The sequence below is a fragment of the Dermacentor variabilis genome, chromosome 2 (genome assembly GCF_050947875.1).
Source record: "Dermacentor variabilis isolate Ectoservices chromosome 2, ASM5094787v1, whole genome shotgun sequence".
NCBI lineage: Eukaryota > Metazoa > Arthropoda > Arachnida > Ixodida > Ixodidae > Dermacentor > Dermacentor variabilis.
Window position 1 is genome coordinate 124,725,111 of NC_134569.1, and position 72,089 is coordinate 124,797,199.

Below are 72,089 nucleotides of genomic sequence, written 5' to 3' on the forward strand. Positions count from 1 at the left end.
ATACGGCTGATTATTTAGGCATGAAGCCGACTAGAACAGCGGCGTAATGGGGGCGTGACCTAGTAGGGCGAGATTCATAGCGTAGCTTTTACGGCCGAGGCAACGGACAGTTGTTGCGGAATTGAACGTGGCGTCTATATTACGGTGCCCTTCCGTTTGTCGCCCAAAGGGCGGTGTCATTTAGACATGCGATTCGCGATCATTCCGTTACACGCGTGCACTTATGCTCAATGATTCTATGCCGTTGAGGCATTGGCGGCAATCACCATCACTTATATGCGCTTGACCTAGAGACACGAACGCAGTTTCCTATAACACGACCTAATAAATCTGTAAGGATAGCTTGCGCCGCCATAAAGACTGCGGACTGTCTGCGTGTGATTGTCTCTCGCCGATTGTTGCCATGATAACTTACCTTATATACGTATATAAGAACGGCCACTGTAATGATGATTTGGCTGTGCGCGCCCGAGAATAGACAGCTTTTATGGTTTTTCTAACACAGTTCTCGTCAGATGCATGCATCTTTCAGTGCTCGCTGTGGTTCTGAATATGCCAGTTCTTCTTTTTCTACTAAATATAGCGTGGCTGTGTACCATCTTAAGCTCGCGACGCTCGTGTAATTAACCACTTGTAAACATTTCTACAGTGGCACCGGCGTCCGCTTCTAAAGGTCAGTCATGCTTGTCGCCGTAGTGGAAGTGGTTGCTTTTTGGTTTTAATTCGAAATTTCACCCGAGGGCATAAAACAGGTGAAGCATCTAATGTACAGCTTGTTCTGTGCATTGTATTCTAGCAAGACCCGCTGCGGTTGCTTAGTGGCCATTATGGTGTTGCGCTGCTGAGCACGAGGTCGCGGCATCGAATCCCGGCCACGGCGGTCGCATATCGGTGGGGGCATCTAGTGTCACAATTTGCAACGGTCTATTTTTCATTTTACTTTATTCTTTTCTTTTTATCCGTCGCTGAAAGTGGCCGATCATGAAGATGATGGAAGCGTGGCGTCGTCCGAGGGGATTACGAAGGCCAACAAAAAAAAAAGAAAAATGAAATTATAGTCATTACAATATATGGCCCCTGGTTAAATAGCAGGAGTAATATGTCTGGAGTTTACAACGTGTCTGTCGATGATGTCTGAAAGTATAAGTGGTCAACTATATGAGTAGGCAGTTTCTCAGCAGTGCGCTAGTTGTAGGCTTCAAAAATTTTTGGGATATTTACATTAACATAACAAGCTGAATGACCATATTGAATGCCATTTAACTTTACGGCATATGCTGCAAATCAATTGAAGCCAACCGGGGCTTCAATTGCAAATGCAAATATGCAAATTCGCTATTGAAGCTGCAAAAAGCACCCATTTGGAAAGAATCATGTCTTTAATGAGTGGCGAAATAGATCGGCGTCCCGAGCATTACTTCCTTCAGCAAAGCAAGAAGCGGAATCGAGGGGCTCAATTTCTTGTTAGTTACATTCATGCAAGGTAAACCGACATCTGTTTAATGCCATCTGTTTGCTTCCCGCGGTTCCTTCAGAAAAGCATTCAATGAACACACTGGGAAAATGCTCCGAAAGCAACATGGCATCTTCCTTGCTCTCTCCGTGCGAGTTCTGTAATCTTTCACTGCAAAACCTCCCATGCACTCTTTGCTAACCGACCAGGTACTTGCTCAACTAAAGGTGACCGCGCATCCCACGTTCAGCAACATCTAAAGGCTGACCGAGTTATCTTTGCTCCAAAAACAGACAACGCACCGAAGGACAGTGCTGGGCGGTTAGCCCATCCTTCAGTTTCGGCACGTCTGAACATAAGTGCAGGCTAAACGCGCTCAAGGACGGCGGCGCGCGCGATTGAGTAACCGTCAGCCACCGCTACTCGGACGAGCACATGTATGTTATTGCGTATTTGGCGTGCACTGCAAGTTCGCCTTTCTGAGTGAATTAGCCGAGCTGCAAACGCGAGATGTGTCGCAACAAACGAGACGCATTAACTCTTTCCGTGGCAACACTCTGCTCGCAAGAGGGATGACGCGAACGCATTCAGAGAGGCTTCCCAGTGACCCCAAGTGGTCTACCAGCCTGGGCCGCTAGGCTGGTCGTGCGTGTGATGCCGTCGTTGTCGTTCTGTCCTCTTCATTCCAGTTTCGCCATTTCTATTTCGTCATGCCATCGTCGTCACGCCTTCTACGCCCGCTCAGTGGTTCAAGCTGTCTAATAGCTTGGGCTCGTGGTCGTGATGCCGTTGCTCTCGTTGAAATGACGTCATTCCAGCTTTGCCATGCGACTCGCGTCACGCTGTCGTCGTGATGTCATTCATTCATTGTCATGCCGTCGTCGTCAGGCCACCGTGGTCGTTCTATCACCGCCAATCCAGCTTCGTCATCCAACTATCGCCATGCTGATGTGATCTTCACGTGCTATCGTCACCATACAGTATTTGTTAAACAGTCGTCTTCACGTCGTCGCCGTCGTACACTCGTAGTCGCCACATTGTCCTCGTACCGTTGTCAAGCCATCGTCGTCATTGCGTCGTCGTCATGCATTCGTCGTCCTACCTTCGTCGTAATGCTGTCGTGGTCGTTCTGCCGTCAGCATTCTAGCTTTGTCATCCCACTCTCATGAATTAGGCTTGTGCAGGGATTAAAAAACTAATATTATTTTGAGGAATACAATGTTAATTAAAACGGGTAAAAAAGCTTGGCAAAATCAAAATTTATGTGATATATATATGAACTCTATTTTATCTACATATTGCAGAAGACAAAATTTGAACTGTGAAGGAAATGTTAGGCGTGTCTGCTCCTTCCTCTTCGAGCTCCCCCTGCTACTTGGGACAGTGATCAGGGGACGTATTCTCGGGCGGTTGCTTTCGGCGATATCACTTTCAGTGCGCACTTATTAGATGGTGCCTGGTGCTGGTGGATTGGCTGGTTGAGCACTATGTCACGCGAAGGTAATAGTATCGCCGAAAGTTATCTACTGAGAATACGTCCACTGTTGGGGCAATGTACACTTATTACAACTAAGCATGCAGTACCTCGTAGGTTAGTTCTGGGGCAGAGCACATGAATATGATATGTGATGCTAATCACATTAACGTCGACCTTCATCTTCCTACTCTTTGATATTCCACAGCTGTTTATAGGCGCAAGCAGCAGTGCCCCGGGCTGGCGTCGAAGAAAGAAATGCAGCACAAAGGGTGTCCAACCAAACAGGAATTGAACCGAAAATCGGAGCGGAGTCGTCACTTTCAGCTGAACCAGAACCGACCCTTACCCATATTTCCTGCGCCATCTTAGAACTGTACCCGAAATGGAAATTTTTGAAGGAACAATACCGAACCAGTTCGACCTCAGTGTCATCCAATAGTCGGTGTTTCTGAAATTCTGTGAGAGCAGCCGACGTCTCTTGCGTCTGTTTGGCACATCGTGTGGTGTGTTGCATCGGGAATGGTCATGTGGCTCACCACAACAGTCTAATTGGCTAACTCACCTCTAGGCGCAGTAGCTTCAACTGCACATTACGCACATCGCCGGCGCGCACTGATGCAGACAAAGCGTCTCCCATGCGGCTTCTTTGTAGAGGACACTGCTTGGTGCCCAAGCCATTTCCTGTGTTCAGGCACAGTAGTGCACCGGTTGCCCAGTTCGATATGCTTGTTGCAGTTTGCACTATATTGTTAGTAACTATTGCTGCTTCTACAGCGTGAGTGGGGCTTCGTGGGTATTCTCCTGGGCAAAGCGCGGACGGTAACAACTCAATATAGAAGCAAAGCGGATTTCGTTGCGTGGTGCTCGCCTGCTAAAAAAACGAATCGCGAATTTATATGAAATCGTAAACTCTCTCTATAGCCTGCAGGCAGCATTTCTATTTGAGATGCAGTTTGCGCAAGTGCTTGAGGAAAGCCAGGAGGGAACATGTACGGTTATGGAATGTCGAAGAAGTGGAAATGTGCGGATATTCCGTATTTCGAATACGAATCGAATAGCTTTTTGTTATTCTATCCATGTTAATATCGAGAATTTCCTATGCGATATTGTTGAACATTCGTTTCTGTTCAGGTGTAAAAATAACGCATATTGGAGCCTTGATGAAGAGAAACCGATGAAAGACAGGACTGTCACGAATGGTCTTGCTGCAGGAGACCCGCGCATTTTGTTGCGCATGAACACCTGTCTCCGAGCGAACGCACGAGGCAGCAAAGTTCTAAGTTGCAGTCACCTAATAGGAATGCCTCATTTTTAGGCGGCCTATATACTAATCCGTTGTCCCTGCAGATCACTTCAAATCTTCATCTTCTTGAAGTACTGTCTTTTTCTTTACGTGTAAGCATCACTGATGAAACAATAGAATCTAAAAAGTCCCACATTTATTGTAGTTGTAATGTTCAGCGGTGGCACACGGTTTATTAGGAAAGGTGAGCAAGGTAAAAAGGGCATCATGCAAAATGCCACCTGTACGCTCTCAATAGTCAGTGTAAACTATAATTAATTTTCGCCTTCAATAATGTCCCCCTTGCTTCAGACCTCACGAATGTGGAATCACAAGCTTCCGCCTATAGTTATTTGCCGTTTTTTATTGATTATTTCATAATATACTTCTGCGTAAATTCGCTAGTCCACAATTATTTGACGGCGAATACATCCACTATATAGAACCGTAGGGCTCGGCTTAAAAAACATGCTAGGTGTCGCAATGACGAAAACGTACTCGGCTACGTCATCGACTTAATAATAGCTTGGCTGGTAAAAGCACCAGAGCGAGCTAAATGAGAAATGGACATTAGTGTGTCAACAGTTGAAAAACAACAAAAAGGATGAGAACCGCCTATGAGAACATTTTGCAGCTAACAACGTCATTTTTCACTCTTTATGTCGTTTGACTTCAGCTCAAACCATTATCGCCAAGATAGACCTCTTTCTGCATCGACTTATAAAAAGTGAATAGAGGAAAACGATTTATTTGGATCTTTAATATGCGCAGTTCCTGTTTCCTTTCTTAAATAATAGATACGACAAATATCCGTCGCTAATGTAGTAACTAGGGACCTTCGTCTATGTTTTCGAATTGCTGCGACGTCCCCAGAGGCGTCTTCTGAGGCAACGTTGTTTCAAAATTAAACCAAATATAGTCAAAGCACAGGAACACTAGAAGCTTTACTTCGGCCCTGTAGAGCTTGCCAGCAGGCTTTGCTGCCTGCGAAGAATGAGTGAAAAGCCCTTTCTACTAGCTCAGCAACGCGAGCAAATTTACAACGGAAACCAATGAGTCAATTTGCCCGCATGCGAGCGCTAGCTGTCTGACAACGTGGCGTCCTTTGCGCAAGCGGGCCGATGACGCACTCTTGGACGACTGCCCGCACTGTCGGTCCAGTGCGAGTGGCACGAGTAAGTCATGCCAGATGTCGATTACGCTTGCCTATGGAAAACACGGGTCGTAGGACAGCTCAGACACAGACTCAAGCTCTTGCCCCGCTGCATTGGCGTGTGCTGACCGGGCGGCTGAAGTTCTATACTAGCTGGAATTATGTGAGCCCGCTTGTGGCCGAGAGCCCAGGATCGTTTAGGAACTGGCGCGTTTTGCTAAGGCGTGCGTTGCCATCGTTAGGGCGCTTGCGGGGGGCGAGGAAATTACTATCAGCGATGACGGAGGTGTATAGTAATCTTAACGCGGCCATTAGTGCTTCCGCTGCTTAGAAGGCAATGCGAGTAGCGAACCCGTCGGACGAGGAAGAATGTCTCGCATATCGAGCGGTAAACCGAGCGGTGAACGTGGCATTACCCTGAATTGGAGAGGTAATTCTAGGAAGGTCACGTATGAGTGTGGTATTAGATTTAGTCTGTAGGCACAGAGGAGAAACCCCTAATCGAGTGTTTTGAACCGAGAATACGGAAACACTCATTCTGCCTCTGTGCCATGTAGGTTCTGGTCTTAGGGCAGGACTGTGTCTGTTTAACCTCTTCCACTTGTCATTAGTTTATGAGGTCGCGTGCGCGCACTGTGGGATGTGTATAGGCGCAAATGTAATGGTAAGTATGTGCGAATGTTCGATAGAATAATTGTTTTATTAAACGTAATAACACATTGCTGCCAGGATTGGCGGAAACGTTTTCGTTTTTATTTTCAGAAGCCCTTTAAATCTTGCGTTTGTGTGTCTTCGTAACCAACCGGACAATTAATCTGGTAAACCTCGCTGCCTTTTACGTCGTGTTTTTTTTTTCTCCCTCCCATACTCACTAGCAGTAGTTGTGGAAGCAGTAATAATTGTAGAAGTATACATTGGTAGCAGGGCCGCAGAAGGAGTGATAGTAGTGGTAGTAGCAAGTAGTAGTTGTTGTAGAGTAGCAGTAGTAGGTAGTAGCAGCGGTAATAGCAAGAGGAGTACAGTAGTAGCAGTGGTGGCAAGATTACTAGTACTCGTAGTAGTGGTAGCCGTGATAGCAAAAATACTGGTACTTGTAGTAGTAGTAGTAGTAGCAATGGTAGTAAAAATGTTATTACTTCTAGTAGTAGTGTAGTTGTTGCTGTGGTAGCAAAAGTTCTAGATCTTGCATTAGTAATAGAAGAGCTAGCAAACATACTAGTACTTGTTGAAGTAGTAATCATAACAACAGCAGAGTAGTAGCAGCGATAGCAAAAGTACTAGTACTTGTAGTAGTAATCACAACAGTTCCAAATTTGTAACGGTGATAGAAAAAGTAACACTACTCGTAGTAGCAGTAGCAGTACTAGCAATAATACTACTACTTGTAGCAGTAGTAGTACTGCTAGCCATTAGGAGGGAGAAGTAAGGGGTAAAGGCAGCAGCGGCAGACTTTTGTCTTCATCTTCCGCATTTGTGTTGGAAACGTTAAGTTGATCTATGTTGACGAAGCGGTGATCTAATACAGCCCCAGTTGACTGCGGGAAGTCGGTGTCTGAAAATAGCGAACAAATAACGAATTACAGATGAATAAATATAGAGGGGGAAATAAAATTGGCAAAAAGCTAAAAAATTGAATTCAGCAGTGTAGCCGCATGAAACCTTGAAGGAAATGCCTAATGACTAACCAAAAACGTTTATTACTCTGTCCGAAAAATCGGAGCGCCCAAGCAGAGCAGAATAGGAACAGCTAAATCAATACGCAGTCGAAGAGTGTTTCGACGCCCGGTTTTGTAAAGTAGAAAGTGGGCGACAGGAAAAGGGGAAAATAACAACAGAAAGACAGAAAAGAAATGCAAAGGACTGCAGAGAACATTAGAGTCATGATTTCATCTTAGTCGCTATTTTAGTTAGCTATTACACTTCAAAATAATGTGACCCAGCAGTGATTAAAGCGAGGGCCCAGCGGACACGTGGAAAAAAGCTAGGAGACCGGAAAAGGCAAATATCAAATGCACTTTACGTGGATACCATAATTTAACGCTAAATCGTATTGAGTTGGTGAGTTTTGCATGTTTTGTTTTTAGTCATCGCTTCAAATGGTAATGGCTTTGAACAAAGCCTAGAAGAAAGTAAAAGCAGTCAGTGTAGTTTCGTTTCTTCTTTAGTATTCGCAATGCTCTGCTTAGTACCGACTTTGCCGACGAAGTCAAAGGGATTGATTGTATTCCAGATGCAATCCTCTAATGCAAACTAATGCAAGATCTAGAACTTTTGGTACCACAACTGCTGCTACACTACTACTATAAGTACTAGTATCTTTACTACCACTGCTACTACTACTACTACAAGTACCATTATTTTTGCTACCACGGCTACTACTAATACAAGTACTAGTAATCTTGCCACCACTGCTACTACTGTACTGCTGTTGCTATTATCGCAGATACTACCTACTACTGCTACTTCTTCAACTACTACTACTTGCTATTACTGCTGCTATCACTTCTACTGCAACTCCTGCTACCACTATGTATACTTCTACAATTACTACTACTTCCATCCACAACTACTGCTAGTGAATATGGGAGGGAGAACAAAAAACACTACGTGAAAGGCAGCGAGGTTTACCACATTAATTGTCCGGTTGGCTTTTCAGCCATAGCGGGTATGATTAATGATTACAAAATCTCTGCTACTTCTACTATACTCGCGGACAACGTTCTCTGGCAATGAAGATAACGCTACGGGGGCGGCGCTTCTGCACATGTGTTACCGCGCCAAGTAGTCCGGCAGCGTTTGCCAGCGCTTTTGCTTTCTCGGAACAGATGCCGAATCCACGCAGCTTTCGCGTGCGATGGTTTCGCGTTTGTCCACACGCGGTTAGGAAAAGCCGCACAATAAGTCAACTTCAACATTGTCTTATTTAGTTGTAAACATGGTGTTAATGTTTTCTTTTCTACAACTTAAGCTGATGCGGATGAAACTGCGGGACATTTTTTTTTCTTTCAGAAGCGTTCCCGCTTGTGCGCGCTTTGCCCCCATAGCTTTCGTTTTATTGCGACATAAAGTGGTCCGCGAGTTTATCTTATGACTTGTTATATTCTTCAAGAATTTACGATGTGGTCAGTTGTCAATAGAGAAGATGTTAATTGTACGGGGTCATATGTTTAATCCCGACCACAGCCTTCCAAGCGCAGCGTCTTACTACATTTACCGCTTTCAGACCACATTTATATCGAATAAAGCAGGGTATAAATTAGAAAAGCAATTAACGAGAGAAATTGTAACTCGCCAAACGTAACAAAACACCATGGTGTAAATGCAGGCTGATAATACAAGGTAACTGAATTCCAGTATAAATATTTACACTGGAAAAACAAGCGAAGAAAAACATAAAATGTGGAACATTTAACACGTTTAAGCAATGGAAGCTATGTCTTTGTAAATATAATTACTTTTTGGAATGTGACTTTCTAAATAACGGGCGCAACTGGTGAAATGCTGTGTTTATTTATTTATTTATTTATTTATTTATTTATTTATTTATTTATTTTTGCCGAAAGTACCTTCCTGTGGCTGAATTGTTCGTAAGTGTTTTGTTAAGCTTGCTCGCTGTTGTTGATAACCAACTGTCGAGACAGTGTAGAAATATTTTTTATTGTCATTTCATGCGCATCTTTATATTACTGCAAGTTTTTCAATCTAAAAAAGGGAGGCCGGGGGAGGGGTTGAATACCTGTCATGCCTTGTAATTTCACACTCTTTGGCACAGCTGTTTGTGAATTGATTATTAATGGCGTATTATGGCGCAAAAGCGACAATGGCCAAAGAGCGCCAGTTTGGGAATTGAAATGCAATGAAGCTCGACGTCATAATGGGCTGAAATAAATCTGAAATTTAGCGATGCATCCTTTGTCTCCCCACTTCCCCCCTGAATTGTGCAGAGATTTGTGTATTATCAGGTACACCAAGTCACATTGCTCGTTCTGCAAATTAGCCTGTGAATTATTTGTATTTATGCGCGCTCACCGTCTGATGTTGTCGTGTATTGTGCTCATGTTTGAGCATCTCGTTTACCTTGTGTGACAAAACCTGCAGTTTAGAATGCTTTGTCTCGGAGCGTGTATTATGTCGTCGGTGTATTTTCATAATCTGTGCGCCTCGATGTTCGACGGCATCGCTGCCATGCGTACGCGTTGGAACTCGGTATACGCGTATATATGGGGACTCGTATAGCGTCTAGTGGAATGTTCCCCGCTTTTTGTCCCTGTACGTTCCAGTGTGTCTATCGGACTATATGCGGAATTTATTTACTTTGTTTAGCTAATTTCGCTATGGACATTCCGAAACCATGAAGTCACTTTTTTATTTTGTAATCTTTTCTTTTCTTATCTTACTATAAAGTCCGAAGAAGTAGCTGTGATTATTACAGGGTGACTAAATCTATTTCTGTTGTTTTCGTCTCAATAAAACAACCAATAAATTCGTCTTTTTCGTTGTAAGCTTTCGTGTTGTGAAGAAAAATATGTGCAGTATTCAAGTGCATAATTACCCGGCAACTAATTCGTCGAAGTAATAGTCATATAGCGACCAACCTTTCAAAGTAAGTGTACACGTGCGTTGGACGTTGTGAATAAATAACGTCTCTGTCGTCAGAAAATTAAGCGTCCCTAGGAACTTCAACAAATGTTAGGACATGGAGTCACGTGTGGATTCGTGATGGGGAACACGAATCTAAAAGAGAGAGAGAGGGAAAGAGAGAAATGTGTTTGTCTCTGTGGATAGTTTGCAATCAGAATTCTTGGCAACTGTCCGTCGCGCTATTCGCTGTTTTATTTTTTCTTGCGTGTGTTATGCTGCTCACGCCAAGCTGCCTTACTAAACTGTCTTCACGGTGTTCCCGCTATAACCCTCATAATAAAAACATAATTGACTGGCTTTTGTCATAACTACTTCTGTTTGCACATGTTCTGTAAGTTCTGAACCTTACGAGATATACCTCGTAGCTCGCATCCTACACCCTCTAAACGTTTGTCGGGGAGGCAGCCTCTTGGCCACCTTTTATTTTTGTCGTGGCAGAAAATAAATGTTTACGTTCTCGGAGCACGCATTCTGTTGATTACACACGGGCTACGTGTCAACGAGCTCGAATGCCGCAGCCACTTAGCAGGAGAGCGATAACAGAGTTTCTTACGGTCATATGTATCTGTACATTTGTGTATATCGTATATAGGTGTCTACTGTTACCTGTTTTAATTAAATGCGCAAACACGAATTCGCACACGCACGCAATCAGAGCGGGGCCGCGATTCTGAGTCATTGTTACAGACGCTTGTCTCACGATCTTATCCAGCAAAACACTTCTTATTTTCGTGAGAGCAGAAATTTCCAAGCTGGAGCGCGTGATTGCAAATAATTTCAAAGTCTTTTGAAACTCGCGAACGCCGTGGAAAGAGTAGTAAATTTCCTTTTATTCGTCACTGGGCTCGTCGCCAAGGATTGCCTAAGCGCTCAGGTTCAACAGACTACATTTGTTGTTTGCTGGTTCATTGCTTTCGTTCTTTTTTCCTTTTATTTCACTAGTAAAAAACACTAACACCCTTTATGAATCCACGCCATAAAGAAAAGGAAACGCTGTCTAGGGCATCTCAATACCTAGCCTTAGTATGTTTCCGGATACGTTCTAAATTTTCATGTGGTCACCTGGTCATTGCGGGATCAGTGGAAATGATCGCACCGAGAAGTAGCGCGAGCGTCAATATCAAGAAGAACACAACTTTCCTATTCCACTTGCCAGGACAGATGCTACAAGGCAGCTTCAAAGGGCATCGAACATTTATTGCGCCACTGTCGTCAATTTCAGTCGCAAAGACACTCTCTATCGCATTGTGGCGACTCGATGATCCGCCATTGTCCGTGCAGGCGTTACTCAAAGACTGTTCCCATCGCATGTCTGCCCATAACGCTGTGAAGGCTCCTTTGTGTTTCTTGAGGGCGACTGGCCTGTGCGAATGCCTTTGACCTAAAGGATCACTCCGCACTCGTGCACGTACTCACCGCCTCTTTCCTCCCTCTCTCCCTCTACCTCATCTTTCAATTCCCTCTTTCCCGCCCCCCAGTGCAGGGTAGCCAACCGGACACACTTCTGGGTAACATCCCTGCCTTCTTCCTTTCTTTACTCCTCCTCCTCTTTCTGGACATGTTCCTCGTAGAAATTTCTGGAAAATATGAATAGCTAATGCGCCTGCTAGCTTCACAGACGACCACTTTTCGCTTGTTTTTTTCTCTGTGTTTCACTTCACAAGACCCCGAACCACCGCTGTAGCCCATTGGCTATCGGTAAAGAATCCCAGGCGAACAAAATTAATCCCGAGGTGGCGGAGCAAGTGGCCATAGCCCTGGCAATGCTCGACGATAAGCGAACGACAATATTCAGCGACTCGAGACCGGCCATCAAAGCGTTCGAGAGAGGAGTCGTCTCCGACAAGGCGTTACGCGTCCTCCGCGGCGCTGATCCGAGCACCCTCAAACATCACACCGTCATCTGGTTTCCCGCCCACCTGGGTCGGATCCCGGGCGCCCCGCCCAATCTCAACGAGACAGCCCATGACGCTGCGCGCGCGCTTACCGACCGCGCCATCACCCCCGGCCAACCACGTCAAGATGAGTTGCAGGCGAACAGGGACGCCCCAGTAACCTGCAATGAAATCACCAAACACTTTTACTTGGGACGACGTCTCTTTCCGCCCCTGCACCCCAAACTAATCAGGTCGCAGGCAATAACGCTACGTTTATTCTAGACAGATACCTATCCAAACCCCGCCACCTTACACATCATCTACCCGGACGTCTACCCAGACAATGCCTGCCCCTCGTGCGGGGTCGCGGCAACACTCGTATACGTGCTCTGGGAGTGCATAAGCGCTCCGCCCGACTCTACGTCCGACAAGTGGGAGAAGACCATACGAAGCCCGCTCCTACAAGACCGGCAATGGGCCGTCCAGCAGTCTCGCGCAGCGGCCGCCAGGTGTTACCTGTCGGTCCCTGCGTGGGAGACGTGGCTGACGTGCGTCCTGCAGGACTTTTATTAACGTTTTTCCAATCCAATCTCTACGGCGTATCTCATAATCAGATCGCTGTATTGACACATAAAACTCCAGAACTTCATTTCACTTTTTCATCATCATCATTATCATTATCATCAGCCTCTTTTATGTCCACTGCAGGACGAAAGCCTCTCCCTGCGATCTCCAATTACCCCTCTCCTGCGCCAACCGATTCCAACTAGCGCCCTCGAATTTCCTCATTTCATCGCTCCACCTAGTCTTCTGCTGTCCTCGACTGCGTTTCCCTTCTCTTGGTATCCATTCTGTAACCTTAATGGTCCAACGGTTATCTAACCGGCGCATTACATGACTTGCCCAGCTCCATTTTTTTTGGCTTGATGTCAATTAGAATATCGTCTATACCCGCTCGCTCTCTGATCCAAACCGCTCTCTTTCTGTCTCTTAACGTTATGCCTAGCAATCTTTGTTCCATCGCTCTTTGCGCTGTCCTTGACTTGTTCTCAAGCTTCCTTGTCAGTCTCCCAGTTTTTGCCCCATATGTCAGCAACGGTAAAATGCACTGATAGTACACCTTTCTTTAAAATGACAATGATAAGCTTCCAGTCAAGAGCTGACAATGTCTACCGTATGTGATCCAACCCATTTTTACTCTTCTATGAATTTCCTTCTCATGATAAGGATTCCCTGGGATTAATTGACCTAGGTAAACGTACTCCTTCACGGACTTTTGAGGCTGACTGGCGATCATGAACTCTTGTTCCTTTGCCCGGCTATTCATCATTATCTTTGTCTTCTGCATATTAATCTTCGAACCCACTCTTACACTCTCTCTGTTAAGGTCCTCAATCATTTGTTGTAACTCGTCTGCATTGTTGAATAGAACAATGTCATCGACAAACTGAAGGTTGCTGAGATATTCGCCGTCGATCCTTACTCCTAAGCATTCTCAGTCTAATAGCTTGAATACTTCTACCAAGCACGCAGTTAATAGTATTGGTGAGATTGTGTCTCCTTGTCTGACCCGTTTCTTTATAGGTATCTTCCTGCTTTTCTTGTGTAGAATTAAGGTAGCTGTAGAATCTCTGTAGATATTTTCCAAAGAATTTACGTAAGCGTTCTGTAATCCTTGATTACGTAATGCCTCTATGACTGCTGGTATCTCTACTGAATCAAATGCCTTTTCGTAATCTCTGAAAACCATATAGAGAGGCTTATTGTACTCCGCGGATTTCTCGACAACCTGATTAATGACATGGATGTGATCCATTGTAGAGTATCCCTTCCTGAAGCCCGCCTGTTTCCTTAGTTGACTAAAGTTCAGTGTTTCACTTGTTCTATTGGAGATAAGTTTGGTATATATTTTATGTAATACTGGGAGTAAGCTAATGGGCCTATAGTTTTTCAATTCTTTAACGTCTCCCTTTTTGTGCATTAGTATAATGTTTGCATTCTTCCAGTTTTCTGGGACCCTTGCAGTCGATAGACACTTCATATAAAAAGCTGCCAGTTTTCCAAGTATTATGTCTCTTCCATCTTTGATTAAATTGACTGTTATTCCATCTTCTCCTGCCACACTTCCTCGTTTCATGTCTTGCAAAGCCCTTCTGACCTTATCGCTATTTATAGGAGGAGTTTCTGTATCCTGTTCATTACTGTTTCGAATGGAGGTATCCTGACTCCTCTGGGTATTGTACAGGTCAGTATAGAATTCTTCCGCTTCTTTTACTACTTCTTTTACTACTTTTATCTTCGAGATAGCTCACGATATTAGCCTGCTTATCTTTCAGTGCATATATCTTGGTTTGTCCTATGCCAAGTTTTTTTCTCACTGATTTCAGGCTGCATCCATTTTTTGCGGCTTCTTCAGTCACTTATATCACTTATTTTTGCCTTGTTGATCATTTTTTCAGAGCACCTAATCTAATGCTTCTTGATGAATAAGTTCGCTGAAATTGACTGGCACATTTTTCGAGAGCACGAGGGTTTGAGTGAGTGGGAAATAATTTGCCAACGATTCCTTCGGCATGAATGTGTCGGACGGTTCCAGTGTCTCTAAATGTAGCAGAACAACTAGTTGAAGTAATATCAGCAAGAATTTGTTCCCAGGCAAGTTGATTTATACTTCGGAAACAGATCGTTTCGCAATGAAGACGAACTCAAGGAAGAGCTACACCTACCATGCACAGTAGGACCTTCTACATGTCCCTCTCCTTCATCTTCCGAAGCTCACTTGTTAAATTCACATACAACTTTCAGTAGCGATGAACGGAAACCTACGGAGGGCACAGCTTCTGCACCTGTGTTACTGCGCCATGTGTTCCGGCAGAGTTTGATAGCATTTTGGGGCTTCCTAAAGGAGATACTGAATCAGCTTATTTTCGATGTGCAATGGTTTCGCATTTTGACAGACACCGACGAAGAGAAGTTGTCATATAAGCGAAATTCAACACTGAGTTGGGCATTTTGTGTCTAAATTATTTTAACATACGGGCCGCGGTAAAAATAGCACGCTTATGTCTTCTGTTTGCCAGCTTAAACTAGCGCAAATGAGGATGCGGGGCTATCTTCAGGAGCACCCCGACTTGAGCGTGATTTGCCCTCCGCATATACCCAGCTTACTCTTCACTGTCTCAGAAAGCTTTCCGTCAGTATAGCGTGGCATCCGTGCTGTCCCGTCGGCTGTTATCTGCTGTGCTCCCCTTATCTGCACTACGGTACCCTCGCCAAACATATACATGAAAGAATAAACTGTCGGAACATCGTACGGAACTAAAATTTGATTTGCAATGTAATTGCTGTTCCCACCGCCTTTAACTTGGCAGGAAAAAAGATAAAGCGATACCGAGCGCGAATTTGTTCTTTTATGGTCATTGTCATTGTGGTCATTGGTCATTATGGTCATTGCACTTGTAACGATCGCGCACAGACGAGAATGGGTCCTTCCAGTTGACGGAGAGAATTTATTTGGCGTAAACGATGACAGGTGGACAAGGGAGATCAATGAGACAGAGAGCGCGAGAAACAAAGGAAAAGCAAGGAGGTTAAGCACTAGAAGTCAGGCTGGCTACCCTGCACCGGGGATAAGGGAAAGGGGACTTAAAGAGAGATTTAAAGAATTAAAGACTGTAAATCTAAAGACCAATTATTTTTAAGATTTAAAGAACAAAAGAGCAGGCAGAAAGCGACAGAACGTTAACAATAAGTTTTTTGTCGATCGAGTTAAACAACCACAAGGGACGAGTGAAACCTCGTAACGAGTTCCAATTATCAACGAAATGATGGGGAAAAAAACTGTATTTGAAGATATTTGTGTGGCGATAGAAGTGAGGTGATGTCAAGGTCATCATGGCGAGAAGTAGATGAATTCTTTGCGAAACTTTACTGTCAGCAAGGCAGCAAATTATTCGAGTGCCAGAACATTCTTGCAGGAAATTGGCCAACGCTGAGTTTTCGAGAAAGCAAGCACAATCACGACAGACGACTGTTATTGTTCGCGGACAAAATACGCGCGTAAGGGTTCAATCTTTTTTTATAACGTGGGTCAAATAGAAGTGGCTGTGATGATGATGATTATGATGATGATGATTATATTTGCTGGCCTTTCCTTTGAAACAGGGTGGCGAAAAAAGTCACCTAGAACATGCTTGAACTGATCGGATTTTACAGTATTGCAGCCTAACATTCTGCCAACCTTTACCTAGTTTCGATGAATTACTTATACGTTTGACGACCCGGGCTCCTTCTCCCTGTATATTTTTCTCCCGTATTCAAGTGGCTTTGGCGCTGCGCCACTGAGCGGGTCCGGTCCCGGCCTGTCTGTCTGCTCAATTTTAGGTGCACATCAAAGGACATCAGATTGTCAGAATTCTTACGCATTCCCCCACTATGGCGTGAATCATAATCATAACCATGGTTTTGGCATGTATAACCCGAAAATGTATATTATTTTCACTCTAAAAGTTTCTTGCTCATCTCGACCGCGGACCAACTAACGCTCCCGTCACTCTGAAAGCCAGCGCTCAAAGTAGGTTCTGATTGGGGTTATATATTGGCACTGCTCTACGATGTGCTGGGTCATCTACGGCATCTTTTTTTTCTTTCTCCAGCACTCATTTGCCTTTGAGTGGCATATGCGGTCGAGTAAAATGTGACACAGCATCCTTGGGCCAAAAAAAAAAGAAATGCTTCAGCATTGCTCAACAGAGAAGAGAGTAACCGGTTAGACATTTCGTGCTTATCTTTTTCTTTTGTTGTTTCGCCTGGAAAAAAAGCTCTAGCGCGGTACGCTTTTGATAACTATCGCGGTCGCTGGAGTACCTACGCGATTTCCTGGAACTAAAGCGGCAGCAGCGAAAACCAAGTGTAACCCAGCGCTATCCATCAAAAGTTTATTTATTCGCGATTAGACGCCCGTAGAGTATTTGTTCACGCTGTTGGACCTATAGAGAAGCTCGACCGAGCAAGAATGTGTGCGTAAACTATTACGGCTTGCACGCGTGTTGCAAGTCGTGATGGTAGAATTGCGAGGCGCCGAGACACATACGAATGGCGGTTAGCCTGGAGTATAGTTTGCTTTGCGTGCTTCGTTCGCCTTACGCGAACGCGCGTGCTTCTTCCGTATAAGGGTAATTGTGCAATGAACAAAAAAAAAAGCTACACTCGCGTTCAGTTGCTCGACTGATTGATTCATGCGTCTGTAGCTGTATTGGCTTTTCTTTATATTTGCGAAAGGGCGGTTGGAGGAGGATCGTATCCTTGCCATATCTTTGTTTTTTCCTTTCTTTTTTTTTTTTTACTTTCGTGTCCGGCCTTGGTAGGCCCTGAAAAAAAAAAGCGAATTGGCAAACCTGTTTTTCTTCTCGGGTGTGGCGCTGATGATGCGCATGAAGTCGTCGTCGCACTTTTGGTTCACAAGAAATTTGCCCCGGCCAAGCTCCGAGCGGAATGTGCGATGGAAAGAACGTGAGTGAGCGCTCGGAATGACACGGTAACCATCCTCTTAATTGGCCTCCGCGCAGCGGGCCGGCTGCGGAACAAAGTCTGGGTGCGAAATTAGTGTGTGCTTTTCTTCTTTTCCTTGTCGATGCACAAATTTCCTGCTACGTTACGCAAGCCGAATGCGCGCGATGACGTGGGTATACATGTGTATTTTAGGGAACGAGTGGTCTCTCTCTCTTCCCTAGCCATGGCGTGTAGTGCGTCTTGAAAACGCCTGAAGAAAATTAAGGCCTTTTTGCAAGTAGTAAGTGGCCTACAACAATGAAGGATGCCAATGTCGTCCGTTAAAGCGCCGGATTCATTGCCTACATTCCCGTGTTTGGCATGCATGGCTGCCCGGTGCTGTTGTGTCGGTCACTTTCTAGGCGAATGGATGGATGGATGGATGGATGGATGGATGGATGGATGGATGGATGGATGGATGGATGGATGGATGGATGGATGGATGGATGGATGGATGGATGGATGGATGGATGGATGGATGGATGGATGGATGGATGGATGGATGGATGGATGGATGGATGGATGGATGGATGGATGGATGGATGGATGGATGGATGGATGGATGGATGGATGGATGGATGGATGGATGGATGGATGGATGGATGGATGGATGGATGGATGGATGGATGGATGGATGGATGGATGGATGGATGGATGGATGGATGGATGGATGGATGGATGGATGGATGGATGGATGGATGGATGGATGGATGGATGGATGGATGGATGGATGGATGGATGGATGGATGGATGGATGGATGGATGGATGGATGGATGGATGGATGGATGGATGGATGGATGGATGGATGGATGGATGGATGGATGGATGGATGGATGGATGGATGGATGGATGGATGGATGGATGGATGGATGGATGGATGGATGGATGGATGGATGGATGGATGGATGGATGGATGGATGGATGGATGGATGGATGGATGGATGGATGGATGGATGGATGGATGGATGGATGGATGGATGGATGGATGGATGGATGGATGGATGGATGGATGGATGGATGGATGGATGGATGGATGGATGGATGGATGGATGGATGGATGGATGGATGGATGGATGGATGGATGGATGGATGGATGGATGGATGGATGGATGGATGGATGGATGGATGGATGGATGGATGGATGGATGGATGGATGGATGGATGGATGGATGGATGGATGGATGGATGGATGGATGGATGGATGGATGGATGGATGGATGGATGGATGGATGGATGGATGGATGGATGGATGGATGGATGGATGGATGGATGGATGGATGGATGGATGGATGGATGGATGGATGGATGGATGGATGGATGGATGGATGGATGGATGGATGGATGGATGGATGGATGGATGGATGGATGGATGGATGGATGGATGGATGGATGGATGGATGGATGGATGGATGGATGGATGGATGGATGGATGGATGGATGGATGGATGGATGGATGGATGGATGGATGGATGGATGGATGGATGGATGGATGGATGGATGGATGGATGGATGGATGGATGGATGGATGGATGGATGGATGGATGGATGGATGGATGGATGGATGGATGGATGGATGGATGGATGGATGGATGGATGGATGGATGGATGGATGGATGGATGGATGGATGGATGGATGGATGGATGGATGGATGGATGGATGGATGGATGGATGGATGGATGGATGGATGGATGGATGGATGGATGGATGGATGGATGGATGGATGGATGGATGGATGGATGGATGGATGGATGGATGGATGGATGGATGGATGGATGGATGGATGGATGGATGGATGGATGGATGGATGGATGGATGGATGGATGGATGGATGGATGGATGGATGGATGGATGGATGGATGGATGGATGGATGGATGGATGGATGGATGGATGGATGGATGGATGGATGGATGGATGGATGGATGGATGGATGGATGGATGGATGGATGGATGGATGGATGGATGGATGGATGGATGGATGGATGGATGGATGGATGGATGGATGGATGGATGGATGGATGGATGGATGGATGGATGGATGGATGGATGGATGGATGGATGGATGGATGGATGGATGGATGGATGGATGGATGGATGGATGGATGGATGGATGGATGGATGGATGGATGGATGGATGGATGGATGGATGGATGGATGGATGGATGGATGGATGGAAGGACGGAAGGACGGACGGACGGACGGACGGACGGACGGACGGACGGACGGACGGACGGACGGACGGACGGACGGACGGACGGGTGGGTGGACGGACGGACGGACGGACGGACGGACGGACGGACGGACGGACGGACGGACGGACCGTCCGTCCGTCCGTCCGTCCGTCCGTCCGTCCGTCCATCCATCCATCCATCCATCCATCCATCCATCCATCCATGGATGGATGGACGGACGGACGGACGGACATCCTCAGCGGCGTCAAGTTGTCTCTTCGTCCACTTTCGTTTCCCCTGTTCTTCGTTATATTGTACATTTCAATTGCCCTCTAATTACCCTGTGCTCTCCTTCGCTTCATTGCCTGCTGGCATTATATGGTCGTGATTGACAGTAATCGAGCCCTTCTGTTTCCCTTCTTTTCGATCATATATATATATATATATATATATATATATATATATATATATATATATATATATATATAATGCCGCCAGGTGTCACGAGCCAGCGCTGAAAAACAAAGAAGTTGGGACTGGAACACGCGCTCAGCAAGAGACGGGCGCTGAAGTAGAAGAGGTAGAAGCTGAGGACGCCGTCCCCCAGGCGTTCTTCCCCCGCTCCTAGAAGCCCTCCAATGGCAGCGCAGGGACGATCGCCAAGCCCTCGCCGGGGAAACTAAGAACAGCGACCTTCGGGGGCGAGGCCGCTGATAATCGCCCTTCCGAAGACCTCCCATCGACGCCAGCACGGTCTATTCAGCACGATTCAACGACGACAGCAGCCGAACTCAGCGACAGACTCTCGCTCGACATACCTGTTGTGCTCGACGGCCGCCACGTTAGTGCTTTATTGGACACGGGGGCTGACTACTCAATCTTGTGCGGAAAACTAGCGACGGAACTTAGAAAAGTTATCACGCCTTGGTCTGGAGCGCAAATTCGTACTGCTGGCGGGCATGTCGTCACACCGTTGGGCATGTGCACGGTCAGAGTTCAAATTCGTGGGTCCACGTTTCCTGCCAGCTGCCTGATACTCCGCGATTGTTCTCGGGACCTTATCTTGGGCGTCGACTTTCTGCGAGAGTATGGTGCCATTATAGACCTCCGGGAGCGCACAGTGACTTTTTCGACAGAAAGAGCAGCGAACAACCACGATAATTGCCGACGTAACGCGCTTCGAGTTTACGCCGACAGTGTAACTGTACCACCACGCGCAAGTGTCATGGTAATGGTCGTATGCGACGATCTGCGTGACGGCGAAGCTGTTGCAGAGGGCAATTCCTCCCTTATGCTGACACACGGTGTATGTGCAGCCCGCAGTCTGATTATGCTTCGAGGTGGACTTTCGGCGCTCCTCGTGACGAATTTCAGCCAGGAACATCGGCACCTATTTCGTCGTACTACTATTGCTTTCGCTGAGCCCATAGCAGACGTTGCTGAATGCTGTGCGTCTGTGACGAAGGAGAACCCAGCTCAGACACTCAGCAATATCGACATCAATTCAGACCTTTCGGAGGAAAAGCAGAAAGCGCTGCGTGAGTTGCTCCTTCGGTTCAAGGAGTGCTTCGCATCTTCTTCTAAGGTACGCCAGACGTCCATCACGAGACACCGAATAATCACGTACGACGATGCTCGTCCCATACGACAACTGCCTTATCGCGTATCGGCGAAAGAGCGCAACGTGATTAATGCACAAGTGAAAGAAATGCTTGACGATGACGTCATACAACCATCCCAAAGCCCTTGGTCATCGCCGGTGGTCCTCGTCAAAAAGAAAGACGGAACGCTTAGGTTCTGCGTTGACTATAGAAAGTTGAACAACGTCACAAAAAAAGACGTTTATCCGCTTCCGCGGATCGATGATTCGTTAGATCGACTCCGACGAACCAGGTATTTTTCATCCATAGATCTGAAGAGCGGATATTGGCAAATCGAAGTTGGCGAACGAGATCGCGAAAAAACTGCCTTTGTTACCCCAGATGGACTGTACGAATTTAAAGTACTTCCATTTGGCCTGTGTTCTGCACCGGCCACATTCCAGCGAATGATGGACACTGTTCTGACGGGTCTGAAGTGGCACTGCTGTTTAGTATACTTAGATGACGTCGTCGTGTTTGCGGCGACCTTCGAAGAACATCTGAAGCGTTTAGAGGCGGTACTTGAGGCGCTCCGCTCCGCTAATCTCACACTAAAGCCAGAAAAGTGTCACTTCGGTTACGAAGAGCTTAAGTTCCTCGGGCATGTCGTGAACGCCGACGGCGTCCAGCCTGACCCAGACAAAACATCTGCTGTTGCTGCTTTTCCGACTCCTCGTGACAAGAAAGCAGTACGCCGCTTTCTCGGTCTGTGTGCGTACTATCGTCGCTTCATCGCCAATTTCTCGCGCATCGCTGAACCACTCATACGCCTAACGCGAGAAGACACACCCTTTGTTTGGACGGATGAGCAGGACGCAGCTTTCACCGAGTTACGGCAACGCCTGCAGGAATCACCTGTCCTCGCTCACTTTGACGAGGACGCTGACACCGAGGTGCATACCGATGCCAGCAACATCGGTCTAGGCGCTGTACTCGTTCAACACCAGGAAGGCGTCGAGCGAGTCATCGCTTACGCCAGTCGCACCCTTTCACGCGCCGAGACCAACTACTCCACCTCCGAAAAAGAGTGTCTAGCGGTTGTGTGGGCCATCATGAAATTTCGGCCTTATCTCTACGGTCGCCCTTTCAAGGTGGTGACAGACCACCATTCCCTGTGTTGGTTAGCCAACTTGCGAGACCCGTCCGGGCGACTTGCTCGATGGAGTCTCCGTCTGCAGGAGTTCGATGTTACCATCGTCTACAAATCGGGCCGAAAACACGAAGATGCCGACACGTTGTCGCGCGCTCCCGTCAAAACTTGCGATAAGGACATGGACGAAGACGGCGCATTCCTTGGGGCCCTCACCGCATCAGACTTGATCATACGGCAGCGCGAGGACGCCGAAATACGCCCTCTCATCGATCACCTAGAAGGCAAGAATGCTACAATCCCACGACATATTTCTCGCAGTCTCTCGACCTTCTGCCTCCGACAGGGCGTCCTCTACAAGAAAAACTCGAGTGCCACTGACAAAGAGTATCTATTGGTAATACCTGCCGCCCTTCGTGATGACATTCTCCTAGCCTGCCATGATGAGCCCACGTCTGGACACTTGGGATTTTCACGCACTCTTGCACGAGTACGCCAGACGTACTACTGGCCCAGACTTTCTACCACGGTGAAGCTTTACGTGCAAAGCTGCCGGGAGTGTCAACGCAGGAAGTCGCCGTCTTTGAAGCCCGGGGGGTTACTCCAACCCATCGCACCACCTCGCGCGCCGTTTGATCAAATCGGCATGGATCTTCTGGGACCCTTTCCCTTGTCAGCCAGCGGAAACAAGTGGATTATAGTCGCCACGGACTATCTAACACGCTACGCCGAGACGAAAGCTGTACAACGTGCCACGGCCTACGAAGTTGCCCAGTTCTTTATCGAGCACATAGTCCTCAGACATGGTGCCCCCTCACATGTCATCACCGACAGAGGCACTGCCTTTACAGCCCAACTTATAGAGGACATATTCGAGCTGAGCTGCACGCAGCATCGCAAGGCGACTGCCTATCATCCGCAGACCAACGGACTGACGGAACGGCTAAACAAAACCATAGCTGACATGCTGTCTATGTATGTGGACGTCTAGCATAAAACATGGGATCAAGTCCTGCCGTACGTTACATTCGCGTACAACACCGCCATTCAGGAAACCACACGCTTCACACCGTTCCGTCTTGTCTACGGGCGCGAGGTCCAGACCACGCTAGACGCTATGCTCCCGCACGACACCGACGCATCACTTACTGCCGACGCCGAGCAACTTACTCAACACGCAGAGGAAGCTCGCCAACTCGCGCGCATACACATCGCGAAGCAACAGAGTACAGACGCACGACGCTACAACCTTCGACATCGGCACGTCGAGTACCAGCCAGGTGACCAAGTCTGGGTGTGGACTCCAGTCCGTCGCCAGGGGTTGTCTGAGAAGCTCCTTAGTAGATACTTTGGGCCCTACAAAGTGATACGCCGCGTTAGTGAAGTGAACTATGAAGTCATTCCCGACGGTGCCGCGTCGCCTCGGCGTCGACAGCACCGCTCAGAGATAGTGCATGTTCTTCGCCTCAAGCCGTATTTCGCGTGTTAAGGCGACGCCAATCCGATATCATACGAATTCCACACTTCCTCCTTCTAGTTTAGTAAGCATCGGGTCGATGCCTTTCTTTTGGCGGGGGAGTAATGCCGCCAGGTGTCACGAGCCAGCGCTGAAAAACAAAGAAGTTGGGACTGGAACACGCGCTCAGCAAGAGACGGGCGCTGAAGTAGAAGAGGTAGAAGCTGAGGACGCCGGCTTAAATTATTGCACGCCATCTTGTTCAACCGCCTCCCTCGCCGACGCCGGGTACATCGTCTATTGTCTTTTCGTGACAATATATATATATATATATATATATATATATATATATATATATATATATATGTGTGTGTGTGTGTGTGTGTGTGTGTGTGTGTGTGTGTGTGTGTGTGTGTGTGTGTGTGTGTGTGTGTGTGTGTGCGCTCGAGGCCCTTTGCGTGTATTCGCGGGTTTCTTTCACGCTCGGAAAAACTTTTGTGTAGCACGTATTGAGCAACAGAAAGGTGTATCGCAGTTTTTCTTCTTGCTCTACAATGTTCTCATTGACACTTTTCATCTACTGATAACATTTCAGAAGTTGAATAATTAATTAAGACTAATTATGTATATGGCGGAATGCAAAAAATAATCTGAGTATCTCCAAGCGACAGCATACAACATTATCTTGGTTCGTTCTATCCAGCTACGTGGCATTCGCATATTTCTAAATCTTGGTGCTTGATAGTTAGAACACCTTGTATATATATATTGAACAATGCTACAAGGTAAACAGAACAAGACAGCCGCCGTGCTTGCTTAGTGGCTATAGTGTTGGGCTGCTGAGCACGAGGTCGCGGGATCGTATCCCGGCCACGGCGGCCGCACTTATATGGGGGAAAAGGCGAAAACACCCGTATACTTAGATTTAGGTGCGCTTTGAAGAACCCCAGGTGGTCGAAATTTCCGGAGTCCTCCACTACGGCGTGCCTCATAACCAGAAAGTGGTTTCGGTACGTAAAACCCCATAATTTAAAGAAGAAACGACCGGTGGATCGGTCTTCATGAGTGGTGGAAACCGTTAAACTTAATACTGGTTCTGTTTGCCTTGTAGCATCGGCCAAGCTCTTTACATTTGAAAGGCGTACAGCCTGAATAATTTCTCTTGAATATAAATATGCAAAGGCTGAATGTGTTCCAAGTATGTGCACCTTCTGTTCAGCGTAACATAGAAAAATAACTTGCTACATAAAATCTGAACATACAATGCCTGCTCGCAGGCATCTCTAAAGCACGCCGATCTGTTAATTAAGATATGGTAAATTATATTCAACGAGATTCTTTTATTTATTTTATCTTCTTCGATTTACATACTCAATGCATGTGCCACTGGGTGTGTGCGCGTTCTTGGCCAATTCTCCAGAACAGGCGTGTCCCACTGTGATCCCTACATTAAACCCGAACTTGTAATTTAGGCTCACAGATATGTCTAAAGCTCGTAGATTTGTTAACACAAATATTTACATTTGACGGATTCTTGTATTTCCTTCCTTTCTTTTCATTATTAAAGGGAAGCTGAAAGTTTTTCCAGAAAAAAATGAGTGAACATCTGTACATAACGGTTTTCAACACTCCGAATTCGAATATCGTATCGAAATTGAGCGAAAGAAAGCGCAAATATATTTTATTTCGACGAAAAGTGCAGCAGCGGACACGCCCAGCTCGCGCGTCTCGTTTCCGCCTGTGATTGGTCGGGCGCCTCGTGAAGTCAACACTAGTGTTCGTCCGAACCGACCGCTGCCGCTACACATGAAGCGCGGTGCCAGGTAGTTTGGTGCTGTTTTTATGAGACGGTAATGGAAAATTTAGAGACTGCGTTTTTCTGAGGAGTTCAGCTTTACTCCCTACATGTACGAGCCGATTGCGAAGAGCCGGCCTCTCGAAGAAGCAAACGACGCTGGTGCGAGGAGTGCTTTCGACGCGAACGAAAGCGAAGTCTTGGGATCTCCTCGTGTTGGAAATGCTCTTTGGTGAGTATGTTTTTTGCGAAGCGATCTAGTGATCTCGCCGATCTTTCGCCGATGTAGTGAGCTCGTTTCCGGTGAAACAACTGTAGTGTTGTGTTCCTGCATGCCTCCTCGTGGAACGTAAGCGGGGATGCGATCGTCGGCATTTGTGCGCTGTCCAAAGCTGTCGGCAATCTACAAAGACGGTTTAAACGCGTGAAAAGCTTCCCGGTTCACGCAGTACGTGTAGTGACCTTCATCTGTGCGCCATCCGCACACTACTCGTAACCGAAGTCGTAAAGGCGGCTAATTCCGTCGGCTACGGGAGACGGTCGGTTTCTCGCTGTGCGCGAGAGAAGGGGGGAGCGTAGCGTCCTGGCGTGCGCCGGCTTTCCAGCACATGCAAACTCTACATTTGCACTGCGTTATGGTAGCTGCACGCAGGCTGTTTTACAACACACGCGCAAATAGAAAATTCGCGCCGCTTTGCGACGAAACCTGCGTCAAGGGCGGGAGATAAACATGCACCTTCCGTTCAGCGTGCTAACACGAAGGAGCTCGCAGTAAATCAAAATCCAGGTTTGGGCGAGTTCATGTATTCATAAGGCCTTCCAACACCAGTTATCATCAGTCAGTCCGCACTCGTGCCGTCTTTGTTTTCGTTGCTCCGATCTTCTCGCGCTGCGTTTAGAAAGCCTGCTAGTGGCAAGTAGTCCTCTCTCATTCTGTGGCCATATACAGCAACTGCGCAGGCCTAATTGCAGGGCTGGCCGTATACTACCCCTCTACATACACGCAGACGCACCAATATAGGAATGCAGGGTCGATCGAAGCAGATTACGATGGCACGCACGCAGAAGCAAGCACGGTCAGGCACGGTCGCGGAGGCTGCGAAGGAACGGAACACTAGTGTTGACGTCACAACACCGCGGTTTCCGGTCTTCGCTCGCATCGTCAGCGTCAGCAGCAGCGCGCGGCATTCGACGGGGGGCGGAGCTACAGCGCAATTTTAACCGACGATTACGTCGCTCCTAATTTTACCTACATGGTTTATAAGGTTCCCGCATCCGTATATGAGCGTCTTATTGAATTCGACAGACTCTTCAGCTTCCCTTTAAGGCATTCGGGTGTGTTCCCGTTCCTGACCAGTACTACAGAATCGCTATGTCCCATCGCGACGCAAAGGGTGCGCAAACGATTCTTAAATGGCACTAGGTACGCTGTCGTACTTTCCTGTGCGTACGCACCTGTCATCGCAAATCATCCAACGAGCACTCTACGTCGTCCTTGTGAGATCGCTTCGTATGCGTGTCGCACTGTGCATCCGTCTACTTCGGAGTTTGCATTTCGGCCCACCTTGTGAGCGTTGCAGTGCAAACACACAAAAATTGCATGAGAATAAAGTGGTAGCCTTTCTGGAGGATAAACAGAAACATTGCATGACATTGCACAATGCATAGCATGAAAGTATACAAAATTGTGAACATCGCCGTTGGTCGCAAAGCATTTAATTATTCGCTTCATCAAAGATTCGCTTCGCATCGATTCGAACATACGCGTTGGTCTGCGCGTTTATTTATTTGCTTAGAGTTTTATGTATTTATTTATTTATTTATTTATTTGTTCGTTTTATATTTCAGAGTACCAAAGTAACTCGGACGTTTTGAGAGTCGTTATGGTGGAAGGCTCGAAAATCACTTGGACTGCCTATAGGTATCATTACTGCGCACATAAAGCGGGACACTTTAAGCCTTCCATAAATTCAAGCCCTGACCATTGCAGACAAGCACGATGCGCACTCTTCTACTCTCCGTCGCAATTCACCACTGTCTATTTCTAATCATTTCGCGATGCCCCAACATATATATATATATATATATATATATATATATTCGTCTCAACGTATACACACAGCCGCGGTAAAATGAAAGCTAGAATTTTTTTTTCACACTTCCTTCAACGCCAGTTAGAGGCGCTATAGCGAGAGAGAAGGAAAAAAGGAAAGGCAGGCAGGTTTTGCTACCCTAAACAGGGGAGAGGAGTTGAGGGATACAAAATAAGGAAAGAGAAGGGAGAAAACGTGGACGCGACCGCTTCATCTGTAAGTGCACATCGACACCACAATTGATCTGTGAGGACTGTGTAGGTCATTTTCTGAGCTTAATGCGTTGCCATCGGGCTGCACCGGCCGCATGGGCAACATATGTGAAGTCCGCGTTGATATAAATAAACACTTTGGCGTAGTGAGCACGCGCTGAAGAACTGATTGAACATGAGAGTGCAGTCTTCACAGGTAGAAATGGCGGCTGCTGCGTTCACCGGATATCGAAAAGTTGATGGGTTCGTAGCGAAATAATGTAATGGAGCTTGGTAACTTTAGTTGGAAACCGATTTGGGAAAACGCGCTGTCGTAAGGCTCCCAGCCTCAGTATTGTGAGGCTCGGAGCAGCGGGGTTATGCCGTCGCGTTCGTGCATGCAGTGCCCACGTGTCCAAGCTTCATGAATTTCCAGCGCTGGAGTGGTCTTAGTATGAAGAGGCAGGCTATATGCCGAAAATTACGTACATTGACGTCTGACGGAAGTCACTCACCGCTGAATATAACCTTCATACTAGGTGACTTGCCGATCCGAGAACGTGTGTTATAAACAGCAACTTTTGTAACTGATTTAATGAGTATCGAGAAATCCGCGCTTGAAATGGCTTCGTTGATGTCGTAGATAGCACCAGTGGTGACTTGGTGCAAGTCTCTAATGGCTCAAATGGCTTTGGCATACGGGTAAATTTAGTGTCACTTTCAACGAATCCACTTAGCCGTTAGTGTCATTCACAGACGGTCATCATAATTAGGAACTCGTCCTTGGGAAAAAGTAAACAAATGCCATGGATGCCTTCGCTCGCTTCCTTGGAATTCGTATGGCAGGGCGGTAACCCCCCCCCCCTTCTCGGTCCCTTTACTCCCGCCTTTATTCTGTCACTTATTGGTTTTGATGTTCTATATGTTCCTGTTTTGTTTATATCAGTTTTTATGTTTCATTTTTTAATTCCAGTTATACACAGTGGCACGGGAAGGGGTACTTTCATTTAGTGTCATTTGTCTTTCTTTTAATTCATACTTTTTGCACCATTTAACGAATGTCAGGCCGAAAGGTTTAGCCAAGCTTAATGGGGAGTGCACTAACGAACGACTGTTCGAAGAACTCGCTTCATTGTGCTAAAGTCATCATCATCATCATCAGCAGCAGCAGCAGCAGCAGCAGCCTGGTTAAGCCCACTGCAGGGCAAAGGCCTCTCCCATACCCCGGTCATGTACCAATTGTGGCCATGTCGTCCCTCCAAACTTCTTAATCTCATCCGCCCACCTAACTTTCGGCCACCCCCTGCTACGCTTCCCCTCAAATCTAGTCCGTAACCCTCAATGACCATCGGTTATCTTCCCTCCTCTATACATGTCCTGCCCATGCCCATTTCTTTTTCTTGACTTCAACTAAGATGTCATTAACTCGCGTTTGTTCCCTCACCCAATCTGCTCTTTTCTTATCCCTTAACGTTACACCCATCATTCTTCTTTCCATAGGTCGTTGCGTCGTCCTCAATTTAAGTAGAACCCTTTTCGTAAGCCTTCATGTTTCTTCCCCGTATGTGAGTACTGGTAAGACACAGCTGTTATGCACTTTTCTCTTGAGGGATAATGGCAACCTGCTGTTCATGATCTGACAATGCCTGCCAAACACGCTAAAGTGCGTAGCCTCAAAAGCAATGCTTCAATAATAAATAAGATAAGACCACTTATCTGTCACTTCAAATGTCGTGAGCGTGCCCGTGTGACATCAGGAAAGCCCAAACCAAGAGCACTCGCTCGAAGTGTCACTAAATTTGCCCGCCTGGTTGGGGTATTAACGCGGCGGCATGTTCAGCATACTCGTGGCTGGCCAGAATATTACTTCGGCTGTTGACTCGAATGTCCTTCACTTCATTTGGTATCAGTACCTCCAGACGCAAAGATAAACTTTGCCGCTTGAAGTGTCGGATGTAACTTCGTGCCGAGTTTAGGCACGCAAAGGGCTGTGAGTGGCTCAGGGGTTCGCGTCGCCTTTACAGTGTACTTATTCGAACGGGGTCACATGCTGGGCATCCTTCTCTTTTTGCCTGCGGTTTAACAAAATCTCGAAGCTGCCATCAAAATATTTATCGCTGTCAACCGAGTAGATCAGGGTGTCGTCGGTGTAAGTGCCTGCTTCTGTAGCTATTTCGCTTCGCGGAGACGGCCGCCTCGGACGCTGCTGCGTCAGGAAGATGGGCGCGGCACTTCCGTAGGAAACAGGCTGCTGACAGTCGCTCGCAGCAGCTTCTGAAAGAACTGCGAAGTAATAGAAAGCTTGAAGACACATCATTGAGCAAAGTAGAACGACAGGTGAGTGGGAACGCTGATGCTGTAGCAAATAGAACTTTTTTTCTTACACGAAACTTGAGACGCTTGATAGACCAGTATTACTCCAAACTTTAGCAGAGTTTGGGGTCTCCAGCACTCTTTTTGCGGTTACGTGGTAACCTACTTTACCTGTACCTTCCTATCGTCGGTGACACATTTGTTCGCTTTCAATTCCTTCACGTTGCCGTGCCGCTTTGTGACGTTGTTTCTGAGGATCACTGCCACAATTTGGGGCACAGTGGCTTAGCGTCGCTTTACCGGTAGTATCAAAAATTGGCAGTTTCGCCCAAAGGTGAAGCGTTGAAATTTAGCAATAGTAAGCGTTCACCGTTCCACCGAAGGTGTCTCAGAACGCTCGGTGAGGAAAAGCGTGCCAGTGGCGTTGCGCACGTCGCACCTTTATTTTCGTGCGCGACTAGACCGAAGGAAAACTGTTCGTCAGCACCCAAAGAAAGGATTAGATAGCTTCAGCTTGCTTTTACTTCACGTTCCGCTTAGACCAGTGCATGCACCCCGAGGTGGCATGTACTAGAGCCCTGCCCGGGCCCTTGATACCAAGCCAAGGGCCGTCCCGGGCACGATGGAGGAAATTTGTTGATGATGAACGTTATTATTGGTGCTTTGCCCTTTGTAGCGGGCGATCAGACGGAAAATTCGGTGTGTACATACGTTGAAGTTCTGCTTCACCCGCGGTGATAGATTAGCGGTTAAGCTGTCGCGCTGCTAAGCTCTAGGACGCGGGTCCGATTCCCAGCCGCGGCGGCCACATGTCGAAAGGGAGGAAATGCAAAAAAAAAACATCCGTGTACGTAGATTTAGGTGCACGTTAAAGAACTCCAGGTGGTCGAAATTAATCCGGCCCCCACTACGGCGTACCTCATTATCATTTCGTTGTTTTGGCACGTAATACGCCAGAATATAAGTGTTTGCTAATGTGGTACATAAAAACTCATTACAATAAAAGTATAGCGACAATAAAACATCGTGAAAGAAGAACATGAAAACAAAACTGCCATAAAAAAGCGCATAGAAGCAAACCCAGGGCATTCTCTCTAATGCTCCTGTCTACACTCCACGTTGGAAACAATAATGATTACACAAATTCTTAAAAGAGGCTCTTGATCATTAAATTGTTGCGGCAAGATAAAGAAAGCTTAAGGTTGTATATGGTGCACAGCAAGCAAGCGCCACGGCAAGCAAAAGCACATGAAATGTATATCATTGGTATTCTAACTTCATAATCACGACGTACAATATGAATGATATAATCAAGCTGTCACACACCATGCTTCAGGCTATCCCAGATGTAAGGTTGCTCCCTTTCTTTATGGGATAAAGATAGAAAATATGCCTCAAATAACACGCAGTCATACAAAAGGACTGCACCCGAAAACGATGCCACCAGAATAGGACTCTGCGAAGGCCAGCAAAAAGCAAGCATCTACATATTCTTGTGCAAAAAGAGCAGGTTGTCCAGGCTGTACGCCTTCAAGCAGATCTTCCTCTCTTGGAATACGTACCCAGCCGCACCGAAATTGCGTTCGCTACTTACAGATTGTGCTCACCGTATGTATCAGCCCCACCTTCTCGGGGTGTATTCAGCTACAGTGCATAAGCAATAAAAAACCGAAATCTTTGTTTCTCTCATGGGAACATCAGTGATCTGGCCCATTGCCTGAGCTGTTATTCCTCCGCATGGTGCCCATCATTTACCTTGACTGTACGATTCGGTCGTTTGAAGTCATTGAGCGTGACAATTTACAAATTAGTGAATTCACACAAACAGTCGAATTCACGAGCATACAGTACAACATAAAAGCACAAGTAGCAAGAAACACTACTTGCGTTAGCGTTAAAATAATATAATAGTATCGACATTGATAATCCTACAATCGCGAAAGTGGTAACAGGGAAATGGCTTAAAGATGGCTTTTTTATAATTTATTTTTCTTTAATTACTCAGAAACAACGCTCCTTTTTGTGGAATAGAAATATAACTTTATATGTTCTTTTATGTTCTTTGCTAAGGTATACTAAGAACCAACTCTTTGAACGTTTAACTTCCGCTTGACGCAAAATCCCTTGGACCGTGCAAGGCATAACGTTCGCGCGTGCGCGAAAGCCCGACTCGAAGGCCCTTTAAAGAGCGGGCGGGAGTCCGGTCCGGGCCTGCGGCTTCAAGCCCGGGCCCGGTCCAGGCCCGCCGCATTGTGTTTCGGACGGCCCGGCTCAGCCCGCGGGCCGGGCCAGGCCGGGCCCGTGCAGTGCTCCGGCATGCACAGTTCTGCAGGAATGCTAATCTATACGTGCGCGCACAATGCTCATGACAGAAGTGGAAGCCAAAACGTTGGCCTGGCTCGGGATCTGCAATGGTGTAGGTTGTTTTGCGCCACTGCGAACCTCGTCATCCGCTGGAACTTATTCAGTGGGCCCACGAAAAGGCGGTGACCGTTTGGGCCCTCGAATAGGGGCTCCGACCGCAGTGGCTGAATTCTGAATGAATGTTGTTTCTCTCTCTCTCTTTTTCTCTCTCTCCGGCAGACCCGGCTGAGCGGACCGTTACCATGAGCCCACTTGGCTTCGTCATTTTTTCCAGCCATAGCAATGTCCGTCTCTTGAGACCTTCTGACGAGGGTGGCGCGGAACGTAGCAGTGAAACGGCGGCGGTCGTAGCCCAATAGGCGCCGTATAACTGCTATCGCACATAAGATTTTCTCGTATAGAACTAAGCATTTGCGTAGACTACCGTGGCTGCTTTCCTTCTACGAGGGGTTAACGTCCGCTGTGTTTACTTTCACGGACAAACTCATGTGGCAATCAACGGAAAGCTACCCGGAGTCAAAGCGCGCGCAAGCTAAGAGCGCTCCTGAGAACACTTGCACGTGGTCATTTGCATGAGCTTAATCTGAGGAAGAAAAAGCAGAAACATGTTGTTTTCAGTTATGCGTGCGTGCGTACCAACTTGCACATCGTAGTACCCTATAGCAGATGTTATTTTAAGCAACAAAATAGGGCAAAATTCGCAACTCAGTGGTAAATTTCACTTATTTCCTTGCTTTCTTTCTCTTCCGCAGTTGGTTAAATGTGAAACCGTCGCACTTAGAAGCTACGCTGATTCAGTATCTCTTCTAAGAAACCGAAAGTGCTGTAGAGCTCTGCAAGAATACAAAAAAAAATTTACAGGACGCTTAAGCTTTGCCTTTGAGAGTGGAACGCGATAGCATTCAAATATCCCTGAGTGCTTCTCACGCTTCCTAGCAACTGCAGCTTATGTAATGGTAATGTTTACCGGGAAACGCTGGAAGCGAACGCTATGCACGAAGGGGAGGCTTGTGGTGTTACTTCTTTTTATTGCGATAGCAAATATATGGACGCTCCTGGCGCATTTCTGCCGTCGCCGTCGGGGTCCCCGTCGTCGTCTCCTCAACCGCGCATCTTTCCGTTCATTGCCGCAGAAAGTTGTCTGCAAATGTAGTTCGTGCTTTGCAAGCCCTTGACAAGAAGGCATGCACAACGTTTGCTGTGGCACATTCAGTGTGTTTTTGTTTGCCACTGAAAGATTCTGTAGCCCATGAGTGGTGTTGTTATTAAGCATCAAATTCAAGAAGCATGTGCCTATAGGTCGCGCGTTTTTGTTTGTGTGTGTGCAGGGGGGGGGGGGGGGGTTGCATGGGCCTGAGCGTGAGCGTCTGCATATTGTGTGTGTCCATCCGTGCGTGTACATGTGAGTGTATGTGTGCATGTGTGTATGTGTTGTATTTGTGCGCGTGCATTGTATGTTCGTGATTGCGTGCGTGCGTGCGTGTGAGTGTATGTTTGTGCGTGCGCGCGCGCGTGTGTGCTGGAACCTCTTCCAGAACTTTCCGGTTTTATTCATAACCACGAAAAGAAAAATATAAGAGATATTGTGACCAATTTATTGTTTAGACATTGTTTCATTATTTTCAGTACTACATGACCATACTTATTACAGGGGCACTAGCACGCTAACGGGGAGGAGGCATCAGGAAAGTCCCTGCAACAGGCGCCGCTGTAACTCTCTTATATACTTGCTGTCTGGTTCGGTGCACTATTACTCTTGTCAAGAGCCACATTATATCCAAGGTTTGGCCATTCTTTCAAACAGCTGTTGAAATTAGTAAGCTCGCCAGGCTCGGAAGCAAAGTGTTCAAATTTGTGTCAATGCATGGTTTGACCATCGTCGTGGTGTTTCTTGTGACGTAAGCATCGGTGAGTAACAGCGTTCGGTGGACTTTCACGAGATCAGTGGCATCCTGGGACAATTTCGAATGTATGGCCTTATTCTGCTAAGTGGCACACGAGCGATTTGGTCTGAAAGCTTCCAAAATGAGTTATTTCGTTCGGTAAAAAAATAGACATTTATGTTAACGCAGCATGGAGGCTGTTTGCTTTAGCTTTTCACGCTATGCAGTTACTGTGCCTGTCAAGGACGCTATTCTTACCTTAATCATAATCACGATGGCCATCATCACCACTCCATTTCTTGTCAGTCTCAAGTTATCCCCGTCTTACGTAAGACGCGCTTCATTGTACGCCGACAAATGGCTTATTTTCTTCACATCACCTGCAGTTCTAGGTGGCGGTTACACCAGTTTGACACCCATTCAGTTATTTCAATAGCTCACCATATGTCCTTATAGCTCTGCCTTAATACTGCGTAGAAGTCAATACCCCACAGACTCCTGATTTCTGTATTAGCAATTAACGAACGTGAGCTGTAGAATCGGCGACGAAATGCGGCGCTCCTTCTGCCGATATACACATCCACCGAAAGACTCCTGAAAATGGGCGTCCACAATACGCTCGACGAACTAGTTGAAGCACACAGAACAGCCCAATACGGAAGATTAACCAAGACACCTGCGGCAAGACACATCCTAAGGAAATAAAACATCCAGTACGAGAGCACTCAAACAAACGTTCGGCCCATACTCAGAGACATCTTCAGTCGCCCCAGGGTTGACCCAATCCCAAAGAACATTGTTAGGATCGGCCTGCAGCTATTTCAGCCCGCTGCATGTGTTCCGATCCAACCGGGCGGTGGCGCATTTCAGAGAACTGCGGATAACCGGCAGCCACGTGGCAGGGGTCAGCTCAGGGGAGTTCTCGAGGGGAGGTAATTGGCGGAACCTCCCCATGCGCTTTTCGAGACACCAGACAATGTGCTACCCAGGCTCGCCACCCGGGACGGCTCCGAGTTGGACGAAGCAGGCTTTGTGCGCAACACGACAACGCCGCCCTGTTCTGCTATGAGTGGGGGAGTTGCCGCGGGAACGCCGACGAGGGCTCCATCCCACGCGCCGACCAAGACGCAAGACAATGTGCTACCCGGGCACGCTACCCGGGGCGGCTCAGAGTTCTACGAAGCCCCACTGACGTCGGATCCGGACCATTGCACCTGTGTGTGTGTGTGTGTGTGTGTGTGTGTGTGTGTGTGTGTGTGTGTGTGTGTGTGTGTGTGCGTGTGCGTGTGTGTGTGTGTGTGTGTGTGTGTGTGTGTGTGTGTGTGTGTGTGTGTGTGTGTGTGTGTGTGTGTGTGTGTGTGTGTGAGCCCTCATCCTCCTCCAAGTCGAGAGCCCGACTCTTCCAAAAGCGCGGGTCATCTACAATGACGTCGAACTATGACGTCGAGCGGAATGCTTATAAGCAGCGATTGTCGGCTGCTGGAGTGTGCTCGTTGTCGTGCTCGAAATGTACTCGTGAGCTGTGTGCTCGTAAGCTGTTTGCTGCATGCTCGTCTTGCGGGCTCCATTTGGGAGTCACGCTAGACTGTCGATGTACCTCATGTTCAACTGTAAATAACATGTAAATAAATCCGACTCTCCTAAGTCCCGACGAAGAGTCAGGCTCCTTCCTACAGCTACGACTGCCAAATCTTACATCTGAATGGCAGCGGTGAGGTCGGCCTACAGCTCGTAGATCGTCCGACAACTCTAACAAATGGTGGCAGCGGCGAGATCGTCCGACGAATCTTACAGCATGCACCCGGAATATCACACCAAACGGAGACAAGCCCGGGCCAAAGCACTCCAAAAACACTACGCAAATCACGAGGAGGCGGTCTACGTAGACGTAGCCGAACTCGGAGAACGAGACGCTTTCTCCGCAGGGGTAGTAGGAAATGACCTCAAATCAATCACCGCGGTCACCATTTTTGGAAGGCACGCAGAAGAAGCGGAAGAAGCCGCGATAGCAACAGCTACCACAAATATCGCAGCCAAAATAATTTCCCGTGACTCTAAGACGGCAGTGCGTAATTTTGCCAAAGGCAGAATCCACGAACCGGCGCTACAAATTCTAAAGAAAACACATTTCACGCCCCGCAAGATCAAAATCATCTGGATCCTTGCGCACTCGTCCCATCCCGGGAATGAAGTGGCTCAGGATTTCGCCCGAGGACTCGTCAACCGGGCAGTGAGCCAACGGACCCTGCCAGGAGCAAAACAGCGCATGATAACCTGCCACGAAATTGCGCAATGCTATAAAAACTAAAGACGAATACCCACCGCTCGACAAATCCTTAACCAAAAACCAGCAGGCGACGTGGATGCAACTCCAAACACACACCTTCCCCAACCAGTAAAAACTATCCATAGTCTACCCAGGGATACACTCCCCCGAATGTGCGCTATGCGAGGCCGACAAAGCCGATTTAGCGTACATCTTGCACGGATGCCCTGAGCTCAAACCTAGAGCCGAATGGCACCTATCCAACCAAGAGCAGTGAGAGGCTGTGGTGACCAGCTAGGAAACCGCGGTTCAACTGCGGGCCACGACCTGAGCTTTAGAAGTCGCCGTAAGACACGGTCTGACGGCGACCTCACGAAGCTATCATGACTTCCCACATGTAATCTCATAAATCACTTTCTGTTGACGAATTGAAGTTTTTACCACCACCACCAGCACGAATGCTGCGTACCGAATGCGCACGAATGCTGCGTCGAGTTGCGTGCCGGGGGTGGCATTTGAGCGGCTTTCCGTAGGAATCGGCGAAGGAAATAAAAAGAAAGCATATAGCATAGGGAATTACCGATTGAAGAAATGAGGCGCACTTTTCTGGTTACCTGGGCTCGTCTCCATACATCCCACGCCATGTGTGACGACTTCCAGAACCTTTTTTTTTTTTGGAATCGCTAGCTCGGCACGTGGCATTAGTCACCTCAATTTTTGTTTTATTACTCGGCAACGGCGTCCACATCAGCGTCCGAATCTCTGCCAAAAAAGCCACGGATCGCACGCCTCGGTGATCTCCGCGAGCAATGTGCACGCGTTTCCATCCTGGGAAGCTTCGCCAGATCACCGCGTCATTCGGCAAATAGCTTTAACACAATGACGATTGCCACGTCGCAGGACAGCGCGGGCATCACACGCGCACGATCGCTGTCAGTCCCGCATCGTAAAGGACAGTGCGATCCGCATAAGTTACGGCGTTCGGCCTTCCGGTCTGATATACCGTGCGAGGACTTTTGATAAGGAAGAAGTACGTCGGTGTTGTTTTTTCTCTTTGCCTCTATATGACGTCAGTATGTAGATTGCATACGATGGAGCAAACTCTCATTCGAGCACACGACGAAAGCGAAAAATGCGCTCTCTGAATAGTTGCTCAATTGCTATAGATTACATAAGTATCATTTAGAAACAGATATTCGTAAATAATTTTTTTTTTGGGGGGGGGGGCGGGGCGATTTCTCCGTTTTTATAATACCGACGATAATCCAACAAATAATCCGCAACGAAAGCAGGTACCAAAATTATGTAAACTCCGCGTGATGTAAGCTTGTAACACCAACAGAAAATTAACGTGGTAATTTGAATATATATAGACCAGCTTCGGCTACGTGCATGCGCTTTTCAAAAGTAATATCTACAAAGGAGGACTGCTTTATACATTGGTTAAATTGTGTGCGCTTCAGGCGCTGCTATAGATGCGCTTGACTGCAATGTCTAGTTCATAAGGGAGTTAATTGAAAATATGAAAAGCTTGTTGGCCGCGATTGCGTAAAATGTGCTGTTGCTTTATTCAGCAAAACGAAAGAAATATCGCACAGTCGAGTTGTGCCATTTGGTAATCAGAACCTCCAGTGTTTGAAATGTACTCGTCCAGAGGTCCCGAGCAGGTGTATATGGGTGGTGGTGTTGGCGAGGCATGCTCGAGACGACCCTGAAGGGGCAGCCCGCTACAGGTATTAGTTGTAGATGGGTCTAGAGGTTGGTTCCAAGATAACTAAACACCGAGCCTCACCTCTTATGCTGCACAACAGGGGAAGGAAGCAGACTTCGCTTGTGAGTCCACGAAGCCTATCAAAAGAGTTTTCACAACGATCACTTTCGGTGTTTGGGTAGAAGCGGTTTGTTACCTCATCAATGAATACAAGAGGTCCGTCTCTGTGAAATCACGGCTTTACTCTCACAGAATTACGCGAATATTGAATATGAGAAAATGAAGGTGCGTTTGATTTTCACGTTCTTAAAAGCCGTAATATCAGCCGTCAGGGGAGCTTCACAGGCACTGGTTCACTAGATTTCTGAGGATCATACTCATGTGACACTGCACAAGATAATAAGAGCAAGGAATTGCTGGCCTCGATGGCCACGTTAAACCCACCTGCAGCTAAAAACTATACCACCACCACGAGCTAGGGTATATAAAAAGAAAACGTGCTTCGGGAGGCGGCTCTGGATTAGCGTCGGCCAAGCCAAGTTAAAACCAAAGGTAAATTATTATGCTCCACAGTTTGAAAGACAATGCCGCCGACGCGCCGGCATGCCAGCCACCGTTATTGTATTCGCCGATTTTGTTAAGCCAGGCGCTCTGGCAACACGCACGCGGGTGTCCTTCGTGGACCACTCGGAAGATCACGTAGTCGACACAGCGGACGGCAAAGCAAGCAACCGGCAACATCTATTTGCCGCCATTGGTTCCTTCCCGGGCTACTCACATCCAAGCCCATGAAAGTGGCGCTGGTTCAGGATCACGTGATGTGCATGGTCCTCTACCTGACTAGATTCTTGCTCGAGCGCAGGCCACGCACCACTTGAATTCGATTGTTCATCGCGGCCGGGTTCCTCATCCACTGCAGCCGGCATGAGGAACTGTTCATACTCTCGGTCTTTGTCAACTGCATATCGGTGACGTGTGTCCCGGTCACGCAGCACTCGCTGCGTCGTGCCTCTTCTTTTTTTTTCCTGCTTCTTTTCGTCCTGGTAATCTACTGCCACCTATACCTTGTACACCACTGCCTGAACATTTCACCTGTGTCTGCCCCTGCTCTGCTCTGCAGTGGCGTCTCCTAGGTCGCGCACACGCGATATTCTCGCGATAGGTTCTCGCATGCATCCGCTTAAATGGCGATCGCGGAATCCTAAGAAGCGAGGTTCGCAAAGGCGCATCGAATTATACAAACGCTGCCGACCAATTCACAAGAAATGAGAACGTCGTGCTGCTCATACAGACACTCTCTTCTTTTCTTTTTTTCTTTTGGAAGTGCGGTCACATATGAGCGGGTTTTGCATTTACTGTATACCGCTTTTTATCCTCGTCATATTCAAGGTGGGCTTTTCCTCGTGCATTCCTGTTTCCTTGTCAGCTGTCTACGTTAACACGGCAGGTGTCTTCCTCTATGTCAGTGCTGTCTTGGGCACTAGGTGACTACGCTCTTTCTGTCATAACTTCTTACAAAGCTGCTGATGTCTGCAGAGTGGAAAGAAACCGCATCGTCTTAAATCGGGGCAGTCTTCCACAGTAGTCCCCCGCGAGATAAAGTAAGAAGCAATTGTGGTTTACGTATGTTTTTTTTTCTTTTGGCAAGCCAATCGCAATATTTTCAATCAATGACGTGAATATTTCCAGACAGTCATCCGTGACAGAAAAATAGACTGCTGCATTCCTCCTTTCTCCTGGAATGGAATGGGCGGTTCGCGAGATTCACTCAAGCAATTAGTCAAATTGACATTTCAATGAAATTTGTCGGTTTTATCGTAACTGATTCAAGTTTTTTCTCATGGGATTTGCGAGTGCTTGTATGTCCTTTGCCACCCGAAAACTTTCCGCAGATAAGTCATTCTTTGTTTATTGAAACTCCCACTTGGGGTCGATCCCATGCAAACAGCAAATGAGAAAATCTGGTTACACATCCTATCTCGCAGTACCCTTCCTCCCTAGCTAGTTATAGCGCCGTCTTGTCGAACAACTCGGAACATTTCTTAATAGAATTGAAGTAATGAATGTAACCGAGACCACGCATTCACGAACTTTGCTGATATTGCGAGTGTAGTTCACGTTCTTTTCTTATATCGTACTGTTGGATGCTATGGTTTTAACCGATCGTGAACCCCTTGTCTACGTCTGCAAGAACGTACGAACTTTACGGTCCTTTCTCTATCTTCTCCTCAGTATTCGAAAGCACTGTTCGCTGCGATTTGGCATCTCCGCATCTTTCATAAGTCCTCTGCAGCGACCATTATATTCTTTTTTGTACGGCTGATAAGCCTGTGCAGCCTGACATTTCTTCTCGCCGCCATCATGACCTAAGCAGCCTTCTTAGCCATGTGCACAGTCAAACTGTCTGCCACAAGGTTATACACGGAAGTTGGTTGAGAGAACCGAAGCTTCGCTTTGAAAAATCCAAGACCCCAAGAAACCACTCACAAATTATCTCACACTCAGTCAATGACTTCCAACTTATGATCGTTGCACTCTCCGCTGAGGAGACGTGTGATATGAAATCTGTCTAATCTCTATACAACTGTATTTTATCGTGCGAGATAGAGTTTCTCAATTACATCTTGCATAGAGCGTTTAAAAATTGAATTATATTTTAAAGCTTTTCTTGGCAATTGCTTTCTAGTAGAAGCTGCCCAATGACGTGCCCAATAACATTCCCGCAGCCACCACCACCGTGTCTGCCTTCCAACCCAGAAACTTTGCATAAATAGAAGCGTAAATACCGTCGTCTTCTGGTTACTCAGTCTATACATTCGACAGCCACTTGTCGTAGAGTTATGTTTTTTTTTTAGTTAGAAAGGAATGAAAACTGCATGACATGGATATCTATTGTTCTAATGATTGTTTCAAACTATCGTCATAGTAATGTCGTGGAGATTTCGTTCGTTGTTGTAAAGGCAACCTGTCAACACTATTCCTCAAATGTTATCAGAACTTCACGTCGTGTCTGCGTTATTACCGAATTATCTTCAAGCGTATTTATCTTCTTAGCTTGTTTTTAAATATTGTTCCATAGCGTCAGCTTGGCAGGCATGAACGTTATACGTGCGCAGAGTAATATGGCACTGCTATTGTTTATCTTTTTTTATGAAACTATCTCTTGCTATTTCAAAGATAAAAAACACACAGCAAGAGCTAGAACATACAATGGGGCATTCCGCAAACATATCTGTAGGCTAAAGGACTTCGTTTTCATTCTGGCCATGAAAAAAGGAATGCGACAATGCACAAGGTGAGATGCGATTCCAAACGAGAAACGCCTTAACTCGGCTGGAGTACACCACAGGTCAGCGCAGTAATTGTAACTTGCCGCTACACCCTTCTCACGTTGTGCGATCAATGTGCAACTGTGCTTGGGCTAGTTCCGAAATCAACTTTGGAAAATGGTCATATTTTGTTGAGCGAACGAAAAATACAAAGACTAAGTATGTCCTCATTTTTTTAAGTTGATTTTTGTAGTCGCTTGTCAATTTAATTCACCTGGTGTTCAGGCTTAGTGTTGAATTTGATTAATTGCTGCCGTTTATATTACCTCCAAACAAACCAGGTACTGATCGTCACCAGGGTACAAAAAAAAAGAAACTGTGTTGACGCAGCTTATCTACTTGAACAACTGTTGAAATGTGACCTGTTTTGCACACGTCTATACTTCTAACGCCCTTTAGTTCAGCGCACTTTCTCGCAGGTTCCTTACCTTTAATGCGGTTAACATTATTTGGGGACTTCACCCAGTTTGCGCTATGTTTGTCTGTTTCTCTGCGCCTAACTCTTTTTCCAGCCATCTTGGGCCACTTGGTATTCCGCGCATAGTCTAATCGGTAAAACATCGGGCTGTCGTCCTGGGGGAACCGGGTTCGAAACCAACCGTGGGACTAATATGGCTAGTAGGGTATGTGACACTGGGTATGTGACACTCTTCAGTGACCCTCTTTAACGCCATCTTGGGTCTCTGCGTATGTAATTCTGAGAACGTGCCGCTCTTCAATGGACCTCTTTGACTCCAACTTATGTTACCGCAGCTTGCGTCCGCAAGCAGCAGTGGGGGAGCTCGGCGAGGAAGGTGTCGACGTTAGTGCGATTAGCATTACGCATCATCACATTCATCCGCTGATCCCGAGAAGTAACTGCTCAGCTGTACTAACGGTACGTTGGCCAAACTATCTACTGGCGTGAGCAGCAGCGAGAGCTCGAAGAGCAAGAGGAAGACTCCGTCCGGCAGCATGCACGCTTCATACGTGACGCTTTTCAGCGCTGACTAGGAGTCACGTGTGTCGCTACAGTGTTCCAATGCCAATCGCATTAACATCAACCTTGATAGTGAGATAAGTTATGACGTATTTGTTTTTTAATTTTCTTTTTATTTGCGGCGTGTAAATTTCAAGTTACGTAATTCGGAGTGCCGTAGAAATCACACCCGCGTAAAGCCAACAGACAACGCAACCAAGGAAGGTATAGGATTTTCTTTTTTTATTATTATTTGCAGAAATCATAAAGTAATGGGAAATGAAAGTGGATGATACAAATGATCTGCCGCAGGTCGGAACCGAATCCACCTCTTCGCAATACTCGTTGCGGCGCTCTTGCCAGTTCAGCTACCGTAGTGCCGTTGTCCCACCCTCTTGGTTAGGTATCATATGCGTAACAGATCTATAGCCTTGGGACTGTTACCCAGTGGCGCAACTCACCACCATGGCGGCGGATGTAAAACATTCTTTCCACCGTAGGCGTCACGTAGTGCGTGAAATCGGGAACAGGCAACTGGCCAATAAACCGTCGTGTTCTACCTGATGGCAACAAAGCTGCCGCGGAGTCGAGACACTCACTGTGTAATGAACGAGAAGAAGGGAAACCATGGGCCCGATTTTTATTAGTCACGATCACGTAACTCCTACAGACAATAATATCAAGAAAAGCATAGGGCAAATTACTTTTTCTTAATCGAAATGTAGAAATGATGAAGCAAGGAAAGAATACTACAGTCTTATAAACAAAACCTGAAGGGAATGAGCTTATTTAAACTCAGTCATACGCACGCACGGTTTACAGCATTCAGACAGCACTTTCTGATCGCCGCGATACCCGTTACTGTACGAGCCTAAAAAAGCACTCAAACAAATAGCGTCCAAGTATACTTTATTACGAAACAACCATAGACATCACGAGAATGTGCAAATATCCACCGCACAGCTAACTCGTTCTACGCTAAAACAACATGAAAATGGTGGAGGTTGGATTGTAGTTACTCAGTGAATCTGCCCTAGCACTCATGTCTTGCTTTCCTTTCACAACTTTCGTTGATTTAAGCAATCACCAATGTCATGAGCGAAGCTTTAATTTTTGTTCACAAATAGTACGCACACACAAGACCACTGTCGACAACTTACCTACAGAATGAGGACGATTACAGACTATATGACAAGAAACAGCAATTCATGAATCACTACAAACGAACTGGAGAAGGTTTTTCGCTCCCACATATACGCACAAGGTGTCAGAAATGTATTGAAATGCGTCGAAGCGCAAAGACGGAGGTGGCAAGAAAGCTTTAAAACCATAAAGTGCCGCGCATGCTCTATTCACACGTATATATGAAGTTTTCGTTTTCATATTCACAATAAAGATCTTTGGCAAAGTACACGGGTGTGCTAAGTACAGATAGCTGTCTTTAAAAACAGAAGAGAAAGTTAGCAAGTTCCTATATGACCTTACACGCGTTTAACATTAACCACTTCTCAAAAGAAGGAACGGCGCCAGAGGGAAATAGCAACGATGCGAAACATGACAGTGTTGAATTTCGCTGTGAAATATGACATTGCATACAAATAAACCACTTCTCCACACATTTCGTCAGCGTTACATGACACGCGTATATACAGCAAACAGCGGCACAGCCGCTTTCTTGGTCACACTATAAAACACAGAAATAAAGATAAATTTCTTGGCAGGCGTGTCCAGCACTGTCCCCACCTAAGAGATTGCAGGGAATAGAAATACAGTCAAGGTCATGTGTCCTTACAGACAGCTTCTCTGTACCTCCAGCTTATCGTATTTTCTTCGTTTCAATACGCTGCTGGGCGAGCAATATTAAACCTTGATCAGATGTACTACAACTCGAGCTTGCAGAACATTCAGCGGCTCTAGCTGGCTAACTTATCGTTTTGGAAGAAAGCAAGTGTTCTCAACAAAGACTTCGAACGCAGGAACAAGCGTTATAGTTTCTCGGTCCATAGTGACGCGTCAGTGTTTTACTCAGTATTCTTTTGAATGGCTAAGAAAGACAATTCTGGGAATAACAAGGTTCCACGAATCAGCCCCTTAAAATTTTTTGAGGCATTGTCGGGCCCCGCCGGGTTGTAGGTGTGAACAGCATCCTCCTAACATCCCCGCAGCTTTGACCGGGTGTTCTTTTTTTTTTTGCAGGTTAACGTTGGATACTAAAACTTCAAGTTGCACTAGACTGAACTAGTAGCTAACGCTCACTCCATTTTCTGGTGCCATAAAAGCCTGTATTGTTACGAGATTCAACCTGTTGAAGGAGCACTTGACAACGTTTAGCAGAGTTCGTCCTCCCTTTTTTATCTGTTCAAAACGTCCCACTATTTGCCCAAAGAACACACTGCTCCGAATCGATATTGATCACAGCTATTTAAGAAGGGGCACTCTGCTAAGTAACGCCCCATCAGCCTCGCGGTACACGTATAACACCAGTCCGCGACATTTTTCTCGCAGCACCGAGACGCTACCCGTCAGCGTGCCGGCACAAGGCGCATTAACGTGCGCAGTTATTTTATCACCAGCGCACAACTTTCTACGTCCCTCAAACTTCGAAGCAGCCGCGGGGTAACTTTTTCTCTTTTTTTCTTTCACAGGTCGGTGACACGACCGACGAACAGCAGCAGACCCGTCGGCCTGTGCTTGATGGCGAACACGAAGGGTCGGTCGGCCGCGAAGCGCGGCGTGCCGATGCGGCTCACGATGATGGCCACCGTCGAGGCGCTCGCCACCGTGCCCTTCTCGTCGATCTCGAGCGCCGCGCCGTGGTGCACGTCCTCGACGTACAGGCCTCCCTCCGCCTGCATGCCGCTCAGGTCGGCGTGGTGCTCCGAGAAGAGCGCCTTGACGCCCAGCTTCTTGAGCGGCTCCTTGAGGTCCAGGCTGCTGCGCACCGTCAGCTTGGGCAGCTCGACCTCGATGGAGCGCAGCTCGGGCTTGGCCAACACGAGGACCTGTTCGAGCCGGGCCTCGATGTCGCTCAGGTCCTTCTGGTTGCGACGCCTGGGCAGGGCGAGCACGAGGCTGCTCTCGCCCGTGTAGGGCAGCTCGAGAACGTACGCGTCGCCTTCGTACGCCAGCGGGAACTTGCCCTTGCCGCTCATCATGCGCACGGGAGAGTTGCGCGTGACGCCGCGGAAGATGCCGTCGAAGGAGTCGTTCGGGTTGAACGCCTTCTCCCAGACGCCGCGAAAGTGGACGGCGTTCAGCAGAAGAAGCTTGCTGAGAGGGTCCGGGGACCTGCGCGTGAGGAGAAAGTCGGCTTAGCTCGTGCACGTTATAGGCGTGTTCTTTTCGCGAAGAGCGTTGAGACGCTCCGTATGTTGCTGGTTTCATTGATTTTTAGTTCGTGAATTTCCCGCACTATTTTCCGGAGTGCGACGCGCGCGATCACGTTCCGTAGTTAGGAGGTACAGCGCGTGAATTATGGCGAATACAACGCTTTTTTTTTTAGTTTTAACTTTCTTTAGCGCTAAGTCATCCTTGAGGATAATGTAAGGAGTCTTGTGCTTCAGGTGGAAACATGTGCATGTAAAATACTGAAGGGCAAAACCGTGGCCTCTATTCTTGTATCTTTTGTGCATTAGTTCTAACTAATGCCGATGGCTTATACTAACCAGCTTCCGTAGAATTTTTAGGGAGCGTAACATGTGTAGTGTAGCATTAACAAGATCGCCTATGATACGTTCTACGCGAAGAAAAGTAACACCATCAATAAAACGAACGTTTAGCCGAAATTGTTAGCTCTTAGCTCTCATGTGTCCTATGATTGGCCTTTATAATATACCTAACCGCGCCTTTGTTGGCTATACTAGGAGAACCGTTGTCATGAGAAGCATCATCAGAAAACTAATTGAATTCCTAACAAAGTCCTCGTCGTCCAGAAATGGGGACAGTTTCTTTGATTATTTTCGCTTTTGAATAACACACATGGCCCTGCTACATATGCCACAAAAGTATAGCAGGCTGTGAGAAGGGGAACTGCCAGGGTGTCAGTAACCTTAAGTAGACAAAAAAATAAAATGACAAATATTACTATATCTCAACTTGGTGAAGAACTTTTTCCTAGTAAGTCAAGCTAAATTATGGGCGCATTGATCGCGTCCGGGCCGGACAAGGTAGATTACCCCTGCATTTATTTCAGAAATACGCCATTCTTGTACGTTTCCGTTGCTCCGACATTCGGATGATAGCGCGAATTATCTGCGGATAACTTACACATAATTGACGGCAGAAGCTACAAGGATCGCTAGTACTAGCTTTTCGTTACGTACTACACAAGCTATCATATCTAATCGATGAAGCGTTGTGCGAACAATCTACATCAAACTGAAGAAGTTACCAGAAAAGTTCTCATCTGACATTTACGGTCACGCCCAAGTGGAACATCCTGGCATTTAACACCCACTACAGCCTTAATGCTCGCCTGGTCGCTTGTAAGCACGCCTGTTCGGATTTCCCCCGGCGGAGCCGGATCTCAATCATCGATGGGTTACACAAGCGAAAAATGTTGCTTTCGCCTGAGAGTTAAACGCCGACGGCATCGTACTACTCTCACCGAGCCACCACACATCCAGACCCCACACGTACATCAGTTGGAATTTCATTGACCGATGAAAATTACGACTTTCTACGTGTGAACTAATTCGCAGGACCGTTCACTTGAGTATCTCCGACAACGCCAGCACCACCTTCTTGCCTGTCGACCTCTGCATCCCGTCGCATGTATTCCTCGCTTACGAAACTCAAATGTCGGTCCGATTTCTCGCGGTGTGACAAATATAAGTTCTTTCTCCTTATCAACTTTACCTCAACGAGGGTAGATAAACGAAATTGAGTCTGAATGAGTCACCAGCCTTTTCTCAATATGGCCTCTGATTTATCTCTTGAAAGCACACAAAGCAGAGCATTGATGCCGTGTCGGTGTCATACATGGTTCATACATATGTATGAGCAAACATGGTTTTACTGATCGTTGTAAGGTGAAAACGAAAACGTTTCAAGTTCGTTTCAGGTCTTTGCTGTTGTAGACTGTCAGAAACTGTACTTTTTTCATACCCTGGTTTTTCTAGGATCGACAAAGAGAGCTTACCCTGTCCCCACGGCTCCTGCTTTAAAATAAGAGATGTTCACCTACATATCCGTGTCTATATTTCACTTAGGCAGGACGTTTTCACGTCTGTCCAATGTTTCTACGGGACCAAAAATACCTTTGCGACTCAGTTACCCGATTACCCGAGAAGGCACGTTGCCCTAAATGTCGACGTCTGGCTGCTTACCTTCGCAAGGCGTCCTTAATGCGACCTCCCGTAAGCCGAGACACTTCGCCGTTGACTCGGCTGAGCAGGTCCTCCGAGCGCGAGAAATCCACCTCCATGACGCCGCCATCGTCCAGGTACTCGTCCAGGTTGGCCCGGTACTCCGGCAGCACGGGGTCTCCCGCCCTCGTGAGCGCGATGCTGGTCGAGGCCAGCTCGCTCGAACTGGTCAGCAGGTGCCTGGCGATCTGACGCTGAGCGGCGAGCGTCGCCGCCGGGTCCGCGAAGCTATCCACGGCCAGGGCGTGAGACAGCTCGGCCGCCGTCTCGTTGCGGGCTCCCAGAAGTACCATGGCGAGCACGCGACTCAGACTCCACGGGGAGAAGAAGAGGTTCCCCGTCGCGCTGGCGTTCGCGTACGCCCGGTACAGGGCCAGGCCGAAGTCGTTGCTGGCCTTCGCCACGCCTTCGGGCACGACGTCGGCAGGGCCCGGAGCTCCGCCGTCGACGAGGTTGTTGGGCTGGCCATTGGCGGGAGCGGCGAGGCAACGGAAGACGATGCACGAGCCGAGGAGGGCGAAGATCGCTGCGTGGGGCAGCCTAGAAGACTGCATCTTGTGCTGAAGAAGATGTCGACGGAGACCTGACGGGGCCGCAGTTTCCTCGAGTATCGGCCGCACCAAAGTCGCTCGCGTCTCCGTGTACGTATGGAATGGCTCAGAATGAGACTGACGCGAGTGCGGTATTCGGTGTCGACGCCTCCAGTGAACAGTCGGGAACGAAGGACGAAGACCTCCCTTGCGAGGAGAAAGAAGAACAAAAAACGGTGTCAAGAAGAGCGCGCCACAGGCAGCGGAGGTATGACGGCTGCCGTAAGCCGGCCGGCCCGTTAATACCGAGGCCGCAGAGCACAAGGCGAGAAGGAAAGGCGAGGTGTGTGTGCCCCACGTGTGTGCGTGTGTGAGGTAGCGCCTAATCGAGAACCGGTCACGTGTGAGGGACCCAGCCCCCGACAGCAGCGCAAACGTGCGTTACCCTTCGCACCGCATCCTCGCTCGGCCGAAGGAAAACTAGAATTGACTATCGAAACGGTGGGAGAGACACGGGCATCGCTTCAATCACGCGGCAACGAGGGCATGCCCAACGCGTCACGTAGGTGGGGCCTCACGATCTGGTGACGTCAGAGGCGTCTCTCTTCTTACCGCCTATGTTTTGTGAAGTTATTCTCGCCTGTCATATGGGCTGTCAGCGTGGCCCGCCGCTAAGGAACCACGAGTGCAACAAGTGCTGACCGTACATATGTAAGTAGGAAAAGGGGAAATGGAAAGGGTGTCGAAATTGTATAACTGACAGCCCCAAGCGGCGTTCCCTTCCGTTGCGACTCTCAGCGGTAATGGCCATATCACACTGATGACGTTAGCCATAGGTGAGACAGCAGTCTTATCACGCGAGCTGACAGCGCCTGTCTCTCTCACTTGGCTTCTTATTTCGTCCCTTTAGCACTTCGGGCTGCAAGATCTGCGTCCTTCAGGGGGTCAGCAAAGTATCGCGTAGCCCTCATTGAGAATGTCGCTGCGATAAAAAACATGGTTAGCGTTGCATATGTATGTTTTTCTTAAATATCTACAGTTATCTACGCTTTGCATTGCATAGCACATTATCTTTTTTTTTTCATTGAGGCTAATAAGGCCGTTGGATTACTCCAGGAAGCAAATAATCGCGAGTTTTCGCTATGCAACATTACGTTTCGCATTTAGGTTCGCGATCCTTATGTGGACAACGCACTATATAGCAATGTCATTTGAACAAATGACGTGTGTTGGGAGGGGGAAGGGGGGGCATTTGCATGCGTAGTTTTTTATCGACGCAGCCACTGTGCGGCCAATTTACAGACGCGCCCAAGCACTAAGGATGCGCGACAACGCCTTATTCAAGCCAATATCCCAAACACATGAGCATGAAAACACCAAACACGCTTTCCGGTTTTTCCAGTCACTTTCAACTGGCACGCGTTTCATTTCGTGGCAACGCGAACTAGGCTACGCGCTATGTGACAACAGAATTTATGTTGCTTGTATTCTCAACACCCGCACATACTGCTATGATAAACTACATGTTCAATGAATCTAATTGCCGAAGTTATACCGTTATCAAAATGGGCGTCCGGTCTGATGTTCGCTGTGAGCACGAAGGTAAATAGACGGTAAATGGCGCGTCTGCCCTTAAGCGTTTTGTACCTTACTAGTTCCATAAGCTGGTGGTCACATTGTTGGTTACTAGCTGTGAATGGTAGCGACCATCCTAGCGGAGAATAAGCCGGCGACTCTCTTATGTAAACAACGTCCCACCTGTATCCCTTTATTACCTAAACTACCATCTTATCAATGTAAATTAATTTACCTCAAATGTAAATAAGGGTATAAAACGGTACGTAGCTAACACTCTTACAACTAAGGAGGGTGTAAGGGCGAGAGTTATAGACCGATTTAAGCCATCATTTACTTTTAAAGGGGTAAATTATTTTACAGTATAAATAGCATAGTAACAACGCCAGAGCACACGACTTACAACTTACTAGTTGTGACTACTGCGAGTCGGTCCTACAAATGTGAATACAAGCTGGACGCTCATCCCGACCTAGATCTTTCAGCATCGACATGTAGGTCACTGGTAGCGCTAACCACAAGATGTTACTTCCAGCATCGAGTGCCCCATGGCAGACTGCTGCACATTCCTGCGCGCACGGCGCAAGCCATCTTCCATTGTGAGTGCACGTGGCGATTTGTCATGGCACCTCTTGCGCGACCATTCGATTCACGTGAGAGATTCGCACAACCCACTCACCTGACGTACTTGAACCCTCCATTACAAAAAAAAAAGCTAACTTGTGGGGTTTCATGTGCCAAAACCACGAGCTGATTATGAGGCACGCCGTTTTGGGGCACTATGGAATAATTTGGACCACCCGGTGTTCTTTGAGGTGCACATAAATCTAAGTATTCGAGAGTTTTTTGTATTCCAACCCAGTAGAAATGCGGCTGCCTCGGCCGGGATCCAACCCCCGAACTCAAGCTCAGCAGTGCAACGCCATAGGCAGTGAGCTAAGACGGCGGGAAATCTTTCATTCAGGGTCGGGCTAAGCATTGGAGAGGGCCGAGGCTAATGAGCGTTATGTTATGTACCATTACGCTGAAACAACGCGAAAAGAAAATGCAGTTTAAGAAGCTTTATGTGTAGTAAATACAAATATCTATATCTTCTTTTCATTTTCTTTCATTTGTTTTTCGGTTCTTGCTTTCACATTGCCAACACGCGCTTTCAGTTCAACGAATCCCCTTTGACAACTGGGGCCTCATCCTACTTAGCACCGATATTAGACCTTCGCTGAGCTCGTTATACCCTGAGGTTCCCAATCTGTCATCTTTTGTTACGTTGAGTGTGGTAGCTCAAAATTCTGATTTAAGCACGAGGGTTAACGCACGGCCTATATAGCCGCGTTTTCGATTCGCTAGAGCGAGTTTTCAGTTATGGAGAACTCAGCCAAGCGAATAAATAATTACTATACCAAATATTTTGACGCAATATTTCATTGTACTGGTGTTTTGTTTTTCACAAGTTTATTCTCTAAAGACCGAAATAAAGGTGAGCAAGATTAGTAAATTAGTTGTCGTGAGTTTCGTGTATTGGGCGCTGTGCTTAGGCATTGCATAGGGAGCCTACATGAACAGAAAAAAAAAAAAGCAGATCTTACATGCAGCTTTCCTAGCATTGCAGGGTTAAAGCGGCGCTAAGGATAAGCAGTAAATCATTTAAAAATTATAGTTTCTTTCAAAACCCCATTTTTGCTAAATTCAAGCTAAGAAGTTCAATACTAGAGAAAAAAAAAACAAGGTTCAATAAGGTGAACACAAGCCACCCATGTATTCCTCCTCTACCCTATAGCGCCAGTACGTCTTCGTGAAGTCACCGACATCCACCTTTTGTTTCGCTTTTTTTCTTTCTTTTTCTTTGCATTTGGAGTGCTGTGTTGCAAGTAATCGTTCTCGGAGCTTGCTAAGGTCAGCCTTTGGCTCATTCTGAATACAACGCACACCGCCGATAAAACGTTAATCGGGCCCGAGCAAACTTTGTCAAAATCCATGATGTCGCTTCTGGCTGGTTGGGGAACTGCAAGGAAGTATCACCACCAACCATCAGTTTGGCTTAAGCCCCCTCTTATGCTAATAACGGCTCTTTAGGTATTCGAGCAAGGTTATTTACTTATACAGTTCAACTTAGTTTTCTCTTAGTGTCCCCTTCAAAGGAGTAATGTCATGACATTTCTGAACCCTAAAAACAAAAAAATACTGGGTAGTGAAGATTCCCAGTATGTGACCACGTGGTAGCAGAACATCGTGACGTTTTGGCATTCGCTCCAGCTCGCTCGGAGATGTGTTTGGTGGACGACCGAGCGAGTCGGAGCAATTACCACAACGTCGCAACGTACTGCTACCACGTGACCACACTTAGTGTCATGATGTCACTCCTCGTCCCCCAACCTCCACTCCCCAACACCCACACACGTTCTGAGAAACCAAACCGAAGCTAGTCGTAGATAGCTGTTACAGTAAACTGTGGAGTCCGCTCTGAGGCCAGGCAGCATATTTTCTTTAGAATTTCGAAGTTGAGGACAACATTGACCACTTATTGTGCCACTATCCTCAATTTCAAGCACAAAGGCAATCTTTGTCCAACACATTGAGGAAATTAGATCATCGTCCTCTGAGTGAACAGACAGTGCTAAAGCACCGTCCCCATCGATCACCGGCTCAGAAGGCAGTTGTGCTTTCTCAGGTCTGGTTTGCACAAGCGGCTTCGAGTCGAGTACTGTCCGCGCGCGTCTCTATACCATCTCTCTCCCTCCCTTCTCTTTCCCTTCCCCTTCTCCATTCTCCCAGCGTAGGGTAGCCAACCACTCTTGACTGGTTAACATCCCTGCCTTCCTTATATCCCTCTCTCTCTCCCTCTCTCTCTCTCGAGGATGAAGACTTTCGTTCTAAAGCACAAAAACGAAAAGTGAAAAACTTCATCTCAGTAATATGTTAAGCTTCCACTGAGCGTTCTTCCCGCCGTGCCTACCTACCATCGCTCTACTAACAAAAACGACATGCAGCTGGTGGAGCTCCGTGAACTTCGCGTCGCCGCGAGGAGACGAGAATAGCGCTCGCCTGGAGCTACGACGCGCCGCCGTCATCCGACGCCGCCAGGCGGGCGAGGAACGAGTCCTCCACAGAGACGCGGAAATGAAAAACCTCCAGCGGGAAGTTCGGACACCTGCTGCTCCGCAAGACTCGCCGGGGCTGCTTCCGTCGGGTGTAGGTTTACGAGGCGTCTCTTGCGCATAAACACAATTCGGCTCGCGATACGCGTTCGTGTACGACGCGCTACAATGTCACGAAGAATTGATCCCCAGAAATAGAGGCGGATTGCGCTTTGCTATTCTGAAAAGCTCGTAGCATAGAGTTTCCCACAACGATCACTAGGGGGAACTCTGCCGCTAGTGTCTACGGAAACTTCCAAGTGTGGCGGTTCAGCTGCAGCATGTAGGAATGATGGGCCATGCGTGGATTTGCCTAAATTTCGTCCTTCTGGCTTCAAAAGGATTTGCGACCTCGCAATGCGGTCATTTTCACCAAAATATTTCGCTATCAATTCAACAATCCGCACTAACCACGAATGCAAGCAGGTGCTTATTGCCTTCCTGTGTTTAGAAAACTTTGCTTAGAAATATAGAAAAATTAAACGCAATAATTACATTACACCCGAAGAACGTCTGAAGCTGCAAGCGCGAAGATTAGATAAATCCCTGCACTGTCTTATCATGCCTATTGTAGCTGAACGATGGCAACGCCACTGTACTCGCCAATAATTTTCGCTAGAACTATGTGTCTCATGTCTGGACTGCGACATCGGGCTGCGCGCACAGCACGCCACGCCCCATTTTAGAGGCCATGCGTCGTGGGTCTTTGAGGTGTGGTAGTGTACTTACTGACGTTCTCTGTTAACCAGTTACTTTGCTACAATATGTTATGTAAGTCCATGATTGTAATCAACGTTCAATTCACTCTTTACCATAACTGACTTCTATGGCGTGCCCTCCAATAAGTAAGGGATCTGGAATCGGCAAATTTATGAATGTACTGTCAGACGCTTCGCCTGTGGGAATGACGCCTAGCGACCGCCGGCTTCGCTGGTGAACGGCATGCATCCATTTGGTATGTCTTCTCTATGCTCACAAGGTCGCATCTCAAATATGCGATTGCTTGAGGAGAAGCGTTAACCGGGCAGAGAACGGAGCTCTTGTCTTTTAAGTAAGTGTGTTCTTATCGCCTCGCACGAGCTGAAGGCCGACCTAAGGGCAGCCTTTGACACTGACCGTCGTATCTATAGGCCTATCCAGTTTCCCTGTTCATGGTGTATCTAGTGCCACGGCCTCGGTTGAGAAACAACTTTTCCAAATCTTTAAAAACAGGATGCACTCTGCACTTCGAAGGGCTGCTATCTGAAGCTAGAGTCACTGCAAGGGCGTTACTTCAACTAGTGGACAGGAATACACTTGACACTTGACAGGAATGCAAATTCGCCCTGAGTGGGCCTCCTCGACATACTGCACTCTGCGGAACAACATTGAAGACCCACTGGTTTGTTAATTTATGCAATTTCTTTTTGAGTTGCAGCTCTTTAGTTCCAAGAAGCGACCACGAATGCTTGTGTATTAATTTATCTGCGCAATGCGGAAATGTTCTGTGTCATTGTAACAAAATAGCTGTCATATGCTGTAGGCTGAGATATTGCGGCTTTACATCTTATCAAGTCTGCGTTTGGAAGAACATTTTAGAACACTTTCTTTTTTTGCCTGAAGTAACACTTTACGAAAATTATTGGCTTCTATTAGGAAGAAGAGTGGTCTCACGAGTGCCGAAAACACAGACAAAAAAAAGAAGTGGCCTCCTCTGCATCGGCACTCAATTTCAGCGTGACAAGATGGCAACGCCCAGCCACAATAGGGCAAAATGACTTCGGGCCCTTGAGTGTGCTAATAAATAAAATATTTTATTTCGCTGCGATAGCCAGCTGCTCCCTAGGAAATGAGGATGAAGTTGCGCGCTGACCATCACGGCACAGCGTTACGTTTTCCTTATACGCGGCCTGACTGATGACAAAATTTGCCTTGACATTTCAAAGGTCCGCACCCCGTCACCCCGTTGCGGCTGCCCGAGTAGTTTCCCCGTCGTTACTAGCCCACAATCTCATCAACAAAAGCCCTTGTTATCGCTATCGATCGTGCTATCGTTTCGACGACGCAGCAAACGACAATGAAACAAGACATCCCAGAAGAGTGACTCCCATACAGGCCCAAATCCTGACTGTCGCGCTAAGCTTACACGTTCCATGCACGCATACCGCGCGTGTCGTACGCGAACTAAATACGGGTAGGGTATACGCACTTACCTTGGAGACGTTCGCTCGCACCGTTTTGTAGGCGAAAGCCTAGTCCCGCAGCCGAGAAAACCGGCGAGTTTTCCTCTTGGGACTACACGCTACCTTCGTAGCAGAGCCGATGTCATCCGGGCCTTCGAGGGAGGACGGCCGCATAAGAAAACAAAAAGTTCCGCGTAGGGGAGCCGAGCAGGCCGAAGGAGTGGGGCAGGCGTCAGATGAGGAAAGAAGCAGGCGAAACGGAGAGACGAACAGCGCTCGCGTGTAGTGGGCGAGCGAGTGAATCCTTCGCGCACGCAACGCGGTGACGATGGCGACGACTGTACTACCACTACGGTGACCGCGAGGCGGTCAACAGGGAGAGTGTGTTTCGACGGCGGCCGGCACCAGAGACGGGGCCCGATAGCGGGGCGACGACGGGAGCGTGCGTGCGTCTTGTCTGTACGCCCGCACTGCGAGCGGTCGAGTGGTTTTTGTGGTAGGGGTTGGTGCGCGTGGCGGCGGGCACCCCGTGTGGCCCCGTACACACCTCGCGCCGGGCGACCTCGCGTTCCCAGGCGGCGGCAGCGGTGGGGCGACGTTTATTTTTCGTTTCGCCTTGGGGCTTCGTTCTCGTGCATGCAGCGTTTCGGAGGGAGGAGAAGGGAACGAGTTTCCGCCGTCGTCGCGGCCAGCGTGCGTGCGACCGCCGCCGCTGGCATGGTCCCTCGCTCGCGCGTGGTGGCCGCGGGGCACGGGCGCCTGTTTACAACTCGCCGCGGGAGACGGGCCACGCAGACGCTTCTCTCTCTCTTTTGTTTTTTCCGCACTTCCTTGGGCGCGGACAGACGCGTAAAAGATATTTGCGCGTGTGTACCTCTCCCCTCGTGCGACAACGACGCGGTCTCATTGAAACGACCCGTTGTTACAACGAAGCGCGCGATTTACGGGTTCAACTACGACCCCCTCTGATTTGGCGCGGACCGAAGTGTAAGTCGCCGGTCCGTGAAATGAAAACACGTTTCCGGACGTTGCAGCAACCGGGTTTACCCACAGATGGGACCACCTCTTCGTTCGGGAGAAATCAAACCGAAATGTAACAATGAGGTAATGAGATTAGAGGAGGCATAGCAATAACAACAAATTAAAAAAAATTAAGTTGCGGAGATTAATGTCCCGAAACTGCGCAGTGGGTGGGTCATCAGGGACGCCGTATTGGAGGACTAGGTACACGTAAGTACAAGGACGCTCTTGCATTTCGATTCCATGCGAAGTGCGGCCGGGTGAATTGTTCCCAATACCTATATACTGCTCAGCAGCAAAATGCCACAGCTATGATCCAGCACGGCGAATAATAAAGTAATGCAGTATTCCTAAAATGTTGCAGCCACCAAGAAACGCTTTTATAAGGATGGGCAAACAAAGTAGTTTATTGGTCGCACAAAAACTCCTTGGTGTACAGTACTGGTGAATACAAAAGGGATTGTTCTTGGAGAAGTTGGTCTAAACACGAAGAAGCAAGCTGCAACGCAAATAAAACAAACACACAAAGAACCAAAGACAGGAAACCCTTGATGTCCCGTCTTCATTTGCCCCGTAAGGTGACTCCCTCCTCACGAGAGAATTTAGAGTGTGTTAAGGAAGGATCAAGTTGTAAACGCAAGCATCACGAACAGCTCGAAATCTTTAGGATCTAAGATATAAGGAATCAAGGATATAAGGAGACGGGGCTAGTTGGTAGTCCATGGGGAGGTGCACAGCAGGACAGCAGACTGTCCAATTCCAACAGAATAAGGGCAACACTGGACTTCAGTCAACCAAGAGAACAGGTTGGTTCCAGGAAGGGATACTCTACAATGGATCCCATCCATGTCATCAGTCAGGTAGCCGAGAAATCCACACAGAGTGCAATCAGCCTCTCTATATGACTTTCATAGATTACGAAATAGCATTTGATTCAGCAGAAATACCAGCAGTCATAAAGGCAGCATGTAATCAAGGAGTATACAGATCGCTTACGTGAATATCCTGGAAAATATCTACAGAGATCACACAGCTACCTTACTTCTCCACATGAAAAGTAGGAACATACCTATAAAGAAAGGGGTCAGACAAGGAGACACAATCTCGCCAACGCTACTCACTGCATCCTTGGAAGAAGTATTCAAGCTATTAAACTGGGAAGGCTTAGGAGTAAGGATCGACGGCGAACATCTCAGCAACCTTCAGTTTGCAGATGATTTTGTTCTGTTCAGCAACACTGGGGACGTGTTACAGCAAATGATTTAGGTCCTTAACAGAGAGAGTATAAGAGTGGGGTAGAACATTAATATGCAGAAGACAAAGATAATGATCGACAGCCTAGCAAGGGAACTAGGGTTCAGAATCACCAGTCAGCCTCTAGAGTCTGCGAAGGAGTGCATTTACGTAGGTCAATCACTCACAGGGTACCCTGATCATGAGAAGGAAATTTACAGAACATTAAAAATGCGTTGGAGCGAATACGGCAAACATTGTCAGATCCTTACTGGAAGCTTACAGCTATCATTCAACAGAAAGGTGTACAAACAGTGCATTCTACCGGTGCTAACATATGAGGTAGAAACTTGGAGGCTGACACAGAAGCTCTAGAACAAATTAAGGACTCCGCAAAGAGCAATGGAACGAAGAATATTAGGTGTAACGTTAATAGACAGGGTCATCATCATCATGCATCATTTATTATTCCCTTAAGGGCCCCATGTGGGGTATTACATAAGGGGAGGGGGGCAGAACAATAATACAAACATCGAAGTCATGGTCATGTACAAAGCAACAAAAAACAACAACTGAAAAGACACTAAAAAAACAGGTTTTTGCATAATTCGTTGCAAATATGGGTGGTTAGTAACTCTCGAAATTTCGAAGGGTTTCGCTCTACAACAATGGATTCCGGGAGCGAGTTCCATTGTTCTATTGCAACGGGAAGGAAGGACTTGTTGAAAGCGTTTGTAGAACCATGAAGCCGTTGCATACTTAAAGAATTGAATAGACGATGTGATGAGCGCACGGGTGGAAATAAAAGCCAGGAACGAAGGTCAGGAAAGTTATAATACAATTTATGGAATAGGCAGAGATGCGAAATTGTACGTCCTGATGCTAAGAGGGGTAGACCAATAGATAACTTTAACATAGTAACGCAGATAGTGTTGCCATAATTCGATAAGATAAAACGGGAGGCACGATGTTGAGTAGCTTCTAAAGTGTCAATCAAGTACTTTTGATGCGGATTCCAAATTGTAGACGCATATTCTAATTTGGTACAGATGAAAATTACACATGCTAGTTTACGAATCGATGGAGGAGACAAGCATAGGAATATTTTAATATAGTTAAGGGATCATGAGGCATCGGCTGTTATTTGTAGAACGTGGTTCGACCAATTTAGTTTGTTAGTGATGATAACGCCAAGGTACCGGTAACTGTCAACCTCAGATAAATTCACAGAGCCTAAAGAGTATGGAAATTTGGATATAGAGCGTTCACGTGATACATGCATTAACTTGCATTTGGAGACATTTAGTTTCATCATCCAGCGTGAGCACCAATTGTCAATAGAATTTAGGCCACTTTGCAGAGTTGATTTGTCAGTGTTAGTAGTGACACGACGGTAAGTAACACAGTCATCGGCGAATAGACGTATTGCAGATTATATGTCTGTTGGGAGGTCGTTAATGTATATTAGAATGTAGAATGTATGAATGTATATTAGAATCTATGAGAACGGTGTGGTTCAGAGAACAAACGGGGATAGCCGATATTCTAATTGACATTAACAGAAAAAAATGGAGATGGGTAGGTCATGTAATGCGTAGCTTAGATAACCGGAGGACCATTCGTGTTTCAGAATGGGTGCCACGAGAAGGTAAGCGCAGTCGAGGACGGCAGAAGACTGGGGGGGGGGGGGGGGGGGGGCGTTTGATGAAATTAAGAAATCCGCAGGCGCTAATTGGAAGCGGTTGGTGCAGGATAGAGGTAATCGGAGATCGCAGAAAGAGGCCTTCGTCCTGCAGTGGATATAAAATAGGATGATGATGATGATGATCATGATGATGATGATGATGATGATGATGATGATGATGATGATGATGATGATGATGATGATGGCATCGAACGCATTTTAAGCTTCACGTTGTCACGTCTTAGCGTCTATATATATACATGCACATCAAGTCACGCATAGCTATCATTGCCTTGGCAGGAGAAAACAGTTGCATAGAAATACGAAGTTATCTATAGGTAGCTCAGGTTGGCTACCCTGCACCCTGTTAAACGGTATAATGATAAAAAAGAGAGAGCGAAGGTACAGAAAGAGAAAGAGAGGAGTACGAACTAAGTGAATCGCGTACACAATCAAGCTAATATAGCAACGGTAGCAGGCAGCACACTCAGTCTATATTTTAGGTCTGTGGGACTCATTGACTTCATCAACGCAAATTATGATGTCAATGTATGTATGTATGTACGTATGTATGTATGTATGTATGTATGTATGTATGTATGTATGTATGTATGTATGTATGTATGTATGTATGCACGTATCAAGTATGTATGTATGTATGTATGTATGTATGTATGTATGTATGTATGTATGTATGTATGTATGTATGTATGTATGTATGTATGTATGTATGTATGTATGTATGTATGTATGTATGTATGTATGTATGTACGGAACGTGTCCGGAATAAAATAGGATATATTAAATAGTTGATTCGATATTCGAGGCTACGTTTTTAATATTCGGGCTCGATTACAGTCGCAAATATTACTATTCGAACACTACTTTAGGAAATTGTATTTGGAAAGACTGGGTGCGCTTTGTAGACAATCACAAGGAAGAAGACGGTACGGGTCTACTACCAACGACAATGTGCATCCCAACATACATGCATACACTTTTTCGCGTATTTAAGCGTGACACCTACCACAAACCCCGCATTTCTCCAATTTCTGCCAACAACCACTCACAAAAATTTCTGGCCATGTTGCCAACCTCGCGTTGCTCGATTGATAGCGTTATCTTTTATAAACGTCGTCAATAACACAGAGTTCCTTTCTAAAATGAATAGACGGAAGTCTGACCTACATCTGAGCGTTCAACTATCGTAATATGGAGTGGTAGAAGATCTAGAAGGACAAGAACAGACGTAACAAAACAATACACTGTACCTATGTCCGTCCTTGTACCTTTAGCACTATTCTATTTCCCATTAAGACAAATCAAACTAGCTCGAATTACTGCTTTGGTCTGCAGATTTATGTGTGTTTTTATCTATGACATCGGCCCTGCAATGTCCGGAAAAGCACAATGTGTATTCAGAATATTTTTTTTCTGGGGGGGGGGGGGGGGGGTGTCACTTCAGCTGTTCGCATTGTTCGCAGTGTTGTTTATTCAAGACCATGAAGTGTACCGTGTTTAGAAGCACTTCATTTATTCTCGTTTAATTTTGTAAGCAAAATGAACAAATCAGGACATTGAGAGCCCATATACATGTCGCTACTTCTAGGTGATACTCTGATAATGGTTCCCAGTGCGGGTAAATTAATTATGTTCCCTAAAACGACAAACTTTGCGAGGAAATATTTTCTCACGCAAATATTCCGTCAAAAATTAGCTTTGAGTAGCTAGATATTGAAGGTTGTGGCCACGAGGGCGTTCGAAGAGAAGAGAAATCCGTTCGAAAAGAAATCCGTTTATTACGTTTCGGGCCCCGCCTGGCTTAGCCGTATCTTAAAGGCGTCGCTCACAGACTAGTGACGCAAAATATACATAAATTGACTACTGACAATATCGATCGCTTTCTTTTCATACTCCCGACATTATAAAACAGGCAACTGATAGCATATCTATCTTTAGCGCTATCCACAGTATTACGATAGCTCGCTAACGTTTGCTGTTGATAGCGTTGATTGATAGTTTTGTCCAATTGTCGGCTAACAATATTGTCAAAAAATCAGTAGCACTGCACTTCATGCTTTTCCACTAATTAGAGAACAAAGCTGACGTCATTTGGTCCAGCAGTCAATCATTAAACATTGATCGTGGTCCCTAAAGAGACTACGAACCGAAGCACCACGGTATCCTCTGTCACGTGCAAATTCTACCGCCACTGTGCGGACGGCACTACGTGTGCAAGGGAGGAGGAGGAGGAGGAGAAAAAACTTTATTCTGGTCCTGTACAAGGTGTTGCCACCTGCCTGGCCACTCCCATGTTGGGACCGGAAGGTCAAGCCTCCTAGCCCTGTCACAGGTGTACTGGACAACCAGGACTTGAGGGTTATGATCTGGAAATCTGGTCATTCCTAAAAACCGATTCCGGGAAATGCCAGGGCCGAGCGACCCACACTCCCAGAGCAGATGTTCACGCGTGCATATCTCATTTTTGCATGCTTTTCATATAATATTTATGTCTGCAATGTCATACCATTCCTTTATTTGTGCAGGTGAATAATAAGATTGTGTTTGTAATTGCCTAAGTGTAACTGATTGTGCTCTGTTTAGCCTATAGTGAGGGTGTCGAAACTCCCTCCTTCCCATGTAGTAATGTTTTGTAATTTCATTGTATGTATTGAGCGTATCTCTCTGTAGGTTCTCCAGTCCAGCAGAATCAAAACCATATGTAAAAGCGGCCCGGTCTGTAAGGTTGCGGGCGACGGTGTTGGCCGATTCATTTAGATTGACAGGATTGTCATCAAGTGAACCAAGGTGCGCCGGGAACCAATAAATATAACGTGTAACATTTGTTTGCCTTTTGTTAATTATTCTCGCAGCCTGTGAGGGCAATATTTCCCCTATAAAAAACTCTAATAGCTGTTTTCGAGTCAGTATATATTTCTGTGAATCTATCGTCTGTTAGTGCCAGTGCGATGGCAACTTGTTCAGCGACTACAGGTTTGCTAGTGTAGACCGTGGCGCAGTTTGTGCATTTGCCCTGATGATCCACTACCACCGCCGCGAACTTATTTAGATCCTTGTAGGCAGCCGAATCAACTAAGCAGGCTCCTCTGCCACCTTTATCCATTTTCTTGATTAACGCCCTGGCTTGTGCAACTCTCCTGTTGATGTTATGTTTTGGGTGCATATTCCTGGGTAGCGGTGCGGCAATTAGGCTGTATGCGAATGCTAGGTGAACTTTAGTGTACTGTGCTGGATCCGTAATGGGGTTGATCATGATCTTGTCCAGGATTGATCATCCCGTGCTGGTTGTAGATAGTCTCGCAATTTGTGATATTTCTTGAGCCTCCGCGATCTCCATGGTCGTGTTGTGTATTCCTAACTTGAGCAATTTATCAGTGCTGATTCGAATTGGGAGCCCCAATGCGCTTTTAACAACCTTCTTGATCGCTGCGTCAAGCTTCTTGAGTTGAACCTGCGTCCAGTTGTACATGGCAGCGGCGTATGAAATATGACAAGAGTACGAAAGAGTTGATTAACCTGATGAGGTTATCTTCTTTCATGCTCTTGTGTCTTCCTGCCAGGCGTCTGATCATCTTGCACGCGTTCTCCGTTTTAAGCATGATTTTCTTGACCTCCGTATTGTTTCCACCGTTTGCATTAATGAAAAAGCCTAGTACCCTGATCGCGTTGACTCTGGGTATACTGACACCATTTTCTGTAAGTAGGTGTATATCGCTTTCCGATAGAGGTTTCCAGCCCTTAGGCCTGCCCCCTTTTTCACGTCTATAAGGTAGCAACTTCGATTTATGTGGGTAGCATCTGAGTCCAGTGGGTCTCAGGTATTCCTTCACCGTCCTGATCACTTCAGTCTGTGCGTCCTGTATCTACCCTTCACTGCCACCAGCACACCATACAGTCAGATCATCAGCATATATGGTATGGTCAATGCCCTTAATGTTACCCAGCTTTCTGGACAGACCAATCATGCATAGGTTGAAAAGGCCGGGAGAGATCACTGATTCTTGGGGGGTTCCTCGATCTCCGAGCTGAACCGCTTCCGATTTTCTGTCTCCGACCTTTATCTTCCCCGTGCGTGCTTCGAGAAAGGATTTGATGTAGTTAAACATCCTCAACCCGAGTCCAATGTCTTCTATCGTTTTGAGGATGTACTCATGCTTGATGCTGTCGAACGGTTTTTGCCAAGTCTAATCCAAGTATGGGCCCTAGTATTTCTAGAATATCCGTCGAGTATGTGGTGTTTGATTTGCTTCGTGGCATCCTGCGGGGAAAGTGCGGACCTAAAACCCAGCATGTTGCGAGTATATATGTTATTGTCCTCTATGTGGTCGTTTAGCCTATTAAGGATTGCGTGCGCAAAATATCTGTGACTCGCACAGTGCGAGAACGCAGGGCACTACGATCGTTACCGCCTGCACATAGCGCGTGACTAATACGGAAATGCAGGAAAACGCCTTTTACGTTTCAGTCTGTGCTACTGCTGATATATACCGCGTGATACGTCAAGTTGTACGTGGCGTGTGGTACATCACGTGAGTGCGTCCTATACGTCGCATTTTCTGAGTCCAGTCAGGTAGGCGTCCGTACCCTGGCTTCAATCCTTACAGACTGAGCATAGCTCATGGTTCCATGGCGACGTTGTTGTCTTCGCGGCTCCACAGCGAGCAAGCGTCTCCATCACATGTAACATGGTGCAACAAGGATGAAGAAGCAGACGGTGCCGAAACTGTGAGCTAAAAACCGAACTCCTTACTGAGCGAACTTGTGCCGAGGAAGATGAGCAACAGTTGAGTCACAATAGCGGCGAGCACAGTCGTTGGTCGTCGAACGCGATTTCGCGGGTCAAGTCTATCCATTATGTATGCATTTCTCATAGTGCATTCTAGAGTAAAGCCGCTGTTGCTCGCGTGCATTGGCGAATGTACAGCGCAATCTGATTAGACAAGACGCTTTTGCTATAGAATCGGTGGCATTTCGGCAATTTCGCACGCAGTCTTGTACCGAGCGATAACTGGATAACAGCTATAACCCGGTGGTAACGGGCACCAAAACAAAACAAAAAAAAAAAGAATGCATGCGCGACAATACTGTCGTAGTACAACCGATCATCTTCTTTTCTCTCGTGAACACATAGTGAATCAGCTGTCAGTACTACCATCGATTGATTTGCATCACTATCCCTATAGACACCACCGCCAGATTTAGATCTGGTACTCGCTACAGTAAGAAGTGAATGAAATGTTAAGCATGTTGGTAACGCGTAATTTCACCTACAGTGCCGCAACCCGACAATGTTAAAAACTGATAAACAAGAAATTTTAATTATATTCTGCGGTTTAACGTGATAAAATCACGATCTCATTACGATGCGCGCCGAGTGGGGGACTCTTTTTGACCCCCTGAGGTTCTTTAACGTGCACCGTAAACTAAGCACGCGCGCTTTTTTGCATTTCACTTCCGTCGAAATGCAGTGGTGGTGGTCGAACCCACAACTTCGAGCTCAGCAGCCCAATGCCATAGGTACTGCGCTACCGCGGAGGTTATAGACATGTATGCATACAAAACGTCGGTATATATATATAAATATATATACATATATATATATATATATATATATATATATATATATATATATATATTTATACATACATATATATATATATATATATATATATATATATATATATATATATATATATATATATATATATATATATATATATATATAAAACGCTTGTTACAAGTGAACGCTGTTTGCGTCCACCCCATTCCGTCTCGTGTACTCGCACTGTATGTCTAATCCTTGTGTGATACTCTGCTGTTCACACGTATACTGCAGACGGATCACATGAGTGACGATGCAACGTTCACGCAGAAGAGTGCCATTCATCTTTTTTCAAAATAAATCAGAAAAAAAAGATAGAACAAAAATTGTACAGCACAAAGTTCATGGGTTTCCTTAGAGATATGATATCAGAGCATAAGTTACAAGTTGAATTACTGAAGTGCCTGAAATAATTATAATTAATTAGAAATCACTGATTACCGCACACCAAAGCACAGAGTCGTAGACTTCAGAGACCTGCCACGTGAACACGACTTTGGCGAAATTCCTGGAATCCCGGAAGTAGAAAGCGGAAGTAATGCCGTCACTAATGACGTCGCACATAAGAAGCTGGCGTGATATTTAACCGGCTAATTAATGAAAAACAGTTGCCTCCGAGTTCGGTTCGTGCGTTGCGTTCGCCGAAAGTTAACCTAAAGAACACCAACACCGAGGTGCGAGTGCCTCTAACAGACACCTAAATGAAATATTAAAGTGTCCTAACTTTTTTTTCTTCTTTTTTTGTGTCAACAGCTTATTACACTTCTGTTCTGTTCTAAAGAAGTAGCGGTTGTAGACACACCAAGACAATGGTTTTCAAAGTTCAATAGGGTTCTCGAGAACGGAACTCTCGAGAACACCGGAAAGGTGTGCGTGCGTTGCTTAGCGGCGGCGTCAAACTTCCTTCCATGCAGGCTTGTGGCCTTCGGGCGAAATCCGCACTTTTTGGAGTATGTCCGACTGGGAAACTTATTCGTCTGCGCATTTCCATTGTTGTTGTCCTTCCCGAGTTGCTCTGCTTCGAAGATATGTACGGTGCCTGGGAACGAAAACGCGTACAAATGACTGTTCCACTCAAAGGATTCCGGTAGAAAATAAGCATTCGGTGCGACTATAACTAGCGTCTTTATTTTTTTCGGCATTACAACACTGTCAAAGTTATAGAAATCGGAGACGCGGGAACAGTTGTGTCAGTAAGACTTTCATTGTTTTTCCCAACAAAAAAAAATAAATATAAAGGCTTCAGTAGACCCAAGTAACACTAAACAAAGCGTCGCAACATATTTTTTTTCGGCCATAAATTGCATACCGCTAACCTCTACAGCAGTATGGGAGAACAGGAATATTATTGTCGCACTTTATAGAGTTCCGCTTGCAATGCCTCGATAGCGCGCCACGCTTAGCTTCCATATCGACCTTCCCACGCTGGGTCAAATAGCGGGATCAGGAGTCCCGGCGTTGACGAGAGATATAGTTCCGGGTATCTGAGCATCTGAGTGCGGTCGCACTGTGCCAATAGCACTGTGTTTGCTCCACCTTTCTTTCCCTTGCCGTCGCCAGGCTATAAAATGCATGCAGCGTGGCGCCAGCAAAATGGGCGAGAGAGAAACATGCATGTTTACTAGGAATAAATCGATAAATGATAAACAGCCCCTACGGAGTTTTCAATGGGGAGCGTTGTAATGCGCATTCTAATACTGTAGACCAATAAACTCTCTCTCTCTCTCTCTCTCTCTCTCTCTCTCTCTCTCTCTCTCTCTCTCTCTCTTTTTTCTTTTGGTCCGAGGGCTGTTGTTCCTTTGAATATGAAACTGCGTTTGTCCGGTACGCTCACTCACCGGCACCGTACGCCACAAATATGACGTGCACGAAGTGTTCGTTACATGTGGTACGTAGGCTACGCATGGCGTCGCGTGTCGCGTGTCGCGGGTTCAATCCCGGTCGCGGTGGCCGCATTTCGATCGGGGCGAAATGCAACAAACGCTCGTGTACTAGGATTTAGATGAACCTTAAGGAAGCCCAGGTGACAGAAATTAACCCGGAGTACCACACTACTGCGTGCTTCATAATATGATCGTGGTTTGGGCACTTAGAACGCCAGAATTAAATTGAAACATCTTATGTGACGCACAGCTGGAGGTATCAGGCAATCATTAACATTGTTTCTACATCAATCAGTCCTGAAGGAAAAAAGAATACTTTTGAGCAAGATGAGTAAGAGTGAACAGTGAATCTTGCCGAGTATAAACACTTTTTCTCGGCTGTATACGGATTAGTGATTAACATTTAAACACGAACGGCGTTACATGCACAGAAGAAAAGTTTACTAATGTCATATTCTCACGTGGCAGTGACGGTGAAGAAGGCAGCAAAACTGTGAATGACAAAACTAGCATTTTATAGGGCGAACTCGTGCCCTCGAAAGCAAGTTACACTCAAAGAACAGCGAAAGCGGCGAACACAGTGGGTGATCGTCGAAAGTCTGACCAACGGGTCAAGCGCGTCGGCTTTTATACATCTGTCATCGAAGGTTCCAGAGTAGTCGCTGGTGCCCTCGTGTCTTCCAGAAAGTTCTACACCATTCACGTCGCGCGATGAAACCAGATTACGCAAGGTTCTGTCACAACAGACAGCGGATAGAACCATCGATAACTTTCGAGTAACTTCCGATACATTCAGGCGCGTCCTGCGCTGTGCGATAACATTTGTTAGGTGGTGAAACGTGGTCACCCGGTAACGAAAAGCGAGTACGCGCGTCAATATCAAGCTCTGAGGAAACTTTACAACAAAAGACACTTTTATATTCGCGAAAAAATTGTCTGCCACAGCATACTTTGGCAGCCCACTCAATGTGCCCTATCGCCTCGTGGCCCGCGCTGGTTCCCGACCGTGAAAGACACAACGCGCGCCTTGTCTCTCACCGTCGCTATAAAGTGCGCTGCTATACAAGTTTCATAAATGTACCAATTCACCCAGGTCTTGTTCGGCCTCAGGAAAACTGAACGTGTGTGGCTCATAGCGCATCTTGAGCCGGCGTAGCATAACACAGGACTGGACCACAGGCTCGTATTGACACGAAAACCTGTACTACAAGCCAGGCTTGAGAGCATGTACCGGGCTTGTGCTGGCCCAAACTACAAGAACTCAATGTCCGCCTAATACAGTCGAACCCGGATATACCGAACCCACATATAACGTATTACTGTGTACATCGAACAGCTGTAAAATCCCCTTGAAATTTTGTATAAAATGTTTATTTTTTATATTCATTTCCTTTACATCGAACTTTTTGGTGGTCCCCTTCAGATTCAATATATCCGTGTTCGGAGTTAATTCAATAAAAGCTTCATCCACAAAGGTGCACTGCCCCTTCGCTGAATCCCTGAGAGTCGTCGACATAGAAAGAAGTTTGCCGCCGCCACGACGTCACGGACCTGAGCGATCTAAACTGGCTGGTGCATTTACACAAGTTCTCTATGAGTTGGACAGGCGATGTATTTGCCACAACTCCATGCTTAAGCTGACACCGGCTGCGCACGGTGCGCTCTCGTACAAGGCCACGGAGCGGCCACAATAGACATGACAGCAGCACGCGAGCGCGCGTGAGTCAGAGTCACTGCGCAAGTTCGCTGCAAGTGACAGAGTGTGAAACGCTCACTTACATCGCTTAACAATGCGCTAGCGCTGTCACTCTGACTGTAGCGCTATTTCGGGCAAAACTAAGGATTTTATTTTCTTTGCGTACCAATGCGCTATCCTCCCGTGGTTATAAGAATTCGCGCGCTGTATCTTCTGAAAACCCCAGGCGCTCTCTACCCATCACTCTGTCGCCGTCACGTCGTGGTCACGAAGCTTCGCTGACTGCACTCCTAACTACGGCGTAGAGAAATCCGCACTCAGTAATTCTTTCGACGAGGGAGCAACGAGGTTTGCTTTTTGGTGACACTTTGTTTTTCTCCTTCGAATCAGCCAGCGTTTCCGAACTTGGCATGTTCGAGAGCGCGATGAGTCACACGTTAACCCCCTACCCCGCCACTTCCCCGGTCAACACCACCCGCAGCCTTCCCGCTTTCTGTCACCTTCGGAAGAAGTGATGAGTACAGCCCAGCACAACGGCCTCAGTCCTACAACGTCACGCAGACCGTCGTTGACAGGCTGTTTATCCCGGTTTACCCGAAAGGTTGATGCGCGCATTCGTTGTCGTCTACCCCTTTCCCTTCATTTCCTCGCTCCTGAAAGGCGCCACTGTATGCGGGCAAACGAACGCGCGCTTCTCCTTGATCTCGATTTCTCGCATGCGGGCACCACACGCCGCAAAGCGGCTTCCGGCTCTGGCGAACGACGCACGCTGAGCCAGTTGAATCTGGTTCTCGCCGACAGCGTCGCTCACTTGTCATTCCGCGCGACAGAGGTGCGTCGCACGGGATGTGTACTGTACGGGCCGACGACGCACCCATGGTTTTTCCCGCGGGAGGGTCGACAGCCTCCTCAGAACGCAGTTGTTTAGGGGCCGCCGAGGTCGCGTCACTACCGCACTGACTGCTCGAGTGTCTAAATAGGAACAAGTAAAGAAGACAAGCAAAAGCAAGATCGGTACCTGTTTGGAAATGCAAAAGGGGGCCCAAACGCGATAACGTTTATGCTATATATAGGCGTTTATTGCCAGATGTGTATGCACCACCATTTCCAGAGTATTCGAAGTTGCAAGAGAGCTTACGCGAACAATTCTGCTTGCGTGTAACTGGAATAGCTCGTTAAAACACGATATTGTGCCATTAGTTTGCGCAATCAGTTCTTTCTCTGTGTTTGTGGCATCGATTACAACGTGTACCTAACGCGTAATAAAATTGTAATGGCATCGGCGAGCTCTTCTACTAACTACATGTACTCTATCACAATGTGCGCTCACGCCAACACAAGGGTTATTTGAAGACGCCAAGTGGTAAACATCTTCACATATCACCTGCACTTTGTTATTATGTTTAGTTCGAACCGATTCCTTAAATCGCCTGTGACAGAAAGTGCTGTCCAGCCTCTTCACGTGGATTCCAGGGAGAGAGGTAAATCGCCTGAATTAAGAATGTTTAAAATGTGCTACGAAATACATAAATATCGCAGGCTATATTTTCCCTAAAGTGTCCCTCCGGCCGGTCAGGATGATGCTAACAAGAATGACAATGTATCTTTAACAAATTTTTCAGGTGGATATCTCGAACGTGTTGCTGTATTAGGGTTTCTGCTATGCAGACATGTGTTCTGCTAAGCTGCTAAGTATAGTGGTTGTGTTGGTCTCGTGTTCCTGGGTGGGCGTTCTTCATTTTTTTTTTGCGATAATTGCCCGTAACAGCCTCTCTTCTTTTAGCACATAGTATAACCATTTAACTATCCTACCTTTAGTAATGGCTACAGTCTCCACAGCCTGGATCATTCCTCAAGTGTAGTCGTTTACAAGTTACAGCTTTCTTTTTCACTTCTCACCACAGCGTTCCCACCATCTATACTTCATCTCACAAGTCATTTGCAGTACTGCCGATGATACGAATCGTACACAGGTAGTATCTTTGCGCAGGAAAATATAGTTCCGGCCGTAACTGTCTGATGATTGGCGGGATTAGGGAGCTTTATGTTTTGTAGGTACAGGATACGTTACAGCGATATCTCATATTTTAGGGCCTTTGCGTACCTTCTTTTTTATTTGCAACATGCATGTCGTATAGCGCGAATACCTGTGACGATGAGCCGACGCCGCGCCACGGATGAGCACATCTCGAGGGGCATTCAGCCGTCCTATTAACTATAAGTCGTACGGATTCCACAGCGTTGCAAATGACTTGTTAGATGGAGCATAGGTCTGCTCTATAAGTACACGTACTGCACGAAAGCGTCAAATCTTCAAGGGTCGATACCATCACTATGCAATGAACGAGGTTCTCGAGAGTGTGCCCCCAGGTAGCTCCTCCCCCTCCCCCACATGAGGTTTCATAGGCCTGATACAAAGTTCACGTATTACGTGACACCTACTGTTAAAAAGACGTTGCGCATCCGCCGGTATACCCTTGAGGGGCGCTAGCTAACGCTCCTAGGGCTAGGTCAAGTACACATGCACAGACAGAGAGGGCAGGGTAAATGAAAGTCAGGAACTGACAAGGACTGAGCCAGGTTGGCAAGCCTGCCCTTGGGGAGGGGAAAGGGAGCAACAGGTTAAGGAAACAAAGTTCCCTGTTGACGTAGCCGACACAGTGAAAGTTCTCTACTCGATATCAAATGCGTTCTCTCAGTCTGGCTGTGATATGTGAGGACATGTCCCAAGACCTTGTACAACTAGAAAGGTGATCCGTCTAGCAAGTGCAGAGCTGTGCGCAGGTCAGGCCTTTCATTTTGAAACTACAAACAGTAGCGCAGGAGGTTTTCTCTACCATATTCGACACCACAGCCATCGTACGCGGCGCTATCGGTAATTTCCCCAATAAACTATCATCATCATCATCAGCCTGGCTACGCCCACTGCAGGACACAGGCGTCTCCCATACTTCTCCACCTACCCCGGTCATGTGCCAATTGTGGCCATGGATGTTGTCCCTACAAACTTCTTAATCACATCCGCCCACCTATACTTTCTGCCGCCCCCTGCTACGCTTCCCTTCTCTTGGAATCCAGTCCGTAACCCTTAATGACCATCGGTTATTTACCCTCCTCATTACATGCCCTGCCCATGCCCCCCATTTATTTTTCTTGATTTCAACTAAGATGTCTTAACTCGCGTTTGTTCCCTCACCGAATCTGCTCTCTTCTTCTCCCTTAACGTTGCACCCATCATTCTTCTTTCCATATCTCGTTGCGTCGTCCTCAATTTAAGTAGAACCCTTTTCGTAAGCCTCCAGGTTTCTGCCCCGTAAGTGAGTACTGGTAAGACACAGCTGTTATACACTTTTCTCTTGAGGGATAATGGCAACCTGCTGTTCATGATCAGGGAATGCCTGCCAAACGCACCCCAGCCCATTCTTATTTTTCTGATTATTTCATTCTCATGATCTGGATTTGCGGTCACTATCTGCCCTAAGTAGATGTA

At 46.9% G+C, this 72,089-nt stretch overlaps 1 protein-coding gene across 1 annotated transcript; it reads right to left on the reverse strand.

The window, feature by feature from the left end:
- Positions 1-43,585: 43,585 nt before the first annotated feature.
- On the reverse strand, positions 43,586-56,044 carry LOC142572650 (leukocyte elastase inhibitor A-like). The gene is made up of 3 exons (XM_075681920.1): positions 55,491-56,044; positions 48,021-48,796; positions 43,586-45,981 (listed from the first exon to the last, which is right to left on the reverse strand). Exons 2-3 carry the CDS (start codon positions 48,611-48,613, stop codon positions 45,333-45,335), a joined length of 1,242 nt encoding a protein of 413 aa, XP_075538035.1. The 5' UTR covers positions 48,614-48,796; positions 55,491-56,044; the 3' UTR covers positions 43,586-45,332.
- Between the last annotated feature and the right edge of the window lie 16,045 nt (positions 56,045-72,089).

Coding starts and splice junctions, on each gene's coding strand:
- LOC142572650 (XM_075681920.1), bottom strand. CDS start 48,613: ATGCAGTCTTCTAGGCTGCCCCACGCAGCGATCTTCGCCCTCCTCGGC. Junction 45,982..48,020: donor ATTAAGGACGCCTTGCGAAG/GTAAGCAGCCAG, acceptor CCTCACGCGCAG/GTCCCCGGACCCTCTCAGCA.